Consider the following 72089-nt stretch of genomic DNA (forward strand, 5'->3'; position numbering starts at 1 on the left):
TTGATGGATAGGGTTTGGAAGGAAGCAAGAGCATTGTGGACCCAGTCTGGGCCTCATGCTGACACCCTACTGTGGGATAATACCCACCTTACAGAATTAAGCTCAATTGAGCAGAAAATTTGGTGGAAGCATGGAGTTTACAGACTGGGCCAGGTATAGAGACAGGGGGATATAATACCATATGAAGATCTTAAAAAGGAGTATGGATTGGGCAATATAGAGTTGAGTTTTTTTTTACCTGCAATTAAAACAAGCACTGCGGACTTTGCTAGGAAAAGGTACACAAATCGATACCCTCCCGCAGCCGTTAATGAGTATCTCCAAGATAACAGCAGGGGGGGAATTTATTTCCAAAATATATGAATGCTTGATACATTAAAAGACCATGGGAAAAGCAGTCAACAGCAGTCAAGTAAATATAATGTTATGCAATTAAAGATTGTTATAATTTTTTCTTTGTATTTAGTATAAAAAGTAATAAAGATTTATTTATAAAAAATATATATAAAACTACATCCTTTATTATTAACAAAAGAAAAATAGAACCCGCGCTGACTAAGTGACAGAGAGAGACACTTATGTTAAGTTTATCTTATAAGGGTTGAAGAAATATATCGTCCACTGAGACAATGCAATCAGATGACACCCGATTCCTTCCTAAGGTGCCTGAGAGCAACGTTCAGAGTCCACCTGAATAAAGTCACAAAGCATAGATAAAACAAAGGCTGCAGGTACTTACTGCTCAGCCGTCTTGAAGATTTGCGGCTAGATGTTTTCTCCCACTTGATGTAAAGCTTCTACTTGGATGAACTTGTTCAATATGTTCGCTGATCCTGTCTTCTGTTGCTGTCTTCTGCTTACCTGGTGGCACGCGCGTAGCTCCGGCCGGTAGCACGCGCGCGCTCCTGGAAGCAATGTTCGTTGTCCTGGTAACCTGGCGTGTGACGTCACACTCGAGAGCTACGGAAGCCTCTTTGGTCCACAATACCTCCGACGCGTTTCGGAATAGTCGTATTCCTTCCTCAGGGATAGATGTGGATCCTGCTTCACTGGTTTTTAAGCCCGCTGGTTACCAAGGAGACAGCTTTTGTTTACAGTACAGCGCAAATACAAAGGAGAGCATAGTAATTATCAGAGGAGAGCGATCTTTCATAGTAATCGATCTCAATAATTACATTGATTTGTTGGTTAGTGTACATATGTTCTTTAATTGGATCCATAATGGCTCATGGCTGGCCATTGATTTTTTTATATTATTTTTATTTTTGTTTTTGAATTTATTTAAATTTATTACACCGTACTTCCGGTACTTTAGTGGTTTATTTTATTTTATTTTGGGGGTTCATTAAACTACTTGAAGGTTCGTCAGCGCTTAATTATACGTTTCCAAAGGAGAGAATTATAGGAAAGCGAATAGCTCTATTTCCTGATTAAGGCCAATGGGCGCCAGGGTATTGAGATTGTAGATCCATTCACTCTCCTTACGGGACATTACTTTAATAAAATCTCCACCTCTGGGGTCCTGCTTTATCTGTTCTATGCCCCCAAAGATAGAGCCTTCAAATTTGCCTTTATGCCTCTCACTGTAGTGACGTGACAGTGGGTGGCCTACAAATTTTTTGTTGATGTTTTTTATATGCTCCCATAATCTGATTCTTAATACACGTTTTGTTCTTCCTATATAGATCTTGCCACAGGGGCATTTTATATGATAAATAACCCCCTTAGAATGGCATGTAAGGTGCTTTTTTATTTTGTGAGTGTTACTTCCATTACTGATTTCCTTTATGCTTTCCTTTTGTTTGGAGGCAAGGCAAACCTTGCATGTTCTACATGGATAGAATCCATTTTTCTCTTCAGCATGACCTAATATATTTCTGCTTCCCCCATTATTTATTCTAATAGATGGGGCTACCTAATTATTTAAAATTTGAGGAAACCTTCCTCCTACAGACGTGGGGGACCGCTATTGGGACCAGATTCGCGCCGAGTTTCGCCAATCTATATATGGGGAGGTGGGAGGAGTCCACCATCTTCCCTGATGGCGCACTCCGCGCGAATCTGGTCCTCTGGCGGAGATTTATCGATGACATTGTTTTTATTTGGAAAGGGGGCGAATCATCATTGAAATTTTTTTTAGATTTAATTAATAAAAATGAATTTTACTTACATTTTACGCCCACGTACAGTACCCATGAAATAAATTTTTTACATTTAACCATTAAAATTCACCAAAATAAAATAGTCACCCAAACCTACTATAAGCCAACAGATAGCAACAGCTTTATTTCCCTGACCAGCTGTCATCTTCCGGTTTGGCTCACTAATATCCCACGCAGCCAATACATCCGCTTGAGGAGAAACTGCACGCTGAGCAAGCAATTTGAAGAGGAGGCAAACAACTTACACACTAAATTTGAGGAGAAAGGTTATAATCTGGCTGAGCTTGAGAAAATTAAACAGGAGGTCCTAAAAACAGAGCGAGAATCACTTATACAAAAGAAGGTAGCAACAATTATGAAAAAAGGACATAACAACACACCAGATGCCCCTGACTTCAACATACCTATAATAACCCAATATCATGGTAAAGTATCCCAATTTAAACAAATTATAAAAAAACATTGGGACATCCTCAAACATGATAAAATTATTGGGGAAAAATTACCCATGGCACCAAAATTCATCTTCAGGAAGTCGAGGAATCTGGGCAATATGGTAGCCCCATCTATTAGAATAAATAATGGGGGAAGCAGAAATATATTAGGTCATGCTGAAGAGAAAAATGGATTCTATCCATGTAGAACATGCAAGGTTTGCCTTGCCTCCAAACAAAAGGAAAGCATAAAGGAAATCAGTAATGGAAGTAACACTCACAAAATAAAAAAGCACCTTACATGCCATTCTAAGGGGGTTATTTATCATATAAAATGCCCCTGTGGCAAGATCTATATAGGAAGAACAAAACGTGTATTAAGAATCAGATTATGGGAGCATATAAAAAACATCAACAAAAAATTTGTAGGCCACCCACTGTCACGTCACTACAGTGAGAGGCATAAAGGCAAATTTGAAGGCTCTATCTTTGGGGGCATAGAACAGATAAAGCAGGACCCCAGAGGTGGAGATTTTATTAACCACCTCCGGACCGCTGTACGCAGATTCGCGTTCCGGAGGTGGCAGCGCTGCGCACAGTCACGCATATACGCGTCATCTCGCGAGACGCGAGATTTCGCTCCAAGCCGGCCCGCGCATGCGCATCGCGGGCCGGCAAAAGTTAAAGAACAAGTTCGTCACCAGCCTGCCAGCAATGATCATTGGCTGGCAGGCTGGCGATTTTTAAAAAATCCAATCACAAGCCATATAACAGATCATATTAGTAAATATGATCTGTTATATGGCTTCTCTGCTCCTCTGCTGGTCCTTTTCGTCGGTTGGATCCAGCAGAGAAGCAGACATCACTGTGAGTACACCAAACACTTCACTGTAGCCCCTGATCACCCCCCTGCACCCCAATTAACCCTTTGATCACCCCTTTGATCGCCCCTGTCAATCACCAGTGAAAAAAAAAAAGTGACAGTTTACACTGATCACTTTTTTTCCTTTCACTAGTGATTGGCTGTTAGGTTTTAGGGATAGTTTAGGCCCCTTGGTTAGGTAGTTAGCGTCAGTTAGCGCCCAGCCCACCGCACCGCAGTCACTTTTATTCGCTGAATAGCGTATCGCTAATCAGCATTTGTACTTTTATAGTATCTGTAAGTGATCAAAACTGATCACGGTCAGATCTATAATAGTATTAGTGTCACTTTAGTTCGCCCTCCACCCAAAATGCAGTGTTTGCCCGATCAGGCCTGATCGGTCGCCCACACGTGCGTTCACCCACGCCCGCCCCACCGCAGTGACAAAAAATATATATTTTTTGATCACTGCACATTCATTTTACACGCACTGCGGCGATAAAAAAATCAGTTTTGATATTTTTTATCAACCGCAGCGGCCTCTGGTACTTTGCTAGCCTCCCCTTTGTAAGACAGGTTTGCTTTTTTTCTTGGGTAGTCTCAGGAATACCCCTAAATTTAGTAGTCCAAAATGTCAAACAGGGGGTATTCTTCTGATGAGGCCTACAGGATTCTGACCCAGTCGGATGAGGAGTGGGAACCCTCATCTGATGAATCTAGCGGGTCAGAATATGAACCTGTGGAAAGCAGTGGCTCTCTGACCCAAAGTTCGGACGAGGAGGTGGAGGTCCCTGGCAGCACCAGGCGTACCCGGCCCCGTGTCGCTAGACCACAGGTTATGCAGGATCCGCTTCAAGAGCAGCAGAGTGGGGCTGTCGCTGCCGGATCACGTGGTGAGGCATACACCAGCAGCGCAGCCCTCCCTGGACCTAGTACCAGCACTGCCGTACAACATGGTGACGTGGCGAGCACCAGAAGGGCAGTTGAAGCTGGTACGGTGGCACGTGCAGTAGTTACCCCGTCGCAGCCACCGCACAGACAGGCCCGTAGAGCCCCTAGAATCCTGAGGTGCTGGCAAACCCTGATTGGCAGTCACCAACTTCAGCCGCACCTGTAGTTCCCCCTTTCACCGCCCAGTCTGGAGTTCGGGTTGAGACGGCTCAAATCGGTTCGGCCCTGGGATTTTTTGAGCTGTTCTTGACTGCAGAGCTCTTGGACTTAGTCGTGGCAGAGACCAACCAGTATGCCACACAATTTATATCCGCCAACCCGGGAAGCTTTTATGCCCAGCCTTTCCGGTGGAAACCAGTCCAAGTTTCCGAAATTAAATTTTTTTTGGGCCTTCTCCTCAACATGGGCCTGACAAAAAAGCATGAATTGCGGTCATATTGGTCAACGCACCCGATTCATCACATGCCCATGTTCTCTGCTGCTATGTCCAGGGCACGATTTGAGGCCATCCTCCGTTTCCTGCATTTTAGCGACAACACCACCTCCCGTCCCAGAGGCCACCCAGCTTTTGACCGGCTCCACAAAATTCGGCCCCTCATAGATCATTTCAACCAGAAATTTGCAGATTTGTATACCCCCGAGCAAAACATCTGCGTAGACGAGTCCCTAATACATTTTACCGGGCGCCTTGGCTTCAAACAGTACATCCCAAGCAAGCGTGCCCGGTATGGGGTCAAATTGTATAAGCTCTGTGAAAGGGCCACAGGCTATACCCACAAATTTCGGATCTATGAGGGAAAAGATCAGACCCTGGAGCCGGTCGGTTGCCCTGACTACCTGGGGAGCAGTGGGAATACAGTCTGGGACTTGGTGTCACCCTTATTCGGCAAGGGGTACCATCTTTATGTGGACAATTTTTACACAAGTGTGGCCCTCTTTAGGCATTTGTTTCTAGAACGGATTTGCGCCTGTGGCACCGCGCGATCTAGTCGCGTGGGCTTCCCCCAACGGCTTGTAACCACCCGTCTTGCAAGGGGGGAGAGGGCTGCCTTGTGTAACGAAGAACTGCTCGCGGTGAAATGGAGAGACAAGCGTGACGTTTACATGCTCTCCTCCATTCACGCAGACACGACAATCCAAATTGAGCGAGCAACCCGTGTCATTGAAAAGCCCCTCTGTGTCCACGACTATAATGCGCTCATGGGAGGGGTGGACTTCAATGACCAGATGTTGTCTCCGTATTTAGTTTCCCGCAGAACCAGACGCTGGTATAAGAAGGTGTCTGTATATTTAATTCAATTGGCGCTCTACAATAGTTTTGTTCTCTACAGTAAGGCTGGGAGAACACCATCTTTCCTCAAATTCCAGGAAGAGATCATCGAGAACCTCCTTTACCCAGGAGGTTCCGTGGCCCCATCCCCAGTGTAGTTAGCCGTCTACACGAGCGACATTTCCCCAGTGTCGTTCCTGGTACCTCAACCCAACCGTCACCCGAAAAAGATGTCGTGTCTGTAGCAGGAGTGGAATAAGGCATGACACCCGCTATTTCTGTCCTGACTGTCCGGACCACCCTGCCCTATGCTATGGAGAGTGTTTCCGGAAGTACCACACACAGGTACACCTAGCATAGGGATTGCATCTCACAGGACAGGCACACAGGGCTATTAGGGCCCTTTTACTCTCAGCTGCTGCAAACCTCTCCTTTCACCTGGGATAAAGTGCATAACGTACTTCGCCACATCTTTGGGCGATTGCGCTTTGCACATTGTCCCATGGGGAAGGAGAGGTTTGTTCTATAAAGGTAAAAAAAACTAAACAAAAAAAAAATTACCGGTAAGTAAAAAAGTTAAAAAAGTTTAAAAAAGTTAATATGTTCTGTTCTAAAGTTAATAAAGTTATTGCTTTGCAGCCTGGTTTTTTCTTTTTTGTTTTGTTTTTTTTTTACCTTCCAGGTGGACCAACCGATCGACTAGCTGCAGCACTGATGTGCATTCGGACAGAAGCATTGCGCTGCTGTCAGATTACACGCAAGTCGGTGTATGCGGCGCTGCAAGACGAGATTTCTCCTCTGCAGTAAAAGATATGTTTGCCGAGGCATATGAGCTGAGGAGGTGGCGGTGTTCATATACTTTGGCAAACACTTTGTATATATATAAAAAAAAAAAATCCCGGCAATGATTTATTCATCCACATCGATTGATGTGAATGGAGAAATCGGGTTTGCCAGGGCATACGAGCTGAAGTGGGTATGGATGTTGGGCGGAGCTCCTATGTCCTGGCAGACGCCTTTCCCCTCCTTTTTCTTTTTTTGGCAGAGATTTTTTCATCCACATTGATCGATGCGAATGAAGAAATCTGTGCCGTTCACTTTTTTCTTTCAGCCCAGAGGCTGAACGGAAAAAAAAAATCTCATTACCCGTATGCTCAATATAAGGAGAATAGCAGAAACTCCTAATGCTGGGCATACATGTAATGATTGCGGAGACCCTCAAATGCCAGGGCAGTACAAACACCCCACAAATAACACCATTTTGGAAAGAAGACACCCCAAGGTATTCGCTGAGGGGCATATTGAGTCCATGAAAGATTGAAATTTTTGTCCCAAGTTAGCGGAAAGGGAGACTTTGTGAGAACAAAATCCAAAAAATCAATTTCCGCTAACTTGTGCCAAATTTTTTTTTTTTTTATGAACTTGCCATGCCCCTCATTGAATACCTTGGGGTGTCTTCTTTCCAAAATGGGGTCACATGTGGGGTATTTATACTGCCCTGGCATTTTAGGGGCCCCAAAGCGTGAGAAGAAGTCTGGTATCCAAATGTCTAAAAATGCCCTCCTAAAAGGAATTTGGGCACCTTTGCCCACCTAGGCTGCAAAAAAGTGTCACACATGTGGTATCTCCGTATTCAGCAGAAGTTGGGGAATATGTTTTGGGGTGTCATTTTACATATACCCATGCTGGGTGAGATAAATATCTTGGTCAAATGCCAACTTTTGTATAAAAAAATGGGGAAAAGTTGTCTTTTGCCAAGATATTTCTCTCACCCAGCATGGGTATATGTAAAATGACACCCCAAAACACATTCCCCACCTTCTCCTGAGTACGGAGATACCAGATGTGTGACACTTTTTTGCGGCCTAGGTGGGCAAAGGGCCCACATTCCAAAGAGCACCTTTCGGATTTCACAGGTCATTTACCTACTTACCACACATTAGGGCCCCTGGAAAATGCCAGGGCAGTATAACTACCCCACAAGTGACCCCATTTTGGAAAGAAGACACCCCAAGGTATTCCGTGAGGGGCATGGCAAGTTCCTAGAATTTTTTATTTTTTGTCACAAGTTAGTGGAAAATGATGATTTTTTTTTTTTTTTTTTTTTCATACAAAGTCTCCTATTCCACTAACTTGTGACAAAAAAAAAAAAATTTCCATGAACTCACTATGCCCATCAGCGAATACCTTGGGGTCTCTTCTTTCCAAAATGGGGTCACTTGTGGGGTAGTTATACTGCCCTGGCATTCTAGGGGCCCAAATGTGTGGTAAGGAGTTTGAAATCAAATTCAGTAAAAAATGACCTGTGAAATCCGAAAGGTGCTCTTTGGAATATGGGCCCCTTTGCCCACCTAGGCTGCAAAAAAGTGTCACACATCTGGTATCTCCGTACTCAGGAGAAGGTGGGGAATGTGTTTTGGGGTGTCATTTTATATATACCCATGCTGGGTGAGAGAAATATCTTGGCAAAAGACAACTTTTCCCATTTTTTTATACAAAGTTGTCATTTGACCAAGATATTTATCTCACCCAGCATGGGTATATGTAAAAAGACACCCCAAAACACATTCCTCAACTTCTCCTGAGTACGGGGATACCAGATGTGTGACACTTTTTTGCAGCCTAGGTGGGCAAAGGGGCCCATATTCCAAAGAGCACCTTTCGGATTTCACAGGTCATTTTTTACAGAATTTGATTTCAAACTCCTTACCACACATTTGGGCCCCTAGAATGCCAGGGCAGTATAACTACCCCACAAGTGACCCCATTTTGTAAAGAAGAGACCCCAAGGTATTCGCTGATGGGCATAGTGAGTTCATGGAAGTTTTTATTTTTTGTCACAAGTTTGTGGAATATGAGACTTTGTATGAAAAAAATAAAAATAAAAAAAATCATCATTTTCCACTAACTTGTGACAAAAAATAAAAAATTCTAGGAACTCGCCATGCCCCTCACGGAATACCTTGGGGTGTCTTCTTTCCAAAATGGGGTCATTTGTGGGGTGGTTATACTGCCCTGGCATTCTAGGGGCCCAAATGTGTGGTAAGGAGTTTGAAATCAAATTCTGTAAAAAATGACCTGTGAAATCCGAAAGGTGCTCTTTGGAATATGGGCCCCTTTGCCCACCTAGGCTGCAAAAAAGTGTCACACATCTGGTATCTCCGTACTCAGGAGAAGGTGGGGAATGTGTTTTGGGGTGTCATTTTATATATACCCATGCTGGGTGAGAGAAATATCTTGGCAAAAGACAACTTTTCCCATTTTTTTATACAAAGTTGTCATTTGACCAAGATATTTATCTCACCCAGCATGGGTATATGTAAAAAGACACCCCAAAACACATTCCTCAACTTCTCCTGAGTACGGGGATACCAGATGTGTGACACTTTTTTGCAGCCTAGGTGGGCAAAGGGGCCCATATTCCAAAGAGCACCTTTCGGATTTCACAGGTCATTTTTTACAGAATTTGATTTCAAACTCCTTACCACACATTTGGGCCCCTAGAATACCAGGGCAGTATAACTACCCCACAAGTGACCCCATTTTGGAAAGAAGACACCCCAAGGTATTCCGTGAGGGGCATGGCGAGTTCCTAGAATTTTTTATTTTTTGTCACAAGTTAGTGGAAAATGATGATTTTTTTTTTTATTTTTTTTCATACAAAGTCTCATATTCCACAAACTTGTGACAAAAAATAAAAACTTCCATGAACTCACTATGCCCATCAGCGAATACCTTGGGGTCTCTTCTTTCCAAAATGGGGTCACTTGTGGGGTAGTTATACTGCCCTGGCATTCTAGGGGCCCAAATGTGTGGTAAGGAGTTTGAAATCAAATTCTGTAAAAAATGACCTGTGAAATCCGAAAGGTGCTCTTTGGAATATGGGCCCCTTTGCCCACCTAGGCTGCAAAAAAGTGTCACACATCTGGTATCCCCGTACTCAGGAGAAGTTGAGGAATGTGTTTTGGGGTGTCTTTTTACATATACCCATGCTGGGTGAGATAAATATATTGGTCAAATGACAACTTTGTATAAAAAAATGGGAAAAAGTTGTCTTTTGCCAAGATATTTCTCTCACCCAGCATGGGTATATATAAAATGACACCCCAAAACACATTCCCCACCTTCTCCTGAGTACGGAGATACCAGATGTGTGACACTTTTTTGCAGCCTAGGTGGGCAAAGGGGCCCATATTCCAAAGAGCACCTTTCGGATTTCACAGGTCATTTTTTACAGAATTTGATTTTAAACTCCTTACCACACATTTGGGCCCCTAGAATGCCAGGGCAGTATAACTACCCCACAAGTGACCCCATTTTGGAAAGAAGAGACCCCAAGGTATTCGCTGATGGGCATAGTGAGTTCATAGAACTTTTTATTTTTTGTCACAAGTTAGTGGAATAGGAGACTTTGTAAGAAAAAAAAAAATAAAAAAAATCATCATTTTCCGCTAACTTGTGACAAAAAATAAAAAGTTCTATGAACTCACTATGCCCATCAGTGAATACCTTAGGGTGTCTACTTTCAGAAATGGGGTCATTTGTGGGGTGTTTGTACTGTCTGGGCATTGTAGAACCTCAGGAAACATGACAGGTGCTCAGAAAGTCAGAGCTGCTTCAAAAAGCGGAAATTCACATTTTTGTACCATAGTTTGTAAACGCTATAACTTTTACCCAAACCATTTTTTTTTTACCCAAACATTTTTTTTTATCAAAGACATGTAGAACTATAAATTTAGAGCAAAATTTCTATATGGATCTCGTTTTTTTTTGCAAAATTTTACAACTGAAAGTGAAAAATGTCATTTTTTTGCAAAAAAATCGTTAAATTTCGATTAATAACAAAAAAAGTAAAAATGTCAGCAGCAATAAAATACCACCAAATGAAAGCTCTATTAGTGAGAAGAAAAGGAGGTAAAATTCATTTGGGTGGTAAGTTGCATGACCGAGCAATAAACGGTGAAAGTAGTGTAGGTCAGAAGTGTAAAAAGTGGCCTGGTCTTTCAGGGTGTTTAAGCACTGGGGGCTGAGGTGGTTAAAGTAATGTCCCGTAAGGAGAGTGAATGGATCTACAATCTCAATACCCTGGCGCCCATTGGCCTTAATCAGGAAATAGAGCTGTTCGCTTCCCTATAATTCTCTCCTTTGGAAACGTATAATTAAGCGCTGACGAACCTTCAAGTAGTTTAATGAACCCCCAAAATAAAATAAAATAAACCACTAAAGTACCGGAAGTACGGTGTAATAAATTTAAATAAATACAAAAACAAAAATAAAAATAAAAATAATATAAAAAAATCAATGGCCAGCCATGAGCCATTAAGGATCCAATTAAAGAACATATGTACACTAACCAACAAATCAATGTAATAATTGAGATCGATTACTATGAAAGATCGCTCTCCTCTGATAATTACTATGCTCTGCTTTGTATTTGCGCTGTACTGTAAACAAAAGCTGTCTCCTTGGTAACCAGCGGGCTTAAAAACCAGTGAAGCAGGATCCACATCTATCCCTGAGGAAGGAATACGACTATTCCGAAACGCGTCGGAGGTATTGTGGACCAAAGAGGCTTCCGTAGCTCTCGAGTGTGACGTCACACGCCAGGTTGCCAGGACAACGAACATTGCTTCCAGGAGCGCGCGCGTGCTATCGGCCGGAGCTACGCGCGTGCCACCAGGTAAGCAGAAGACAGCAACAGAAGACAGGATCAGCGAACATATTGAACAAGTTCATCCAAGTAGAAGCTTTACATCAAGCGGGAGAAAACATCTAGCCGCAAATCTTCAAGACGGCTGAGCAGTAAGTACCTGCAGCCTTTGTTTTATCTATGCTTTGTGACTTTATTCAGGTGGACTCTGAACGTTGCTCTCAGGCACCTTAGGAAGGAATCGGGTGTCATCTGATTGCATTGTCTCAGTGGACGATATATTTCTTCAACCCTTATAAGATAAACTTAACATAAGTGTCTCTCTCTGTCACTTAGTCAGCGCGGGTTCTATTTTTCTTTTGTTTATACTAGGTTTTCCTATTTATACCGGGTTTTTTGGCAATTATCCCTGTTTCAGAACCCAGCAGCGACACACCCCACTGTAACCTCTTTGCAGTGTGGGTGATCCCTAAAATACCTCCCCCCCTCCCCAATTAGACGGCAGCGCTAGTATCTCTGCTTCCTCTTGTTTTGATCCTTTATTATTAATTTACAGTAATATACTTGGTTGCTACAATAGCGCTCCTCTATTTGCTGCACCTGCAGAAGTGACGTCACTAGTCACTCTATGAGAGCTCAAACTGCTTACTCCTATTTTCATAGCACCACGCCACCGGCTGGGGCCTAAGCTGCATACCCGAGAAGACAATCTGTCACAGTGTGAGATCCCGGACCTGTTACAGGAAGGGACGTACCTCAGCATAGAAGCGCTACTCATAAGGTAAATCAAAAAATAGCTAGCAGCATTGTGGAGGACACATAGTGTAACAGAAGGTATCACAACAAACGCCCCCCCCCTTTCCCCCTCTCCCCCCCCTAGACACCAAGTGCGTTATATCATTTGAATTGCATTCAGTACATTTAATAAGTGCAGCAGTTGGTGCGGTTCTGCTGCGATACCGCAGCTGAATTAGGTGTAGCAAGTAGAGGAGAGCTATTGTAGCAAGTATATTACAGTATATTTCTACTTAATAACGCAAGCTTCAAGTGAGCTGCCGGCTAATTTGCTATCACCAACTCCTTTAAATAATAATAATATAAAAAAATGTCCGCAGCTGAATTAGGTGTAGCAAATATAGGAGCGCTATTGTAGCAACCAAATATATTACAGTATATTTCTACTTAATACCGCAAGCTTCAAGTGAGCTGCCGGCTAATTTGCTATCACCAACTCCTTTAAATATTAATAATATAAAAAAATATCCGAGCTATGGTGGAAAGGAAAGAATCCAAAGAGCCCAAACCATTTTTGGAACACAAGTGTCACAACAAATTGGTAGTAACACAAATCATGATACACACTTCACTTTTATTTGAAATACATTGCAACAACTGGAAACTTTATTAATCGTGGAACTGAAAGACCTATGGGAAGTGATAACGTTAGAGAAATATGTAGAGTGGAACATAATACCGAAAGGGTTAAAGGTGGAAAAAAAAGTTGTCAGGAGACATGGGGGATAAAGACATCACTAGAGAATGGGAGCAAATGTTCTACGATTTCTCAAGGAGAGGCATTATTTTCATTATCCATAAAAGAAGGCAAAGACTGATGACTATAAGTAAGGAAATACGAGAACTATTTGAAAAATTAGGGCCCTGGAAAGATGACACAGTAATACAACCCCTAGTGAATAGCATAAAAAGAAGACTCCACACAAAAGAGGAAGAAATAAAAGAAAAAAAGATGTGGAAATTCAATTGATTCTTTACCAATAAAAATTATCGAAAATCATGGTAGAAAATTTTTAATTCCCTAGAAACAATAGACAAATATTTACCAGAAACACAGAGTAGCCATGGATCAGTGTTCTGAGACACAATGACTCTAATGAATTAGAAGATCTGAACACTAGCGTCCCCTCATCACCAATAGTAATAATACACAGCACAGACATCCTGACACAGAATCGTTTTAGTCCCTTCAATCAGACCACAGATGAACATGAGAAAAGAGAAGAGAAAACAATAAGAGATAAAAAGAAAAAAGAGAAAACAATAGAGAAAACTGATTTAAAAAGAAATTCACCAGTCACAACATGTAGTGCAGTTTTCAAAAGGGGAAAGGATAATGAAAAATGGGAAGTGAGGAAAGAAATACAAGAAAACCAGAAAGGGGAAGTAACGAGTGAGATAAGAAACCAAGGAGAAAGTATAGAATAAAGTAGTAGGAAAAAGGCAACTATCTCAAAATACACCAAAAAGAAAAAACTCACCAAAAATAAAAAACAACCATTAGAAAACGGGAATACAGATGACACCTTGGGGCAAAAAATATATAATTTCAGTAGTCACAAACTTACCAAAGGAGAAGAAGCAATCTTGAAAAAGAGACTAAAATTTGCCCCAACTGCATTTTTCAACAAATTCTAAGCTTTCATAAGAGTTAGAAAATTCATGAGGAGGCTATCCCTGAAAAAATACTTCATGAAAAAAGCTACAAAAAAAGAAGCAGTACTTAATAAAAACCATAAAAAAGGACAAACAATAGCAGCAGAAAATGAAGACCATTTCAAACACGTGGATCTAAAACCCAAATCTAAACACCATCCACTACAAGAATATTTCCCTGCTTTAAATAGTTTTATGAACCAAGTAACAAAAGAAATAAGAAAAATTTGTCAACCTAAAAATCCCCAATATATGAGTAACATCACTAGAGAAGAGAAAAAAAGCGATCATCTGCATGCAGGATAATAATGAAGTCATCACAGACATCATCATAACTGCCACCTATGTCATTTCACGTCAAAAATTACTTGCTGGTTGAATAAAAGTAACTTTAAGTCAAAATTTGCCTGGGGTATGAATAATTATGGGCAGCACTGTAACTATATATGGAGTCAGAGCAGGGAATCCTAAGCCACGGACTCACACTGAGGGATTCCCTCACTGTACAGCGATCTTCTGCATAGAAATAGAGGCTAAATTAGATTTAAATACACTGACTCGAGCATCTCGCTCGAGCACACATGGTGTTCGGCCAAACTCCGCGATGTGCCGAGCATAGCAATGCTCGAGCCGAACTGGTGTTCGGCTGAGCATGCTCGCTCAACACTAATATTTATGAATGTTGATTCTTTCTTATTCAAAATTCCTTGATTTCTACCCTTTTGAACCAGAGTCTTCAGCTCTTTTTTGAAACACTTTATTATTATATATATTTTTTTTTTGTATGTTCTGTTGTCCTCCAGTAAATTCTCTGCCTCCCTGTGATAGTCTTTCTTATGATGACTAAGGAGGGAGCTAAAGATCAGGGTGATGGCAAGAAGACTCTCCAACCTGAAAGATTTGGAGCTCATTGCTAAAGATGAATGGGCAAAAATACCTGTGGAGACATGCAAAAAGCTGGTCTGCAATTATAGGAAGCGTTTGATTGCTGTAATAGCCAATAAAGGTTTTTCTATTGATTATTGAGAAGGGTATGAATAATTTTGGACTGGACACTTTTTGCTCAAATGTAAATAGAAGCTAAGAAATTTTTTTTTTTCCCACAATAATGCCTCTTGTACGTCGTCTTATTATCTTTTGGGAGGCACCTATGTCATTTTCCGTCAAAAAATTACTTGCTGGTTGAATAAAAGTAACTTTAAGTCAAAATTTGCCTGGGGTATGAATAATAATGGGAAGCACTGTATGTCAATATATGGAATCAGTGCTTGGGGACACCCCAGTGTATTTAAATCTAATTTAGCCTGTATTTCAGAAAAGTTTCTGCCAGGATTCGAACTCAGAACCTTTTGCATTAGAGGCAAGGCACTTAACCACTCAGCTATAATAGCTGCATAGCCAGTTACTTTAAAAAAATAAATAAAATATGAGACTTCTACTGTACTGTACTTCTACTGTAGAAGTCTCATATTTTATTTTTATTTTTAAGTGACTGACTATGCAGCTATATTGTGTAGTGATTAAAGTTCTGGGCTATGATGCAGAAGCTGTGAGTTCAAATCCTGTCACAAACTTTTTCATAAATAGAGGTTATATTAGACATATATTTTATATTTTTTTTAGTAATTGTAAAAAATGTATGGCACAAAATAAATGTGTAATTACTAGAAAAAAAGAAATTATATGTATATATATATATATATATATATATATATAAAATCATACTTCTGCATACTTAATGCATAATATGTGGTAAACTACTACTGATGTTTTAGCCATAATATATAATAATTTATGTAAATATATTATGGCTAAAAACATATATATATATATATAAAACGAAAAAACGGAACAGCACCTCCTGAGACAAATCGCAGGTGCAAGCTACCCGGCAATAATACAGCAAACAAAAAAAGTAGCAGCACACCACTAAATGCACTAAGACTGAGTGAACAGGTGAATGTGTGAACAGGGTCAAATACATGACGCCAATACTTACTGAAGAAGCTCTTAGCGCATATTATTGATCAAAAATATGTCGGGCCCACCTACCAGATGACAAGGTAGTTTCTTATCAGGTGGGACCTACTCTAACACGGAGGGTCCAGCTCCATTGTTACTCTGATTAAAAGCACCAATATACAGTACAGACCAAAAGTTTGGACACACCTTCTCATTCAAGTTTTCTTTATTTTCATGACTATGAAGGCATCAAAACTATGAATTAACACATGTGGAATTATATACATAACAAACAAGTGTGAAACAACTGAAAATATGTCATATTCTAGGTTCTTCAAAGTAGCCACCTTTTGCTTTGATTACTGCTTTGCACACTCTTGGCATTCTCTTGATGAGCTTCAAGAGGTAGTCCCCTGAAATGGTTTTCACTTCACAGGTGTGCCCTGTCAGGTTTAATAAGTGAGATATCTTGCCTTATAAATGGGGTTGGGACCATCAGTTGCGTTGAGGAGAAGTCAGGTGTATACACAGCTGATAGTCCTACTGAATAGACTGTTAGAATTTGTATTATGGCAAGAAAAAAGCAGCTAAGTAAAGAAAAACGAGTGGCCATCATTACTTTAAGAAATGAAGGTGAGTCAGTCAGCCGAAAAATTGGGAAAACTTTAAAAGTAAGGGCTATTTGACCATAAAGGAGAGTGATGGGGTGCTGCGCCAGATGACCTGCCCTCCACAGTCACCGGACCTTAACCCAATCGAGATGGTTTGGGGTGAGCTGGACCGCAGAGTGAAGGCAAAAGGGCCAACAAGTGCTAAGCATCTCTGGGAACTCCTTCAAGACTGTTGGAAGACCATTTCAGGGGACTACCTCTTGAAGCTCATCAAGAGAATGCCAAGAGTGTGCAAAGCAATAATCAAAGCAAAAGGTGGCTACTTTGAAGAACCTAGAATATGACAGGTTTCTGTGATGTAAAAAAATGAGATGAAGCTAAATCATTTCAGAACTTTTTCCACCTTTAATGTGGCCTATAAACTGTACCACTCAATTGAAAAACAAACTGAAATCTTTTAGGTGGAGGGATGAAAAAAATTTAAACTGGGGATGTATCTGTGTTCAGAATTAAGCAATCACATTCAGAATCATGTTAAATAGGAGTCAGCATACACCTGCCATCATTTAAAGTGCCTCTGATTAACCCCAAATAAAGTTCAGCTGCTCTAGTTGGTCTTTCCTGAAATTTTCTTTGTCACATCCCAAAGCAAAAGCCATGGTCCACAGAGAGCTTCCAAAACATCAGAGGGATCTCATTGATAAAAGGTATCAGTCAGGAGAAGGGTACAAAAGAATTTCCAAGGCATTAGATATACCATGGAACACAGTGAAGACAGTTATCATCAAGTGGAGAAAATATGGCACAACAGTGACATTACCAAGAACTGGACGTCCTTCCAAAATTGATGAAAAGACGAGAAGAAAACTGGTCTGGGAGGCTGCCAAGAGGCCTACAGCAATATTAAAGGAGCTGCAGGAATATCTGGCAAGTACTGGCTGTGTGGTACATGTGACAACAATCTCCCATATTCTTCATTTGTGTCAGGCGCTTACGGTAGTACAGTAAAGAGCCCTGGGATGCAGGGAAAGAAATGCAGTCGGTTGTGGTGTGCTGAAACTGAGGATGAGGTAGGCCTAAGAAAGAAGAGGGCCCACCCAAGGAAAAGACATAAAAGAAATGAGTTGTAAATGAGTGGAGTGGTGGGAGGGACAAAGCTCAGACCTCAGACGGTGCAGGAGCCAGGTAAGGGGGGTGCCCTAAATAGGCTGGAGGCGGACCTCCGCCCCTCCCACAAATCCAGGCAAATGCCTTAATACTTGTGTCAGGCGCTTACGGTAGTACAGTAAAGAGCCCTGGGATGCAGGGAAAGAAATGCAGTCGGTTGTGGTGTGCCAAAACCGAGGATGAGGTAGGCCTAAGAAAGAAGAGGGCAAAAATGGAAATAAACCAGTTTATTGTAGCCAATAAATACATGAATAGCTCAACCCGACATGCTTTGGAAAGCCACTCTCAACTCTTGCGCTGGATTGGGAATGTATGGTGCGTAAGCGGATGACTTCCAGCGCCCCAATTTCTTGGTGACATGAGTAGGGATGTTGGCACTGGAGGCCGTGGATGCAGCTCCGATGCGAAAGGAGTGCCCTGAGTAGTTGGCTGCGTTGAGGCCCAGTTGGGTGAGAAATGATCTGACATGGGTCATGAAGGTGGTGGTGGTGAGTACCGACCCATGAAGTTGAAGTAGCGGTTGAGAGGGTAGAAACTTGTGAAGCTGACTGTAGGTGTCCAGAACCCTGACTGGACACCATTTGTTGTGCGTGGGGTAATATGAAATGTTGACGGGTGAATGCTGACTACTCTTGGAGTGAGGTATGGTCAGGATGTAATAATCCAGGTGTTTCGTCAAGTGGGAGACAAGAAGACAAGGTGAGGTTTGGGTCGTGGAGGTTGTAGTGAATTCCCCGGGTCTCAGGAACCCGTAGAAGGCTAAGTAAATTGCAGTTTTGATGACGGATTTGGTATCGGTATCAAAAGGCGTGGCGTCCAGCAAGTCGGATAATGCTTTGAAGACATGACTGTTGATGGGCAGCCTCTGGGCTGGACGTGCGGGTTCCGTCTTCTGAATGCCTCTGAGTATTGTTTTGATCTGGTGTGAGGCCATGAAGCTGATGTTGTTGGGATGCATGATTAGCATATGATGTTGAATGCCAATAAGATATAGTTTGATGGTGTTGTATGACATTTTGAGTTTGAGGTGGCAGAAAGAAGCAAACCCCAAAAGAGACGTCATGACGAAAGGGTGCGTGATGTTGTGTTCCAACAGGAACCTGTTGAATAGTGTGAATGCTCTGTTGTATGTTCTATGTGTATTGTCAGACAACGCTAAGTGGGACAAAGACTGGCTATGCCGCATGATGACCTCTAGTCCAGAATGAGTTGTTGAAATGATGGAGTGCTAGAGGCCGTGGGTGATGCTGATGGGAGAGCCTGATGAAATGCCTGAAATTTGAAGCGAGACAAATTGTCAGCTGCCGAATTGCACACCCCCGGGACATGGAAACAATGCAAGAAGAAATTATTGCAGGCGGCCAGCCAAGTAAGTCTTCGCATAAACCTCATGATTGTGAGGGATTTAGAACAACCTTTGTTGATGATCTGGCAGGTTGCTTGGCTGTCTGAGTAGCACCGGATCGACATGTTCGCCCATAAATGACCCCACGCCACGGCCGCCGCTACGATGGGATGGATCTCAAAAAGCGCTGAGGTAGTGGAGAATCCTTCCAGACCCTGGACCGCAGGAGGCCAGCTGCCCCACAGCCAATCGTTCCCAAATATGGCTGCAAAGCCTGTGGTAGATGCCGCATCTGACCAGATAGAGGGGGAAGAGTCCGACAGCTGAGGGAGAAACAAGCTCCTGCCATTCCAGGTGGACAGAAATCTCCTCCACATGCCCAGATCCGCCGCAGCGTGGGCATCCAGGGACAATCTGTGCGAGTCGTGTAGGAACAAGGGGAAGAGGTGCAAAAGGCGTGATATAAATGAGCGACCCTGCGGTATGATGCGCATGGCAAAGTTCAGGGAGCCCAGCAGGGACTGTAGCTCTTTGCGGTTGCAGGTGCCGAGTTGAAGATAGCCGTCTATGTGGGTGAGAATATCCTGGATCTTCCCAGATGACAAACTGGCTTGCATTGAGGCTGAATCCAACTGGATACCCAGGAAGGTGATGATCGTGTCTGGCCCCTCTGTCTTCTTGGTGGAGAGGGGTACCCCCAGTTCTTCGAACAGCTCGATGGTGGCTCTGAGGCTGGAGGGGGGGGAGTGTTTTCCTCCACCAATAGGAAATCATCAAGGTAATGTAATACCAACGGGCACCTTGCTACATTCAAAAGCAACCAGCATAATGCTTCTGCAAATATGTCGAAGATGGCCGGGCTACTTTTGGAACCGAAAGTCAACAGGGAGAAAAAATAATAGACCCCGGACCACTTGATGCCGTGCAGGTGCCACAGTGTAGGGTGAATCGGTAGCAATTTGAAGGCGTTGGCGATGTCGGTTTTGCTGAGCCATGCCCCCACCCCTGCTTGTATGATGGCTGTGATGGCGTGATCAATGGTGGTGTATTGCAGAGAGAATTCCTCCGAGGGAATGAGGGAGTTGAGACTGGGGTTGCCTGAACCGTGTGGCGCCGATAGGTCGATGATGAGCCTCTGTTTCTGAAAAGATTTTCCAGTGACGATGCCAATGGGGTTGGTGCGCCATGTGGCGAATGGGGGGGTTTTGAAAGGACCTAACACAAAGCCCTCCGTCACTTCTTGGGCTATGAGGGCGTCAATGACGGTGGGGTTGTGTAGAGCGGATAAAAGATTGGGACATTCCAGGGTGCCAGTTGGCATGTACAGGATGCCCGTGTGGAAGCCTTCTGTCAACCCTGAAACGAGGAAATCTGAGAGATGCCTAGATGGGTGTTGTGACATAAACGCGGTAAAAACTGGCATGTTGATGGTTGTTAGATACGGTTTTGCAAACATTTTATTTGGGCACATGGACTTGGCATGTGCCCGGAAGCATTTGGTACATATATGTAACAATTTACACCCGCTATAATTGCAGGACCCCTCATTGAAATTATTGCAAATCTGGGATTTGCCCAGAAACTTGATCGGCCGACCCAGCTTGTCCTGGGCTGACCTTTCCGGGACCCCGGAGGGACCGGCTGCTTGTGAGAGGGCCTGTCTGTCCGACGTGTTTGGGCAGAAATTGGTGGTGTGGGCCGTGGAGGAGCAGTGTGCACAGGCTGGGGTCCTAAGGCCTGCGAAGTGGCGACAGAATATGACCGTGTCGATCCTCGCCCAGTTGGAGCGGACTCCGTACTGGGAGAAAGCCCCCGTCACTTTCGCCGAAAAAGACCTGTGATAGTCATAGAACGCTGACCCTCCGTATTTGTTGCCCAGGTCCACCAGTTTGTGCATGTAGAGGTCAAATTCCTCCCTTCTGTTGGGGTAGACCGCACAGATGACCTCTCTATAGATTCCGAAAGCCAAAATGAATTCGGGAATGGTCAATTTCCTATTGAGCCGGGCATCCCTGGACTTGACCACAACTGAAACCTCGTCATAGGCATAAGTCGTGTTCTCGACCACATCCTGGGAGGCAATCAGAAGGGAGGCCAGGTTTACATCCTTATCTTGCAGGATATCCCTTTTCAAGTGCTCTGGTATCATGTGCGCCGGGTTGACTTCCTGGTCCTCCAGGCTAACGGACGGCGTGATCACCGGTAATCCAGCCGGTGCCGGTGACGCCGCCGGTGGCGGACCTGCCAAGGAAAGGGTCGTGGTGACCGATTCTAGCCTCTCCAACCTGGCGTTGACTGTAGACATGGATGTCATCAGAGAGGCCAGCATGGCATGGATGTCCCTGGTGCCGGACTGGCTAGGTCCTTCCCCTGCATCCCTATTATCGGTTGATGCGCGCAGCAGCCGGAACAGCTCCGCTTTCCTTGCCGTGGCGGGGAAGGGAACATGCCGTTTCCTCAACTCCGCTGTAATGCGCGGAATTGTCCAGGATCTGATGGATGCTGGACTGGCTAGATCGTCTCCCAGGGTAGCAGTGACGGATCTAGCAGGGGTGCCAGGCAGGGAGAAGTTTTCTAACCCATCCAGAGACACACTAAAATAAAACAGTTGATTAGCTTGAGGAAACACCGGATCGTGCTGGCAAGCTAGCTAGGCCGGACGGCGAAAAATTATACTTGCATGGTGACAGATGAGGCCCTGCTAATTTGCCAAGCGGCTTGCGAGGCTCTACCTATGAGTTAGCGCGAGGGGTTAATGAGGCCACTTGTTGTAGTGGCAGGAGCGTTGGCCTCTCGGTGACTGTAAGACAGGACTAGGGGAAGGGAGTGACAGGTGAGGCCCTCTCTATGCAACACGCGAGGCGGCTTACTAACGAGTGGCGCGATGGGCGGTTGCCTCTGAACGTTTGAGGCGGGGTGTCGGCCTCGCGGGACCACTAACTGATGGCGAAGCAAAGAAGGGGGTAACCTAGTGGAATGATGGTGCCCCTAAAGCCAGCACGCTGACCCTAACGGGACCCTCCGAAATGTAAGGAAAACCTTTGTTAGTGAGCAGGTGAATGTACCTGGTAGCAAGAAAATTCTCCGGATACACGGTAGTGCAAAATATATTATAGGTTGACCGCCTGAAAAGGGGAGGGTAGACATAAAATAGTATGATGAAATGTGAAATGCATTTTGTACATATAGCATGACCCGGAGGATCATGACGGTTGCCTGTGAAATGACAGTTTGCGCATGGTGTGAAAAAGAGACCTGCGGCGTAGCCGTATGCCTATGGCCAACGTGGGAACGTGCGGTTTGCAATTAAATGTTTTTTTTTTTTTTCATGACATGAGGCGGAATACCAGTAACCTCCTTTCTCTGTTTTTACTTTTTTTTTTTTTTTTTTTCATGCAGCAGAATACCAATTGACATCCCTTCCCTTGGCCCCTTTTTTTTTTTTTTTTTTCTTTCGTTTAATGTGGGGGCTGCTGGGGTGATTTTTATCTGGAGGGTGCTTAGTTTGGGGCGTGCTGGATGCCCCCCTTGCTGCAGCCTGCGCAGGAGGGGGCCTGCTGTGGGACCCGTGCGCCCTGGAGTTCCGCCGGCCAGCCGAGCCGGACTGCCCGACGGCGGCCCCCCGCATCAGATGCGCCGCGGACGGCCGCCGGGACACCGCGCATGCGCCGACGGATCGCCGCACATGCGCAGTACCCCGGCCGCGCGCGCGCAGACCAGGCGCCGGGACGCGGCCGGCCGCCATCGGCCGCGCGGCAGGAGGAGCGGCGGAACAGGCCGGAGGCGGTGGGGAGGGGATGCCTGTGGCAGCGGTGTGCCCAGTGAAGGCGGTCATGAATGGAGGGTGTACCGTGTGCACCGCATCTGTCCTCCTGCAGCCGTGCACATGAACATGAGGAGGGGGGGGGGCATGAATGTGGATGATTGTGGGGTGAAAGGACTGAACAAGAAATGGGGGACGAGCCCAGAACCACTGCCTGCGGCGCAGGGGTGCTAACCGGAGTGTTGGTACTGTGTGGGTAGATTTGTCCGAACAAGACATGACAGAAATGAGATGCTGGTGACTTATGCGAGAAAGCCGTGACATTAGTGCAGCGTTTATGAAATGAAATGAACAGAAATGGGGGATTAGCCCAGAAAACCATTGCCCGCATGCTGCCGGGGTGTTGACCGGAATAGTAGTACGGTGTGGACAAATTGTGCATGAACAAGGCGTGACAGAAATGAATACTGGTGACTTGTACGAAAACCGTGACATTGGTGCAGCGTTTGATGAAATGAAATGAACCGGTACAGGGGCAACCGTGAGGCCCCGGCTGTACCGTATGAATGACTCACAGTTTAACGGGCAAACGCGAGCCACAGTGAACCGAGAGAAGCCGGAAAAATAGAACAGAAATGCTCCAAATCCAGAACAGACGGCGACGAAAACTCTCAGAAATTCAGCGGCTCGCAGGTAACTCTTCAGAAACTCCACAAGCGACTTCCTCTCACAAAGCTCAGACCTCAGATGGGGCAGGAGCCAGGTAAGGGGGGTGCCCTAAATAGGCTGGAGGCGGACCTCAGCCCCTCCCACAAATCCAGGCAAATGCCTTAATACATGTCTGGGCTATGGGGTAGAGTGGCAAGACGAAAGCCTTTTCTTAAGAAAAACATCCAAGCCAGGCTACATTTTGCAAAAACACATCTGAAGTCTCCCAAAAGCATGTGGGAAAAGGTGTTATGGTCTGATGAAACCAAGGTTGAACTTTTTGGCCATAATTCCAAAAGATATGTTTGGTACAAAAACAACACTGCACATCACCAAAAGAACACCATACCCACAGTGAAGCATGGTGGTGGCAGCATCATGCTTTGGGGCTGTTTTTCTTAATCTGGAACTGGGGCCTTAGTTAAGCTAGAGGGAATTATGATCAGTTCCAAATACCAGTCAAAATTGGCACAAAACCTTCAGGCTTCTGCTAGAAAGCTGAACATGAAGAGGAACTTCATCTTTCAGCATGACAAAGACTCAAAGCATACATACAAATCAACAAAGGAATGGCTTCGCCAGATGAAGATTAATGTTTTGGAATGGCCCAGCCAGAGCCCAGACCTGAATCTGATTGAAAATCTGTGGGGTGATCTGAAGAGGGCTGTGCACAGGAGATGCCCTTGCAATCTGACAGATTTGGAGTGTTTTTGCCAAGAAAAGTGGGCAAATCTTGCCAAGTCAAAATGTGCCATGCTTGAAAAGGAAGTGACGGCGTGCGTTCAAACCTGGAACGCACGCCATCTACATCCTCATGTGTGGCCACACATCATCAGGTACACCTCAAGTGTTTTTAATATGGTTCATTAATATCTATATAAAAAGCCCTGTTTGTCACTATGTCTACACATCCCCTGAGGAAGCTAACGCGAAACGTGCGTTGGGGTTTTTGGGACTCTGCCTGGTTAGTATACCTTATCATTTATCTTTTATCCTCTTGTCACTATATTGTGGTGCTGCACTTTGCACTTTAATATAGGCATTTGGTATATCCAATCCTTGTGAAGTAATTCGTATATATGGTTGTTCAATCATCTGTCCCAGCATCTAGTAGGAGGATAGCAGTATATCTCAATTGTGTTTTTAAGGTATTGGGTCCCATTTTGTCCTGTGTTTTTTATCCGCCATTGTTTATGTATAATCTTCTTGTATGTACTAAGAAAGAATATATTTTCATACTACTTTTTGTCGTGCACATTTAATTGGTGAAATCTTGAATAAAGTTAAATGGAAAGAGGACTATATAATTGGCTCACTGGATGTCAAGTCACTCTATACTGTGATCGAAAATAAAAAAGGGTGTGATGCAGCTAAATACTTCCTAAATGCAAAGGGAGAAATGCCAGAAACTCAAATAGACTATATAGGGGAGTGCATCATGTTCATTTTAACGAAAAAGTATTTTAAATATAATGAAAAGTTTTACCTCGAGATGTGGGGGACCGCGATGGGGATGAGGTTCACATCGGTGTTCGCTAATCTATAGGTTGGATGGTGGGAGCATCAATACATTCACCCCAATGCCGAGCCCTAGGCGGGTCTCGTCCTCTGGCGGCGTTTTATTGACGATATACTTTTTATATGGGAAGGGGGGAAAGCAAGTTACAGAAATTTTTAAAAGACATTAATAAAAATTAATTTTATTTTGAATTTATGCCAACTTACGGTAGGAAAGAAATATTTTTTTTAGATCTAACAATATATATTGAAGGGGACAGGATCTGCACAAAAACATTCAATAAGCCGACCGATGCAAACAGTTTAATTCCAAGGGAGAGGTGTCACTTATCGCGCTGGCTAGAGAATGTCCCAAGGAGCCAGTTCTTACGGATTAAAAGAAACTGCAATATGAAAGGGAGGCAGAGCTTATGCAAAAGAAATTTGAACATAAAGGCTATGATAGAGGGATATTAATGCAGCAAAGAAAGGAGATAGGCCAACTGAATAGACAAAATCTACTAGAAGAAAGGGAGACAGTGAAAACAAGAAAAGTAGAGGAAGAAATATTAATTCCCCATTAATCATACCCTACAATAGCCAAGCGTTATATTTAGAAAAATAGTTAAAAAACATTGGGACACCATCAAAGGGGACAAAATAATTGGTGAACTCATCCTGGCAGAACCAAAATTTGTATTCCGCAAGGCTAGAAATATAGGCAGCCTAATTGCATCCACAAATAGATGCACAGGAACAAATAACAGTAGGGGAAAGCATGCCAAAAAAGGTCAGCTATGCGACTTTTACCCATGTAAAAAATGTATGGGATGTAAAAAATCACGGTCAGCTATGCGACTTTTACCCATGTAAAAAATGCATGGGATGTAAAAAATCACGGGACAATAAAATCAAAACACAAATAGCGAACACTGAAGGTTCATATAAACAGAACATTAAGCAATTCATAACTTGTAACAGCAGCAGAATAATATACATAATAACCTGCCCCTGCAACAAAGTCTATGTCGGCCGCACAAAGAGACAACTTAAAAAAAGAATAGGGGATTACGTATATAACATACAGAGAAAATATGAGGGACATCCGCTGTCATGCCACTATAGAGAAAGACACGGAGGGAAGTTTGCTGGCTCAAATTTTTGTGGAGTAGAAATAGTAAAGAAGAATAAAATGGATTTTTAATATGGATTGCTTAATACCCAATGGACTGAACGCAGAGATAGAACTTTTTGCATTTGAATAAGGCTGCGTATGTAGAGGTACAATATAAGTTACTGTAAGGGGTTAAGCACCAACACCTAGAAGTGAGCGCATAAATAGGGAGCACTAGAAGAGCCCTTTAATACTCCCTGAGGAAGGAAAGGGTCTGTCCGAACCGTGTCAGTTTTTTTGGCACCTGCAGCAATCCACAGCTGCAGGAGTGACGTCACTAGTCGCTCTGTGAGAGCGCAAACTGCTTACTCCTATTTTCACAGCACCACGCCACCGGCTGGGGCGTAAGCTGTATACCCGAGAAGACAACCTGTTACAGTGTGAGATCCCGGACCCGTTACAGGAAGGGACGTACCTCAGCATAGAAGTGCTATTCAGAAGGTAAATCAAAAAATAGCTAGTGGCATTGTGGAGGACACATTATGTAACAGAGGCTATCACAACAATCGCCTCCCCCCCTCCCTCCCTAGACACCAAGTGCGCGGTATCATTTGAATTGCATTCAGTACTTTATTATTAATTGTTTAAAACAATCCACCCCCCAAAAAAGAGTGTTTATTAATAGCTCAGTGTTCTAACATAAAGCACTGACTCTATTGCTGCTACTGTCAGTATAACTGACACTTGTCCCCTGCTACACCCCGGTAGTTTTAACCACACATTTGGTTTCTTTTCAGTGTTTTTTTTTTTTTTAAACAATTAATAATAAAGGATGTAATTGTACTTTAAGTTACGTTCGCTCTCATCTGGAGATGAGAGTCAAAGAGTGGGTATTATCATGTCGTTGCTTAAAGGGGACGCTCAGTCTTGGGCATTTTCTCTACCAACCGGATCACAGTCCCTCCGATCGGTAGATACGTTTTTCAGAGCGCTAGATCTTATCTACGATAAATACGGCAGCCATCTTAGATTCTGCCATTCACCAGCGTACTTACAGGGAGAGACGTGTCTGCAGGCTCTAGGGACAGTGATAGAAAAATCGTAATTGTGCTAAAAAAAGCGATTTACAAGTGCAGGGAAAGATTATTTAAGGTGTAGGGAAAGGATAGGGAGGAATCATTCCACTGCATTTATGTAGAACAGGGTTCAGTAGGGGAGGTTGCAGCCTGGGTAATAGAAACAATCCGATTACACTTTGCTGCACTGAATGGCGATACAAATTGCCATTATACAGCTCTGTAATTCCAGCAAACCGTTCTAATTAGGGTGTAAGAGCTGTTTGATACAGGCATTAACAGGGTTCTTTATAAGGAAATATTTCTACGTTTTATTTGCCCTAGTGTGGTGCAGTTATATGTTCTTAACCATTTTTTACTTTTATTAGTGGGAAAATAAGGGCTTATTAGCCATTATGGGGTGAAGTGCGAAAATTACGGCCCTTTTTGTCGTGTATTAGTGGAAAAAGGACAAATATATTTACCGCCTAGCGGTGCATTTATCTGTTTTAAAGCCCTTTTTTGCATGTGTTAGTGGAAAATGGAAAAATATATTTGCCGCTCAGCGGTGCAGTTATCTGTTTTAAAGACCTTTTTTGCGTGCATTAGTGGAAAATGGAAAAATATCACCCCCACTAATACACACAAAAAAGGGCTTTAGAACATATAACTGCACCGCTGAACGGCAAAAATATTTTTTCTTTTTGCACTAATACACGCCACAAAAGCTTTAGGACATATAACTGCACCCCTGAATGGCAAAAATATATTTTTCTTTTTCCACTAATACATGCCACAAAAGGCTTTAGAACATATAACTGCACCGCTGAACAGCAAATATATTTTTCTTTTGCCACTAATACATGACGAAAAGGGCTGTAATTTTCTCACTTCACCACACAATGGCAAATAAGCCCTTTTTCCCACTAATACAAACCCAAAAATGCTTTAGAACATATAACTGCACCACACAAGGGCAAATAAGACATAGAAATATTTCCTTGTAATAAACCCTGTTAATGCCTGTATCAAACTGTACTTGCATCCTAATAAGAACGGTTTGCTGAAATTACAGAGCTGTATAATGGCAATTTGAATGCTCAGTGAGTGCAGCAATGTGTAATCGGATTGTTCCTATTACCCAGGCTGTAACCTCCCCTACTGAACCCTGTTCAACATAAATGCTGTGGAATGATTCCTCCCTATCTTTTCCCTACACCTTTAATAATCTGTCCCTGCACTTGTAAATCATTTTTTTTAGCACAATGATGTCTTTCCTAGCACTGTCCCTAGCGCCTGCTGACATGTCTCCCTGCACTAAGTACACTGGTAAATGGCAGAATCCAAGATGGCTGAGGCTATTTATAGGGCTGTGACATCACAGGGCTGGCTGGCTGCTGATTTGCTGCATGCATGGCATTTTGGTCGATCTTGCCTTCCCAGAGTTCCTTGCTCTATGTCCTCACACATGCTGCCGTCATTTTAGGAAAAAATGCGATTCGTTACCACGAATTACGAGGAAATTCGTCTTTGGTGCGAATCGAGTTTTTTCTGAAATTCAGAACGAATTCCACTTCGTCAGCTTCGATTCGCTCATCTCTAGGATTAGATGTGACAAATACTTTTTCACAAGACATAAAAAGAAATATACTGTCATTATGTTCAGATATAGTAAGTGCTGCTTGAACAAGCTGTGCTAGCTGTCATCTCTGGGGCACTGCAAGAAAACTGTTTAGATATAATTAGAAAGTGACATACAGTAGCTCTAGTACTAGTTAAAGCACAAAAATATACACCCCGTTTTAGCTATTTTCTCATAAAACACTCTAAAGCAAAGACTGAAATCACAAATGCAGTTTCTGTGTCAGATTTTTGGGCCAAAGCCAGGATTGCATTGTAAGGGCCCCTAAACATATTTTGGTACAATAACCACATTAGGGCTCTTTCACACTTGCGTTGTTTTGTTCCGGCATAGAGCTCCGTCGTCGGGGCTCTATGCCGGAAGAATCCTGATCAGGATTATCCCCATGCATTCTGAATGGAGAGAAATCCGTTCAGGATGCATCAGGATGTCTTCAGTTCCGGACCGGTACGTTTTTTGGCCGGAGAAAATACCGCAGCATGCTGCGCTTTTTGCTCCGGCCAAAAATCCTGAACACTTGCCGCAAGGCCGGATCCGGAATTTATGCCCATTGAAAGGCATTAATCCGGATCCGGCCTTAAGCTAAACGTAGTTTCGGCGCATTACCGGATCTGACGTTTAGCTTTTTCTGAATGGTTACCATGGCTGCCAGGACGCTAAAGTCCTGTTTGCCATGGTAAAGTGTAGTGGGGAGCGGGGGAGCAGTATACTTACCGTCCGTGCGGCTCCCGGGGCGCTTCAGAGTGACATCAGGGCGCCCCACGCGCATGGATGACGTGATCGCATGGATCACATCATCCATGCGCATGGGGCGCTCTGACGTCATTTTGGAGCGCCCCGGGAACCGCACGGACGGTAAGTATACTGCTCCCCCGCTCCCCACTACTACTACGGCAACCAGGACTTTAATAACGTCCTGGCTGCCATAGTAACACTGAACGCATTTTGAAGACAGATCCGTCTTCAAATGCTTTCAGTTCACTTGCGGTGTTACGGATTCGGCGGGCACCTCCGACAAATGGAGTACACGACGGATCCGGACAACGCAAGTGTGAAAGAGGCCTTAGCTGCTTTTTTGTCCCCCCCTGCATTCTTTGCCCCATTTTTGTGTCTTTTTTTTGCATCTTTTGTCAACAAAGTGCTTGCCTAGTAGCATTTTTTTAACCCCTTGGATACCAGAGTTTTTTTTTTTTTTCATTTTTTTCATTTTTATGTTACTTCCCTCCTTTTTTCGATTCACATAGCCGTATAAAGGCTTGTTTTTTGCAGGACAAATTGTACTTTATAATGCCACCATTTAGTATTGTATTGCATTAGAAGTCGAATGGTCTCAGGATGCTTTACTGTTGGCATGACACAAGACTCATAGTAACACACACCTTTTCCTTTAATTTTTCCAGATGTCCATTCTGAAGTGGGATTCATTAGAGAAAATCCTCTGCAGTCCAATCCCTGTACTTCCTGCAGAATGTTAGTCTGTCCTTGTGTTTTGTTTTTTTTAGAGAAGTGACTTCTTTGCTTCCCTTCGTAACACTAGGCCTTCCTCCAAAAGCCTTCCATTCACCTGCCTGCTGCTGCCATTCCTGAGCAGGCTCTGCACTGTTGGTGACCTGATCCCCCAAATGGGAAGGCCGTCTTGCCTGAGCTGTTAACAGCATTTAGAACGCATTAAGAAAATTGCTTTACAGCAGCCACAAGGTCAGGAGGGGACCTCATTGACATCTATGTGAGAGTTTTCTAGGCATGCTCTATGATCTGTGCAGAGGTAATTTTATATGTGTAATAACCCAGAGTGGCATTACCACCTCCTTTTGTACCACACGATCTGCATTGTGTGATCCTGTGTCATCTCATAGATATTTATTGCCATTTCCTGCAATGTGTGTATGAATTTCCTCATAACTATTGTTTAAGTGTAATGTGCCTGGTTCAGCAGCAGGTGGTAGCAACATTGGCAGTGCTAGCTTCCCTGGAGAGGAACTTTCTAGTTCTATTCCAGCCCTCTCTAGAGAGGGAGGAGTTAGCTAGTGTTGGTCAGTCTAGCCTACCCCCTCCTGGGGGAAAGGTTGTGTGTTGGCTAGCAGAGCACTTTCTGCTCTGCTATTCCCAGAGGCTCGGCCTCTGAAGTCTACATGGTTTCTTGTCCCTTCCTGGGCTTGTAATGCCTTAAACTCCAAGCTAAGAGAGCTTAATGCCAGGAAGAAGTTCCTAGGATTAAAGTAAGAGACATACTACAGACAGTAAACTAAGTAAAGTTCCAGCAGAAGAGGAAAAATTCATATTTTACCCAGCTAGTATAGCAGAGCTGAGAAAGCTACCGCATAGCATAGATTGTTGCAGAAGTGTTTGCCTGCCAGAGTTAAGCCAATACCTGCTGATGACCAAGATACCGTTTGGAAACAGTTTGGATTACCGTTTATGCCGAGTAAAGCTGTGTTCAACGTTAATACAAAGTCTGGACTCCGTTTATTCTACTCATTCATCACCTAAGTTCAACAACCCCTTTTTGCACTTGCTTCGGACTACACCTCGTCTGTGATCCATGAATATTCAGGTAGGAACACCGTGACACATGCATATAACATCTACAGAGACATTGTAGGCCACTCTACAGCACTCTGGCAATCCTACATCTGGATACCCACATTTATACCATCTACAAAGGGGACTCCAAGTCCTCGTTGCTTAACCGCAACTGGCGTCACGACTACTTGCTCTAACAGAGGGACATATAATCGTAAATTCCTCTTAAGGGGCAAGGGATACCCCAGACGCTGGCAATTGGCCACTGCATAAGGAAATAATGGATAAACTTTGACAAATAGCCTATTGTAAATGGTGGATCCTGCCTTATCTATACACAGAGGTGATATATTTTCAGGCAAGATGTAATGACCGGCGTCACCCAAAGGGAGGGAAATGGGAAGGCCCTGTCCAAGGGAGAGGGAAAGGTGGTGACCCCTGACTCACCTTGCGACTGGCACCTGACTGCCCTGACGTCCCTAGACGGGTTCCTCACCCGTACGCCGATCACGTGCCTAAACCCTGGCTTTCCCCAGGATGAGCCCTGAGTAGTGAACGGGGCGGTGGGATCACTAGTCCGCACCACTGACACTAAGAGGAAAACACCAAGGAGAGGACAGACAATACAGACAAACATATAATCCCAGGTGGGCGACAACAACAGACCACCAAGGCCCAACAGGGATCCGGAGGGTAATGTTCTGGAACAACAACCAGGGAACACAACTACACAGCTCCAATGGGTCAGTATAGAAGTCCAGGCAGGAAGCTCTATATCTGGCAACCAGAGAAGTGGGAGATATAAGGAGGTTGGGATTGCTGGACAAGAAACAGCTGAGGAGGAAAAGCTACGGATCCCTGAGTGAGCCAAAAGGGTTGCAAGGCAAACCCAGAAAGCTACCATTACGAAACAGCACTGTCTTTGTACATCGAGCGCGCACCCACCCGCTGCGACTTCCTGACCCCGGGTATAACGGATGGCTCTTGACACCCTCGTGACAGTACCCCCCTCTCTACGAAGGGTCTCCGGACACTCAGGACTAGGTCTCTCAGGATGAGAGGCATGAAAAGCCCGAACTAACCTGTCAGCGTTTACCTCAGACGCTGGAACCCACATTCTTTCCTCGGGACCGTAACCTCTCCAATGCACCAGATATTGAAGAGAGCGGCGGACCCGACGAGAATCAACAATTTTGGATATTTGAAACTCTAGATTACCATCCACAACAACAGGAGGGGGTGGCAGCGGTGACGGTTCTAGAGGTGGAACATATTTCTTGAGTAACAACTTATGGAAGACGTTATGGATTTTAAAAGTCTGAGGTAGCTCCAGGCGAAAAGCCACGGGATTAATGATGGCTACTATTTTGTAAGGGCCAATGAACCTAGGACCCAGTTTCCAAGAGGGAACCTTTAATTTAATATTCCTAGTAGACAACCACACATAGTCATTCACTCCTAGGTCCGGACCTGGCGACCGTCTCTTATCAGCCATGCATTTATATTTACCTCCCATATTTTTCAAGTTAGCTTGCACCTTCTGCCATACCGATGAAAGAGATGACGAAAACCGTTCCTCTTCGGGAACCCCAGAAGACCCCCCCTCTTTGAAAGTACAGAATTGGGGATGAAAACCATATGCACCAAGAAATGGTGACTTACCAGTAGATTCCTGACGGCGATTATTTATGGCAAACTCGGCTAACGGTAAATATGATGACCACACCTCTTGGTTTTCAGACACAAAACATCTTAGATATGTCTCAAGGTTTTGGTTGGTACGCTCAGTCTGTCCATTCGATTGAGGATGGAAAGCTGAGGAAAAGGATAAGTGTACCCCCAAACGGGAACAAAAAGCTTTCCAAAATTTAGAAATAAACTGGGTCCCTCGATCCAAAACAACATCGGAAGGGACCCCGTGAAGCTTCACGATTTCACTGATGAATACCTGAGCAAGAGTCTTAGCATTAGGTAGTGCGGGTAACGCAATGAAGTGTACCATTTTGCTAAACCTGTCCACTACTACCAAGATAACTGTTTTACCCGCAGACAAAGGTAGGTCAGTGATAAAATCCATTGGCAGATGTGTCCATGGCCTATTGGGAATGACAAGTGGCAATAAAGACCCTGCAGGACGTGTATGAGAGACTTTCGCGTGCGCACAAGTAGAACAAGAAGACACAAAATCCATTACATCCTGGCGCAACCTTGGCCACCAAAAACGACGAGACAATAGCTCCAAGGTTGCTTTACTACCCGGGTGCCCAGCAAGTGCCGAATTATGATGTTCCTTTAATAATTCGAGACGCAGGTTCAACGGTACAAACAATTTCTCTGAGGGGCAAGAGACCGGTGCGTCCCTCTGGGCCTCTAACACCTTCCCCTCCAGAACAGAGTGTACCGCAGAGACAACCACTCCTCTTTGTAGAATGGGTACCGGATCACTCACATTACCCCCTCCAGGGAAACAACGAGATAATGCATCTGCCTTGCTATTTTTTGCCCCAGGACGATAGGTAATAACAAAGTTAAACCTGGTAAAAAATAGCGACCACCTAGCTTGTCTAGGGGTGAGACGCTTAGCTGATGTCACAACCAGACAGCTGAGAAGCTCTGACAGAAGCCTTTCAGAACCTCCTCCTTGAGTTTTCTTTGTTTTGGTTTTCAGTTCCTCATCTCGTTAGCCTCTCTCAGCTGTCATGCAGTTGGACTGATTGCATCCCTTTAAATTCCTCCCCATAATGCAGTAGTGTGCGGCTTATACAACTTCCTGGAGTGTGTGTGCATGCTGTTCCTATTTCCCAGTCTTCTGCAAGATAAGTGCTGTTCTTTTATTTGTGATTTTCTGTTTGCTGGATCTCAGGAGACCCTGACTCCCTCCGTGTCTAGTGTAGGGAGCCGGTGGTCGTGTCCCCTCACTATTGTAGGGTCTTCAGGTGTTAGATAGTTGAGGTACGTGGATATGCGACCATCCACCTTTGGGGTGTTCGCATAGGCTGAGCAGTCAGGGAGAGTGTGCCAGGTCTCATGCAGGAGTCTCCCTTTTGTTCCTTAGTTGTGGATCCAGTGAGTCATAGATTATTTTGCATTGTCTTGTTTCCTGTACACCATCCGTGACAGCTGATTTGAGGTACAGAAGGTTTTTGTGGTCCGTAATCACAGTGATGGGGTGGATTGCCCCCTCTAAAAAGTGATGCTATTCTTCAAACGCTAGTTTAATAGCTAATAGTTCCCTATTGCCAATATCATAGTTCTTCTCTGCTGCAGAGAGTTTTTTAGAAAAGAAAGCACAAGGACGCCATTTGCCAGGAGACGGACCCTGAGACAGCACAGCCCCCACTCCCACCTTTGACGCATCTACTTCAACAATAAAAGGCTGGGAGACATCAGGTTGGATTAGTACAGGTGCCGAGGTAAACCTCTCTTTTAGAGAGGAAAAAGCAATTTTAGCGGCGTCAGACCATTTAGAAAAATCAGTCCCCTTCCTAGTCATGTCAGTAAGGGGTTTTACAATCACCGAATAATTTTAATGAATTTTCTATAGAAATTTGTGAAGCCCAAGAACCGTTGCAGTGCTTTGAGGTTCTCAGGAATATCCCAATCCAAAATTGCCTGGACCTTCCCAGGATCCATACGGAAACCTGAAACTGATAATAAATACCCTAGAAACACACTTTTCAATTTTAGCATATAATTTATTCGTCTGTAGGACCTGCAGTACCTGTCTGACATGCACCTCATGTGTTTTCAGATCCGACGAATAAATTAAAATATCATCTAGGTATATCACCACAAACCTGCCGATAAGATGACTAAAAATGTCATTAACGAAATGTTGGAAGACAGCAGGAGCATTGGTCAGACCGAAAGGCATGACTAGATTTTCATAATGCCCCTCAGGGGTGTTAAAAGCTGTCCACTCATCCCCTTCCTTGATACGAATCAGATTGTAGGCCCCCCTAAGATCAAGTTTGGAGAACCACCTAGCACCCGCAATCTGATTAAACAGGTCAGGAATGAGAGGAAGAGGGTATGGGTCTCGGATGGTTATCCGGTTTAATTCGCGAAAAAATCTAGGCAAGGACGCAGGCCCCCATCTTTCTTTTTAACGAAGAAAAACCCTGCAGCCACGGGTGAAGAGGAGGGTCTGATGTGTCCCTTAGCCAAGCTCTCGGAGATATAATCTTTCATGGCTTGTCTCTCTGGACCCGAAAGATTATATAACCTGGTCTTGGGTAATTTTGCACCGGGAATCAGGTTAACCGGGCAATCATAAGGACGGTGAGGTGGTAACTTCTGACAACCCTTTTCAGAAAAGACGTCCTCAAAGTCCGAAACAAATGTGGGTAGGGTAGCTATGGAGGCGACTAAGCAATTGCTATTTAAGCAATTTTCTCTGCACTGCTCACTCCACTCCAATATCTCTCTGGCCTGCCAATCCACCACTGGATTGTGCGCTACCAACCAGGGAAGACCCAACACCACCGGAGTGGGAAGCCCCTCCAGAACATAACATGAAAGCAACTCGTTATGGTGGTCCCCTACCCGAAGGTGTAAGTTATGGACAATGTGAGTGAGGTTTCTCTGAGACAGAGGAGCAGAATCAATAGCGAATATGGGGATAGGTCTCTGTAGCGTACAGAGAGACAAACCCATAGTGTGGGCAAAATGGGCATCTATCAAATTTACTCCTGCTCCACTGTCTAGAAAAAAAGAAATAGTCTCCGTCTTAACGCCAAAAACAACAACCGCTGGCAACACAAATTGCGTTGTTCGTATGGAGGAAACGTATACCCCCCGGCTGACATCCTCCACACAGCCTGGGGTTAGTAGTTTTCCAACGGTCTTTTGTTTTTGAGAAAGGAAGGACAGACATTAATAAAATGACCCCTCTCCCCAGAAAAAACAAAACCCACGCCTACGGCGAGCCTCAGGAGGACGGACCTGACGAGTAGTTCCTCCTAGCTGCATAGGCTCATCTAAGTCCGTACAGACTAACTGCTGCTTGGGAGGGGTTACCAATTGCTCCGGATTTTTTAATCTGTCCCTAAGACATCTATCTATTCTGATAGAAAGGGACATCACCGCATCAAGGGAAAAGGGAGTCTCATACAGCGCAAGCGCATCCTTAATCCTTTCGGATAACCCGGAGCAGAACTGACTCCTGAGAGCCGGGTCGTTCCACTGGGTATCCGTAGCCCACCTACGGAACTCTGCGCAATACTCCTCTACTGGCCGCTCTCCCTGTAGGAGTCTCCGTAATTTTGATTCAGCCAGTGCGACTCGGTCAGGGTCGTCATATATGAGACCCAAGGCCCCAAAAAATTCATCCACTGACCGGAGAGCCTGGGAATCAGTGGGTAAAGAGAACGCCCGGGTCCCCCTGCAGCAGGGAAATAACAACCCCCACCCGCTGTTCTTCATTACCAGAGGAGTAAGGGCGCAGTTTAAAATATAATTTACAGGCCTCACGGAACATCCCAAATTTGTCCCTTCCCCCAGAAAATCTGTCAGGAAGAGCAACCTTGGGTTCCGCAACAACCTGGTTACCTGTAGCAACCGCTGGGCTTTCAGTCTGTTGCAATTGCTGCTGTTGCTGGAGGACCGACGCCTTCAATCCTGCCACCTCCAAAGACAGGCCTTGGAATTGCTTTGACAAAGCAGCAATTGGATCCATACTGGATTCTAAGTAGGTAGAAAGAAATTTTTTTATTTTTTTTTACCTACACAAAATAAGGGCCAGATATAATGTAATGACCGGCGTCACGCAAAGGGAGGGAAATGGGAAGGCCCTGTCCAAGAGAGAGGGAAAGGTGGTGACCGCTGACTCACCTTGCTACTGGCACCTGACTGCCCTGACGTCCCTAGACGGGTTCCTCACCCGTACACCGATCACGTGCCTAAACCCTGGCTTTCCCTAGGATGAGCCCTGAGTAGTGAACGGGGCGGTGGGATCACTAGTCCGCACCACTGACACTAAGAGGACAACACCAAGGAGAGGACAGACAATACAGACAAACATATAATCCCAGGTGGGCGACAACAACAGACAACCAAGGCCCAACAGGGATCCGGAGGGTAATGTTCTGGAACAACAACCAGGGAACACAACTACACAGCTCCAGTGGGTCAGTATAGAAGTCCAGGCAGGAAGCTCTATATCTGTCAACCAGAGAAGTGGGAGATGGGAATATAAGGAGGTTGTGATTGCTGGACAAGAAACAGCTGAGGAGGAGAAGCTACGGATCCCTGAGTGAGCCAAAAGGGTTGCAAGGCAAACCCAGAAAGCTACCATTACGAAACAGCACTGTCTTTGTACATCGAGCGCGCAGCCACCCGCTGCGACTTCCTGACCCCGGGTATAACGGAGTCAGGCGTGGCTCTTGACACCCTCGTGACACAAGATCAGATTGTAAATAAGCAGATAACTACAGTGAAGTGCACGGTACAGACCAAGATGTGGCACCTATTATTAGGCCAAGTTGCCAGTGAGAAAACTGCTGGATTGTATGTTGTTGTTTTTTGTTTAAATATATATATTGACATAGAAAAAAAATAACATCCTCAAAAATTCTTTAAAAATATGCAATTTTTCATTTTCTCTTTAAAATTTATAAGAAAATCAAGCTTCACTCCTTAAAATCAACTATTCTTCTGTATATCCTTCCAAATTCAAAGATATGGGCCTAAATAAATGTATAGCATACAGAATTAGTGAGGTTGGACCCACTGTGATTGATGCTTAATGAACAGGCCTGTGAATAGATCATAAACTACTGTGGTAGTAAATACCCTATAAACATACTTATCCAGCCCTTTTTCCCCTAATAAGCCACGCTAATAAAGGGGTCTTCATGATCATATGGACGGTCTGTGTTGAGTTCTCAGCATTTTAGGATCCACTGAAAATGATGAACAGAAAAGGCTGCACCAGGGCTATACCTAGACTTTTTATCACTTACTCTTAAACATTGCTCTGAAATGCCTGTCTATACGAATGCATTGTGTAGCTTGGAGATCTTGAAAAAAATCGCAAAAATCTCAAAAAGATTCTATTCAAGCCAGTCACTAAAGGCTTCTTTTTTATCGCTACATAAAGTTATATGAAATCTTTAGAAAATTGCTTGTTAAGATTTGATTCCTCAATGGGAAATTCGGGACTGTTGGCTATTTCTGTTTTCTCTGTGCAGCAGCACTAAATGAAAAGTGATTAAAACGCTATAGAAATGGCAGTGATTATGTATTCATTAAAGAGGTTGTCTGGCCTAGGTGTTAACAACCCAATAGGTTGCCCCCATTCCCAGCTGTTTACGGTCCCGGCCGGATCGGAATTAGCTTCTTCCAATGACCGCTATGGTCAGACACTGTCCTCAGCAGTCACATGTACTTGAATAACACGTCACTGGCACATCACTATCCGTGATGTACCATGCAAGCACATGTGACCACTGAGGGCAGGGGTCATTGGAAAAAGTCACTTTCAGTCGAGATGTGGTCAGGAATGAGGCAGTGACACTGGAAGGGTGGGTTCTGTGGACAGGTGAGTGTTTTGTTTTTTTTTTGATAGGGCACATCTTCCAAACTCTAGGTCTTTCAGCGACTTAAAGGGGTTGTTTCACTTCAGCAAGTCACATTTATCATGTAGAGAAAGGTAATATAAGGCACTTACTAATGTATTGTGATTCCCCATATTGCTTCCTTTGCTGGCTGGTTTCATTTCTCCATCACATTTTACAATGCTTGTTTTCATGTCTGCATCCACCCTGCTATAGAAAAAAGTGCTGGCCTTTCTGGTGGCCAGGACCATTGGAGCTCACATAGGCTGGTGCTTTTTTCCTATAGTGTGCAAGCACAGCCACCACTGCTGGATTGCAGGGTGGTCGTAATCATGGAAACAAGCTGTATATAATATGATGGAACAATGAATACAGCCAGCAAAGTAAGAAATATGGATAATATAAATTCATTAGAAAGTGGCTTGTATTAACTGTCTACATGATAAATGCCATTTGCTGAAGTGAGACGACCCCTTTAACTGACTGTTTCCAATAGCAACCAAAAGAACTATGAAAGACTGTAATGTTTGAACTGTAGGTAAGCAATGCATTTTCTATGTGCATTACATCTATAAAAAAAACTGAAAAACGGTATTCAAAGGTGTACCTACCCTTTACATATTCTTCTTTCACAAGCCATTCTGAAAAAGAGTCATCTTTTTCAGATGGATGAAATGATTAATTTATCTCCAGCTATGAAAAGGATTATTAGAATCTCAGAGTAACCAGTATTGGAAACTCTGTAGGCTAAATTAGAAAGGATTGGACGTTTTCCAGCACAAAGACAGAAAGTTCAGGGATCTGGGTGATTACCAGTGTGACAATAATTTTTCTTCTTGTATAATATAAGTATGGTCGCCCTTAGCTAGAACTACTTTCAGCTTGGAAATAAGAGAAAACTCATATTTCTGAACCTTACAACTATGCACTGGCTGGCTGTAGGGTTTCTCTGGTGTGTACATATATAGTATATATCAATATTATAAAAATCAATGTCTGCCCGTCTGTCCTCAATAGGCATCCAAACGCCTGAACCGTTGAGCACCAAATTTGGTTTTGGTCGGGGCTATCTAGGAAAGACGAGCCCCTGGACAAACCCCCCCACCTACCTAACTAACTAGACTAAGCGGCTTGATTTGTGCCATAACCACTGCGTAGGAGGGACACTATGTAGCAGAGAGAGCTGAACTAGACGTCTCGCGAGAGACATAACGTACAGTGATTTAGACCTCCCTTACGTTAAAATATCCACAATGGATGAATTATCTGAAATAAACACGACTGTGGAATTGGCCCACAAGCTACCCCACACATACACAGCCGCCATGGTAGGGTAGAATTCGTAGAGAGCAGACGTCTGTAGAAAATCCGGAACCTGCCTAACTTCATTTGGCCAAGTACCCGCCAACCAGTGGGTGACAAAAATGGCAGCAAAACCATAACCAGCTAACACGTCAGAAAAGACCATGGGAGACGAATTACTGGTGGCAGGGATAAAAAAAGAAACTCCGTTCTAGTGGCTCAGAAAATGGTCCCAAATGGCCAGGTCTGCCATGGCCTGTGCATCTAAGTGCACTATGCTATCCTGATGCGCTGGCTCGGGAAGGAGGGCCAACAACTGGGAAATAAAGGGCCTACCCTGGGGAATAATACACATCGCAAAGTATAACATGCCCAATAATGACTGTAAATCTGCCTTCGTTGTCACCCTCACTATCCCTCCTTGATCCTGACTAACTTATTTTCTGGCAGTCTGGCTAACATATTGTCAGAGTTCAACACAATCCCTAGAAAAGTGATAACAGAGAAAGTGCCTTCAATCTTCTTAGGTGATACCAGCACACCTAGCTGAGAAAAAACAGTCAACAAAGTTTCGAGTCTCTGCGGTGTACCAGCTGGATATTCAATCAATAGGAAGTCATCCAGGTAGTGGATAACATGTTCGCAGTGGAACTTGGACTCCAGGATCCAATGCAGGGCCTGCGCAAACTGATCAAAAAACCAAGGGCTACTCTTGGAGCCAAACGTTAACTTTGTGGCAAAATAATACAAATCCCTCCATGTAATGCCGTGCCATTGCCAGAGCGCAGGCATGATGGGAAGGAGTTTAAAAGCATCAGATATGTTGGCCTTGGATAAGTGGGCGCCCGGACCTAACTGCATAATAGTTGCTATGGCCTGGTCCATAGTGGAATACTTCATGCTCACCTCTTCAGACGAGATAAGGGAGTTTAAACCAGCGATATGAGACCCATGCAGGGCCGATAGATCATAAATCAGCCTTTCTTTCTTGCTAAATATGTCGGTAACTACCCCTACTGGGCTGACCCTCCACCGTTCAAATAGCGACACTGTGAAGGGCCCTATAAGAAACCCCTTCTCGACCTCAGTCTGTAATAACTTGTCAACTGACTTTGGTGCTCTCTTGGCAGACTGCAAGTTTCTACACTCATGCGTTACCTCAGGCAGCGCGACCAGTCCCGTCTGGAAACCTGCCATGAAACCTGTGACCAGGAAGTTAACAAACTCGGGGTCATGATGACCTAGCAGACATGACTGTAAATATTCAGTGTTAACGACACTCATGTACTCTTTGTCTGACTTTAATGTACACGCTACCTTAGGATGAGCTCTGAAACAATTGATACACACATGGAGCAGACAACATTGACCATAGTTGCACGCTGCGAAGTTGAAGTTGTTACAAATCTCCCTAAAAATTTCATAGGGCGACCTAATTTATCGACCGTGCCGGTACCCTTGAGAGCATCCGACGGGCCAGCTGAAGGGGCTCTGGGGGCTGTCTCTGCACCGACGGCAGAAAGATGACACCACTCGGCTGTATGTACAAACCGGATTCCAAAAAAGTTGGGACACTATACAAATCGTGAATAAAAACTGAATGCAATGATGTGGAGGTGCCAACTTCTAATATTTTATTCAGAATAGAACATAAATCACGGAACAAAAGTTTAAACTGAGAAAATTTACAATTTTAAGGGAAAAATATGTTGAATCAGAATTTCATGGTGTCAACAAATCCCAAAAAAGTTGGGACAAGTCCATTTTCACCACTGTGTGGCATCTCCCCTTCTTCTTACAACACTCAACAGACGTCTGGGGACCAAGGAGACCAGTTTCTCAAGTTTAGAAATAGGAATGTTCTCCCATTCTTGTCTAATACAGGCCTCTAACTGTTCAATCGTCTTGGGCCTTCTTTGTTGCACCTTCCTCTTTATGATGCGCCAAATGTTCTCTATAGGTGAAAGATCTGGACTGCAGACTGGCCATTTCAGTACCCGGATCCTTCTCCTACGCAGCCATGATGTTGTGATTGATGCAGAATGTGGTCTGGCATTATCTTGTTGAAAAATGCAGGGTCTTCCCTGAAAGAGATGACGTCTGGATGGGAGCATATGTTGTTCTAGAACCTGAATATATTTTTCTGCATTAATGGTGCCTTTCCAGACATGCAAGCTGCCCATGCCACACACACTCATGCAACCCCATACCATCAGAGATGCAGGCTTCTGAACTGAGCGTTGATAACAACATGGGTTGTCCTTGTCCTCTTTGGTCCGGATGACATGGCGTCCCAGATTTCCAAAAAGAACTTCGAATCGTGACTCGTCTGACCACAGAACAGTCTTCTATTTTGCCACACTCCATTTTAAATGATTCCTGGCCCAGTGAAAATGCCTGAGCTTGTGGATCTTGCTTAGAAATGGCTTCTTCTTTGCACTGTAGAGTTTCAGCTGGCAACGGCGGATGGCACGGTGGATTGTGTTCACTGACAATGGTTTCTGGAAGTATTCCTGAGCCCATTCTGTGATTTCCTTTACAGTAGCATGCCTGTTTGTGGTGCAGTGTCGTTTAAGGGCCCGGAGATCACGGGCATCCAGTATGGTTTTACGGCCTTGACCCTTACGTACAGAGATTGTTCCAGATTCTCTGAATCTTCGGATGATGTTATGCACAGTTGATGATGATAGATGCAAAGTCTTTGCAATTTTTTGCTGGGTAACACCTTTCTGATATTACTCCACTATCTTTCTGCGCAACATTGTGGGAATTGGTGATCCTCTACCCATCTTGGCTTCTGAGAGACACTGCCACTCTGAGAAGCTCTTTTTATACCCAATCATGTTGCCAATTGACCTAATTAGTGTTAATTGGTCTTCCAGCTCTTCGTTATGCTCGAATTTACTTTTTCCAGCCTCTTATTGCTACTTGTCCCAACTTTTTTGGGATTTGTTGACACCGTGAAAATTGGAATCAACGTATTTTTCCTTTAAAATGATACATTTACTCGGATTAAACGTTTGATCTGTCATCTACGTTCTATTACAAATAAAATATTGACATTTGCCATCTCCACATCATTGCATTCAGTTTTTATTCACAATTTGTTTAGTGTCCCAACTTTTTTGGAATCCGGTTTGTATTATAGATTGGCACAAAGAACACACCGGTGCTTTAAGCCCTGCAAAATGTCTGCAGAATAGCTCAGTGTCAATATTAGCCCAATTTGTAGTAAATTGAAACTGACTAGAGTGCTGCTGCAGCCTTCACAGAAAAAGAACAATGATAATCATAGAACGCAGCACCGCCATACTTATGCCCCAAATTAGTAACCCTATAACAGGGATGGACTGGGACAATAAAGTGGCCCTGGACTTCAGCCAGACCGGCCCACTGACCGGCCCACCGGGGGCGGAGCAAATAAAGGGGCGGGGCTCACATACATCCATTCAGCGGAGCAAATAGAGGGGCGGGGCTCACATCCATCCATTCATCAGAGCCGGGGGCGGAGCAAATAGAGGGGCGGGGCTCACATACATCCATTCAGCAGAGCCGGGGGCGGAGCAAATAGAGGGGCGGGGAAACAAGAGAGGCGTGGCTCACATCCATCCATTCAGCAGAGCCGGGGGCGGAGCGGCAGGAGGGGTGGTGGCGGTGCTCACAGCCATCCATTCTGCTAAACGGGGGGCGGAGCAGCAGTAGGGGAGGGGCTCACATTCATTCAGCTGCGCTGGAGGGCGAAGCAGGAGGCGGGGCTCACATCCATCTATTCAGCTGAGCCGGGGGCGGGGCTAACATCTCTCTTCAGTCTATCAGGGCCTCGCTGATAACCGCCCCGCCCCCGTCTGGTAGTGATGCCGCCGCTGAGTGTACTGTGCGTGCAGGGGGGTCGTGCGGCCAGGGCCCCCTGATGGCGGCCCTGGCCGGCCCATAATTCGATCGGCCCACCGGGATTCTCCCGGTACTCCCGATGGCCAGTCCATCGCTGCCCTATAAAGATACAGATCCAACTCTTCTCTCCTATCTGGGCGGACAGAACAGATGACATCTCTATATAGGCTGAATGCCAGAACGAATTCCGGAATTGATAACTTCTTATTAGGCCTGTGATCGCGGCTCCTAAGAACCACGGAAACATCACCACATGCAATAACTTTGTTATCAGATATGTCTCTGGTAGCAATAAGCAAGGACGCCAGATTCACATCTCTGCCCTCAAGAATGTCCTTCTTGACATTTGCCAGAATAAAATGCGCCGGCGTGATGTTGGGCAAGGAGGACATGATACCTGAGGAACCTGCAGCGGACGTGGAAGCGACTGGAATGTCCTGGGCAGGATTAGCAGCAGTAGCACCTCGAGACTCTACAGTCTGCAGCCTGGCCTGAATATTACTAATTGACAATGTCAAGTTGTTGACCATCACATGCAGTTGGGTGAGAGAAGTCGGCAACGTAGCCATCGACACCTCGTCCTGACGAGGACCCGCTGTATCCGCCACCAGTAAGCGGTACAGCTCTGCCTTTCTCGCCGAGGCTGAGAAAGGTATGCCCCTTTTAACAGCTCCGATGTGATCCTGGGAATGGTCCAATTCCGGAGTGATGGAACACTGCCCTCCTCCGACATCCTGGTGGCGTTCTCGTCCACGGAGGCTTTAACGATATTGGATGCGTGTGACATGTCTAAACTGAGACAACAACAGAAATCAGGACAACTGCAGGTGTGTGAACCACCACCACCGATAGATCGATCACCAAGGTGGCTGAGGAAACCGAGAGGCATGCATGCACCCCGAACCCGACTGTGGAGACCAAAACCTCGACAGAAGGCCTCGTGGAGGTGGAAACGTGCAAACCTAGGCCAGCCCTGTGACCATGCAGCTAAACCGTGACCCACCCCTGAGTGTGACATTTAGCTTGTGCGAATCACATGCCAAAAGAATTTTTATTTTTTATTTTTTTTATCAGGTGCACGCAATGAAAGAGAAGTGCCAATGCATGGCAACCGCCAGCTGGCGAAATTTACCAGAACCCTGGTGAAAAACAAGCTAAATACGATGGAAATAGAGGGTCCGAACCTGCCAATGATTTATACAAGAATGTGTAAGTAACAATGACACGAAACCTTTGCTTAAGGCCTCATGCACACGACCGTTGTTTGCACCCGTGGCCGTTGTGCCGTTTTCCGTTTTTTTTCGCGGACCCATTGACTTTCAATGGGTCCGTGGAAAAATCGAAAAATGCACCGTTTTGCAGCCGCATCCGTGATCCGTGTTTCCTGGCCGTGAAAAAAATATGACCTGTCCTATTTTTTTCACGGCCAACGGTTCACGGACCCATTCAAGTCAATGGGTCCGTGAAAGAACACGGATGCACACAAGATTGGCATCCGTGTCCGTGATCCGTGGCCGTAGGTTAGTTTTTATACAGACGGATCCGAAGATCCGTCTGCATAAAAGCTTTTTCATAGCTGAGTTTTCACTTTGTGAAAACTCAGAACCGACAGTATATTCTAACACAGAGGCGTTCCCATGGTGATGGGGACGCTTCAGGTTAGAATATACTAACAGAACTGTGTACATGACTGCCCCCTGCTGCCTGGAAGGTGCTGCCAGGCAGCAGGGGGCAGCCCCCCCCCCTGTAGTTAACACATTGGTGGCCAGTGCAGCCGCCCCCCACCTCCCCTGTAGTTAACTCATTGGTGGCCAGTGGGGCCCCCCTCCCCTGTAGTTAACTCATTGGTGGTCAGTGGGCCCCCCCTCCCCTGTAGTTAACTCATTGGTGGCCAGTGGGCCCCCCTTCCCTGTAGTTAACTCATTGGGGGCCAGTGCGGCCGCCCCCCCTCCCCTGTAGTTAACTCGTTAGTGGCCAGTGGGCCCCCCCCTCCCTCCCCTGTAGTTAACTCGTTGGTGGCCAGTGGGCCCCCCCTCCCTCCCCTGTAGTTAACTCGTTGGTGGCCAGTGGGCCTTCTCCCCTCCCTCCCCCTCCTAATTAAAATCTCCCCCCTATCATTGGTGGCAGCGGAGTGTACCGATCGGAGTCCCAGTTTAATCGCTGGGGCTCCGATCGGTAACCATGGCAACCAGGACGCTACTGCAGTCCCGGTTGCCATGGTTACTTAGCAATTTGTAGAACCATTATACTTACCTGCGAGCTGCGATATCTGCGTCCGGTCGGGAGCTCCTCCTACTGGTAAGTGACAGGTCCGGCCGGGAGCTCCTCCTACTGGTAAATGACAGGTCATGTCACTTACCAGTAGGAGGAGCTCCCGGCCGGACCTGTCACTTACCAGTAGGAGGAGCTCCCGGCCGGACGCAGATATCGCAGCTCGCAGGTAAGTATAATGGTTCTACAAATTGCTAAGTAACCATGGCAACCGGGACTGCAGTAGCGTCCTGGTTGCCATGGTTACCGATCGGAGCCCAGCGATTAAACTGGGACTCCGATCGGTACACTCCTCTGCCACCAATGATAGGGGGGAGATTTTAATTAGGAGGGGGAGGGAAGGGAGAAGGCCCACTGGCCACCAACGAGTTAACTACAGGGGAGGGAGGGGGGGCCCACTGGCCACCCACGAGTTAACTACAGGGGAGGGAGGGGGGCCGGCCACACTGGTCACCAATGAGTTAACTACAGGGGAGGGGGGGGCCACTGGCCACCAATAAGTTAGCTACAGGGGAGGGGGGCCCTACTGGCCACCAATGAGTTAACTACAGGGGAGGGGGGGGGCGGCCGCACTGGCCACCAATGAGTTAACTACAGGGGAGGGAGGGGGGGCCGGCCACACTGGCCACCAATGTGTTAACTACAGGGGGGGGCTGCCCCCTGCTGCCTGGCAGCACCTGCCAGGCAGCAGGGGGCAGTCATGTGCACAGTTCTTTTAGTATATTCTAACCTGAAGCGTCCCCATCACCATGGGAATGCCTCTGTGTTAGAATATACTGTCGGATTTGAGTTTCACGATGTAACTCAAATCCAACAGTATATTCTAAAATAGAGGTGTTCCCATGGTGATGGGGACGCTTCAAGTTAAAATATACCATCGGATTGGAGAAAACTGGTATATTAACTCCTGACTTTACATTGAAAGTCAATGGGGGACGGATCCGTTTGAAATTGCACCATATTGTGTCAACGTCAAACGGATCCGTCCCCATTGACTTGCATTGTAATTCAGGATGGATCCGTTTGGCTCCGCACGGCCAGGCGGACACCAAAATGACATTTTTTTCATGTCCGTGGATCCTCCAAAAATCAAGGAAGACCCACGGACGAAAAAACGGTCACGGATCACGGAAAAACGGAACCCAGTTTTGCGGACCGCAAAAAAATACGGTCGTGTGCATGAGGCCTAACGTCCACCAAGCTAATACACAAATATATATATGTTCTCCCAGGGCCGGGCCGACACAGAGGCTGGGGAGGCTCCAGCCTCAGGGCGCAGGCCAGCTCCCCAGCCTCTGGGCGGCAGGCAGGCCACTGACCACATCGCTGCTGCTGCCACGCCTGCCGGGCTGCCGGCCGCGCTGGAGGACGGAGGGAGTAGTGAGCACTTGGCACTGACTTACGTGCTCCCTCCCCGCTCCACCTCCTGGCTCTGCAGCTCCGCTGCTCTGGTCTCTGCTCAGTCGCTTGCCTGACTGGCTGCGTACAGCGCGCACTTTGACTTGACGCGCTGTACGCAGTCAGGTCACCTGTGCGCCCTCTGGAGACCAGGAGCAGCGCGGGCAGCAGCAGGCAGCAGCACAGCACTGTGTCACGACCCAGCCCAGGCCCCCGCAGGGATAAAGCATGAGAGTTTGCCCTAAAGTGAAGTAAGATAGTTCTTAAATAAAGATAATATTTTTTTCCGTCTGATCTGAGGTCTGATGGGTTTCTGGATTGGGTAAAATTACAAGGAACGCCCCGATATGTGCAGTATATTGCACATTGCCTCCCTTCATATTTTATATTTTACCATAATGGTTCTGCTATATATTTGCTATATATTTTCTAAGCCTATATATTAATATCCCCTTTTTCGTTTCCCGATCTCAGCTTCACATATTGTGTTACTTAATATTTACATTTCTTTATGATTTTCTTCTCTAGATCCCCTGATAAAGGTCATTAGTGACCGAAACATCGGGACCACTGTACATAATCGCATACTTTGCCTTGAAATAATATTGGATGTAATGTGACACAAAGTGTTCAAAAAGAATGAATAAAACTATACTGTAATATCAGTCAAAATTGGTGTGCCATAGAATTTCTCTCAGATATCTACTTATCTCTCTGTGAGCACCCACCTTCAAGAAGGTGTGCAGATCTCAATAACCAAAGAACTGTTAAGAGGGTGGGCACTGTGGAAGTTAGTGGTAAGGGGCAGGTGCTGTGGCGGTAACAGTTAAGGGGGTGGGGAGCTGTGGAAATCACTTTTAAGGGGGCAGGGCACTGTTGAGGTCACTCTTGAGAGGGAGAGGTGTAGTGCAGGTCACTGTTAAGGAGGCAGTGCCCTGTCGAGGTCAAAATTAAGGGCAGGGACCTGTGGAGGTCACTGTTGTGGGGGACAGTTAAAAATAAAATAAACAGTATGTTATTGCCAGGATATATAGGGCTACTAGCGATTTCACTTAAAAAAAAAAAAACAAGGATATGGATTGGTTTCCTGGGCACCCTTGGAGCAAATCCAATGCAGAAACAGGCTAACACTTCATACTCGGGCATGCTGGGTACTTTTTTTTAGTAAAGTACAGTACAGACCAAAAGTTTGGACGCACCTTCTCATTCAAAGAGTTTTCTTTATTTTCATGACTATGAAGGCATCAAAACTATGAATTAACACATGTGGAATTATATACATAACAAACAAGTGTGAAACAACTCAAAATATGTCATATTCTAGGTTCTTCAAAGTAGCCACCTTTCGCTTAGATTACTGCTTTGCACACTCTTGGCATTCTCTTGATGAGCTTCAAGAGGTAGTCCCCTGAAATGGTCTTCCAACAGTCTTGAAGGAGTTCCCAGAGATGCTTAGCACTTGTTGGCCCTTTTGCCTTCACTCTGCGGTCCAGCTCACCCCAAACCATCTCGATTGGGTTCAGGTCCGGTGACTGTGGAGGCCAGGTCATCTGGCACAGCACCCCATCACTCTCCTTCATGGTCAAATAGCCCTTACTTTCAAAGTTTTCCCAATTTTTTCGGCTGAATGACTGACCTTCATTTCTTAAAGTAATGATGGCCACTAGTTTTTCTTTACTTAGCTGCTTTTTTCTTGCCATAATACTAATTCTAACAGTCTATTCAGTAGGACTATCAGCTGTGTATCCACCTGACTTCTCCTCAACGCAACTGATGGTCCCAACCCCATTTATAAGGCAAGAAATCCCACTTATTAAACCTGACAGGGCACACCTGTGAAGTGAAAACCATTTCAGTGGACTACCTCTTAAAGCTCATTAAGAGAATGCCAAGAGTTTGCAAAGCAGTAATCAAAGCAAAAGGTGGCTACTTTGAAGAACCTAGAATATGACATATTTTCAGTTGTTTCACACTTGTTTGTTACGTATATAATTCCACATGTGTTAATTCATAGTTTTGATGCCTTCAGTGTGAATCTACAATTTTCATAGTCATGAAAATAAAGAAAACTCTTTGAATGAGAAGGTGTGTCCAAACTTTTGGTCTGTACTGTATATTTAACATCCAAACATCTTTAGCTGTTCTCCTAGAAAATGAAAGGATTTAAGATGTTATTATCCTCAAGGTAGGTCTAAATTCAATATGGCTTATATAAATCAGAGACGTCATCAGAAAATATTCCCCCCTCCACCATGTCTGCCAACTTTCTATGAAATCAGCCCTAGACTGTGTACAGTATTTTACTGACATAAGTGATATGCAGCTCAGCAACAATGTTTACTCTATGGATGACCTTGACATTGAACGTTATATACACAGCTAGCTCATGAATAGAAGAATACTTTATAGGTGCCTGCTAGTGCACAAACTGCCTGATGATGACCACATTGCAGACAAAGAGGATTGCAGACAAAATTGGACAGCATTTATGGAAATCAAGAAGACTGCGGGATGGTGGGATGTATATTTTTTGCCATTTGGCTCCATTAGTGTTTAAATAATTTTACATACTGAAAGTCTTTGAACCTCATGAATATAACTTTTTGTGTATCCGTCCAGCCCCAGCCAAAACACCCCCCACCCCTGCCGTGAAATATTCGCAGAGAGCACAGAGATTGTTTTTTTTCATTGTATTTTTTTTAATTTGCATAAATGTCTAATCATATCTGCACATCTAGTTTATAAACAGTAAACATAGAATCACCTGAATTTCTATTCTGCTTCCATGTTGAAACAGTCTTTGGCATTTTCTGTTCTTGCTCATTGAAATATATCAAACATGCTGCTTTCTTGCAAAGAAAATTATGATCTTTTTATATAATAATCTTACTGCTCTCTGAAGCACATACCGTGCATCATTCTGAGATTCGGTTTCAGAAGCAAGTTCATTACCATACTCATTAATGTGAATTACTGAAGTTTTCTAGCAGGTCTTCATTAACCATCTGTTAGTCAAGCATTGATTTGTGTCTATGTGTAAAGATATTTTTGGAAAAGCACCTGAACAGGCACCAACTCAGGATGATTTCATCTGTTTGCACTTCACATTATCAAACCAGCTGTTTCTCCAAACAATTTGTTTCAAAATATTCAATTTCTTCCATTTAAAAGAGGCAAAGCATTCTTGGTGATGTGTGATCCTGGAAACGTGAACTCTGGTGACATCTTCAATATTTATAGTCTGTTTAGTTTAAGTACAGTAACATTAGATCTGAGTAAACTGTTTATCCTCTGGGGTCAGAAGCCTTCAAAGAAGCATCTATTTGGCCAAGGCATCCTATATGTCTGTAAGTTTACACCTTGGGAAGAAAGGGAAGACCATGTTACTGATATTTCTGCAAATGGAGATGGCAATTTGAGATCCCCTCTTTAGGAACAGATTTGAACTATTGTTTTCACTTTTTTTTGCTTTTCTAATAAACTTTTATCATATGACAATAACGTTCAATGGACAAGGGCAAGCAATATCCATGCAAGGATATCCTGCTAGAGCATAATGTCAAAATTTATGGTCCTATTGTATAATTTTTTGTTATTAGTTATATAGCACCAACATACATCACAGTGTGGAACACAGAATGTGTTTACTCCTATAAACCCTCCATTAATTTCCCTATCTCAGGTGTACAAACGCACGAACAACACACTAGGATCAATTGTCTAAGAAGCCAATTAAGGTAAGTAAATGTTTTTTAAATATGGGGAGAAATATGGGGAAACCATAAAAAAGCACTTGAACTAAAGGTTCATGGGCTGTATACAACAATTCTACACAAACCGTGTAAAATTGAACACACAACAGTTCCTAAGGGTTCATATTATGTCCCTTTAGGCTACGTGCACACGAACGTTGTTTGTTTCCGTGTCCGTTCAGTTTTTTTGGCGGATAGGATGTGGACCCATTCATTTCAATGGGTCCGCAAAAAATGCGGACAGCACACTGTGTGCTGTCCGCATCAGTATGTCCGTTCCGTAGCCCCGCAAAAAAAATGTAACATGTCCTATTCTTGTCTGTTTTAGGCATTGTTACAATGGATCCGCAAAAAAATGGATGGCATACAGATGTCATCCGATTTTTTGCAGATCCGCAATTTGCGGACCGCAAAACACATACAGTCGTGTGCATGTAGCCTTAGGCATGTCAGAATATCTTGCCTCCTTTGGCATCATTTGTGTCTGTAATGTGGGAGGTTTTGGGGCATGACACATCGTCTTTTCTCACAGATTCTCTAAATTTTCTGTGAATTCTAGGAGGTGCTCTACAAGTGAGGATATCTTTTTATTATCAAATTGTCTGAACCCTTGCTTGCTGGATTATTAGAACTTTACCAAAAGGTTTCCTGGAAAGATCATCTAAAAATTAGTTTCACTTTTAAATGACTCATTCATTCGAAAAATTGCATGGCTTCATATAGCCCTACTACCAAGGTAAAGGGGTTGTCTCACTTCAGTAAATGGCATTTATCTAGTAGAGAAAGTTAATACAAGCCACTTACTAATGTATTGTTATTATCCACATTGCTTTTTTTGCTTGCTTGATTAATTTTTCCATCACATTATATACTTCTCGTTTCCATGGTTATGACCACCTTGCAATCCAGAAGCAGTGTTGGTCGTGCTTGCACACTATAGAAAAAAGCGCTAGCCTATGTGCGCTCTCCAGTTACAGGAGAAAATAGCAATTAAAAAAATAAAAATGTGATGTTAAATGTCCCTCAGAGGTCTTGTATGACCTTATGAAGGACATAAAATGTAAAATAAAATAAAAAATAAAAATAAAAAAAGTGTTTTTTAAGAAAAAAAACATAAAAGTTTCAGGTGCAAAAATAGCACCTTTCTCCCAATTAAGTTATTTAAAAATGGTTAGAAACATTTAAAATTAGTCCATAATGAACGCCTCTATAAAAATATCACATGATCTACCCCATTAGGTGAATTCCATAAAAAAAATGTATTGTATCCTATATACCACATAATGAACTTCATAAAAAATTAAAAATCAGAATTAATATTTTTGTCCACCTCCCCTCCCAAAATTTTTTCACTTTTTGGGGGTTTCCAATGCAGCGGTACCTCAGGGTCTCTTCATGGCGCCCAAAGACCATTCCAGCAAAATCTGCCCTCCAAAAACTATATGGCACTCCTTGCCTTCTGAGCACTGCCGTGTGCTCATACATTAGTTTATGACCACATATGAGGTGTAAACTGCAGAATCGGGTAATAAATAATGAGGTTTGTTTTGTTGTTAACCCTTGATGTGTTACAGGAAAATATGAACTAAAATGGAAAATCTGCAAAAAAAGGAAAATTTAGAAATTTCTTAAATACCTAAAGGGTTAGCAACATTTCTAAAATAAGTTTTGAATAGTTTCAGGGGTGTAGTTTCTAAAATGGGGTAATTTATGGGTGGTTTCTATTATGTAAGCTCCTCAAAGTGACTTTGTAATTGCTTCAAAATTCTAAACCTTCTAAGGGTACTTTCACACTAGTGTTAGAAGAATCCGGCAGGCAGTTCCGTTGCCGTAACTGCCTGCCGGATCCGTAAATCCGTATGCAAACGGATGTCATTTGTTTCTGGATCCGGGTCCGTCTGACAAATGCATTGCAATACCGGATCCGTCTCTATGGTGACATCCTTGATCCGGCATTAATACATTTCAAGTGTTCCAGAATTTTGGCCGGAGAAAATACCGCAGCATGCTGCAGTATTTTCTCTGGCCAAATACCGTAAAAGCGACTGAACTGAAGACATCCTGATGCATAGTGAACAGATTGCTTTCCATTCAGAATGCATTGGGACAAAACTGAAGTATTTTTTTCCGGTATTGAGCCCCTATGACGGAACTCAATATCGGAAAACTTTAATGCTAGTGTGAAAGTAGCCTAATTCCCCCCAAAAAATAAATAAATAAAACCTTTACCAGAATGATGCCAACATAAAGTAGACATATGGTGACCGTTAATTAATAATCACAAAGGTGACACTATCTGTCTTAGGCTACTTTCACATTTGCGTTTTTCTGGATCTGACAGGTGATCAGCAAAAACACTTCCATTATTATAATACAACCAGCTGCATCTGTTCTGAACTAATTCTGAAAGAATTATCTTAAAAATGTCAGAAAAAAATTAATTTGGCACCATTGACTTACTGTATATTATGTTTCATGCCAGATCCGTCCGGATCAGTATCTCATGACGCACACAAAAAGCGATTTTGTGTCCGGTATGGGAACGCAACCAAATGGAATTGAATGCATTCTGGTGCACTCCAGTTGAGTTCAGTTTTGACCCCTTTGACAATGAATGGGGACAAAACTGAAGCGTTTTCCTCCGATTTTGGGATCCTATGACGGATCTCAATAGCGGAAAGTAAAATGCAGATGTGAAAGTAGTTAAAAGCAGGGAGATTCAAATTTAGGACATACTGAATTTTTTGAAATTTTTTATTAGTTTGGATTTTTTTTTTATAAATAAAGGTAAAACACATTGACCAAAATTTACCATTAACATGACGTAGAATGTGTCACAAAGCAATCTTAGAATAGCTTGGATAAGTAAAAGTATTCCAAAGTCATTACCACATAAAGTGACACATGTCAGATTGGCTTGGTCAAGACGGGGGGTAAATGGCATGATCTGGAAGTGGTTAAAGGGTTGTTCCAGAGGATAAGGAGCAGGATGGGTTAAAGAATGAAGCATTTCTCACCCTCAGTGATGCCCTGCTGCAGATGATCTGATGTTCACTGGGTCCCCACTACTCTCCTAAAGCCTGACATTCTCTTGGTCCCTGTACAAAGGGAATGGCAGGAAATGCCTACTCAGCCAGTATGCGTGCACTATGTCCTGACGTTGTGTCAGGGCTGAAAGTGCAGCACAGTGCGGGCCGGTGGGTGACCACAGAGCGGTAAGTAATAGCAAGCGCTTCACTCCCGCTCCGTGGTCACATGACACAAACGAATCCTTGATCGAGGATTTTTTGGTGTCGAATTACTCGATTCAATCGAGTAATCGTTTCAGCCCTAGACTGAATACAAGTTGTGTTTCCCTGAGGAACGTTAGTGTGAAAATTCTGAATCAGGTAATGGACAGTGCTGTATCTGAACCATTCAGAGCAGATGACTGGTTAAAGGCCCTCAAAGGATTTACTCTCAGCTTTAATTCTCTACTCTTGTGGCCAGTTCTCTTTTATCAATAAAAACAGGAGGATGCAAACAGGCAATGCAATTTTACTCTAACAAATTATAGACATTAGCACAAATTGTGTCCGTTATAAATCCAGTTACACAGAGAATTTTGAATATGTGGAGGTAGAAAATGAACTGGTTAGTGCCATATGTCCTGCTGATGTCAGGGCACATCTCACATCTAAGGCATGATGGGACAGCAGTCACATGACAAACCAGAAAGTCAGATTCAAGCATGGAGGATAAGAGAAAACTGCAAATGAGGTAAAGAAAATTTATTTTATAAAAAAACAATCCAAGAAGGAATGGGGGCTAAAGTAATTGATAAAAATTTAGAGTGATAAGTAGATTGTGACACAACTCCTTTAACTACTAAATACTGTATAGGTAACGACACTCAGTAGTGTTGATTGAGCACCATAGTGCTCGCTCGGGAGCTCGGGGGCTCGGGCTGAACACATTGGGATGCTCGGGTGCTCTACCAAGCACCCGAGTATAATGGAAGTCAGGGGGAGAACCCGAGCATTAAACCAGGCACCCCCTGCTCTGAAAAGGGGAGCGTGCCTGGCTCATAGGAAAAGGTCAGAAATTGATGGAAACACCACTGAAATGGTTCGAGAACAGCATGGGGAGGATGTCTGGATGCATCTTGGACTCCCAGGTCACTGCTGTAAACCATGTTGTCCGAGTAGTATGCCACTTTTACAGAATGACAATAATACGCACAAAACCAAAGATAAAATCGATTTTAGAGGAAACATTGTTAGGAAACAGTCTTTCCTGTATATTTACTTGTATATAAAGTGCAAGTGCTGCCAAAAATTACAAGGAAGAGGCACTCCAATACAACCTGTATATCACATAAAGGTATCACATTGTGATACAATTGTTCAGGTAGTGGGACTCCTTTAGAAAGCCTATGCACTAAGTGAAAGGGCTGCCAAAAATTATAAGGAATCAGCACTCCAATACACCCTTTGTTACACATAAAGGAGGGCATCATACACACCCTTGAAAAATTATGATTGATGTCCTGCTGGTGACCCTCAAAAACATTTGGAGCAAGCGCCTGCTGATCTGGCAATTTAAAACATTATGGGCGAGGGCCTACTGCCACTTTGGTGACTCTAGATAACCTGGGGCCGATCGCACGTCCCCGTGACGGCGACGATCCATTCGGATGTCTGCCCTATGAACTTTCAGTGTTATTTTCAGCGCCAACCACGGTGACCACAGGTAAGGGGGAATCAGTGTTCGATTCCGGAGAGGGAGCCTGAGAAACGGCTACGGCTACCACATCCAAGCAAGGCAGCATGCGCACAAATTACCTATTAGGTATAATTAGGTGAGGGCCTGCATGTGAGCTGACCCTGTAAAAGATTGTAGGTGAGGGCTTGCTGGTGAACTGACCCTCTAAAAAATTATATGCAAGGGCCTGTTGCTGAGCTGACCCTCTAAAACATTATATGCGAGGGCCTGCAGGTGATCTGACCATCTAAAACATTATGGTTGAGGGCCTGCTGCTGAGCTGACCATTAAAAAAAATATGGGAGAGTGCCTGCTGCTTAGCTGATCACTGAAAAACAGTGTTCAAAGCAGGCCGGGTCGCCTGAATACTTCACCTAGGATAATGGAATAGGACTCAGGTTTGTTGGTTTTCGGAACTGGGGCCATGATTTAGAGGGACGGCCGAGGGCATTCGTATTGCGCCGCTAGAGGTGAAATTCGTGGACCGGCGCAAGACGAACCAAAGTGAAAGCATTTGCCAAGAATGTTTTCATTAATCAAAAATGAAAGTTGGAGGTTCGAAGATGATCAGATACCGCCGTAGTTCCGACCATAAACGATGACGACCGGCGATCCGGCGGCGTTATTCCCATGAACTGCTGAGCTGCCTCCGGGAAACCAAAGTCTTTGGATTCCGATGGGAGTATAGTTTCAAAGCTGACAAAGTACACTGTATGTCACAGATACATTTTTGAAGCGCACACGTTACACTGCAGATGTGGCCCTGGTATGGTCACTGTCAGAAGCGGACACCGTCTACAGAAAAATTACATTGTATGTCACAGATAAATTTTTGAACGCACACGTTTCATTGCAGATGTGGCCCTGGTATGGTCACTGTCATAAGCGGACACCGTCTACGGAAAAGTGCACTGGATGTCACAGATATTTTAGGGATGCACACACTTTACACAGGATAAGTGGCACGGATAATTTAACTGTCCACAGCGGACACCATCTACGAAAAAAGTACATGGAATGTCACTGATATTTTAGGGAATGCGCACACTTTACACAGGAGATATGGCACAGCTAATCTCACTGTCCGCAGCGGACACTGTCTATTGAAAAAGTACACTGGGTGTCACAGATATTTTTTGGATGCGCACACTTTACACAGGAGATGTGGCACGGATAATTTAACTATCCGCAGCGGACACCGTCTGCGGAAAAAATACACTGGATGTCACTGATATTTTAGGGATGCGCACACTTTACACAGGAGATATGGCACAGCTAATCTCACTGTCCGCAGCGGACACTGTCTATTGAAAAAGTACACTGGGTGTCACAGATATTTTTTGGATGTGCACACTTTACACAGGAGATGTGGCACGGATAATTTAACTATCTGCAGCGGACACAGTCTGCGGAAAAAATACACTGGATGTCACTGATATTTTAGGGATGCGCACACTTTACACAGGAGATGTGGCGCGAACAACTTAACTGTCCGCAGCGGCCTAATACACGATTTTTAGCGCAGGATGCGCTAAAAATATATATTGATGCTGTCACACACAATAGTCCTTAAAAGGACTTTTGGGTCTCTGAAAAGTTTTTTGTATAAAAATCTTCCTATTACGCTCCTTACACTCCTTCCTATGCACAGCTCTCCATAACACTGAGCAATTTAGCGCAGGTTGCACTACAAAGATATATTGCTGCTGTCACACACAATAGTCCTTTTAGGTCTCTGAAACGTTTTTGTACCAAAAAATATTCAATTTACACTCCCTACACTCTCTGTCCCTTCCTATGCTCAGCTCTCCCTGACTACGAATGAACCGAACATGCGTCATCGGGTGCTATATAGCACCCGATGACGCGTTCCGGCCATCCAATCACTGTAATGCCAGTAGCCAACATGGCTACCGGAATTACAGTGAGGGCAGCACTTTACAGGTGTTCAGCCGAGCATGCTCCATCATCACTAACACTCAGGCTTCCTATAAAAAAACAAGTACAGTACATGTTGTCTGACCTATTTATAAGGAGATGCAGTAACTTAAAGGGTACAGGTGTTTGCACCACCTTTTTTTTATTTAAAAAAAAAAAAAAGGGAATCTGCATTTATCCAGTTTTTTATTAATACTTGCCACCATGTTCTTATATCTTTGTGAGTTGCTCCATATTATCATATTTCTAATGTGGCCAGAATGGAAGTATAGTTCCACATCCGGAGCTGATAATCCACCCTCCTTCTCCCGGGTCTGCAATATTTGTGCTCTTGTTCGTGTTTTTTTGCCACGCCATATTAAATCCGCCAGTAAGGAAGCTATTTAAAAAAAAAAACTTTTTAGGGATTATTGTCGGCGCGTTCCATAATATGTAATTCATGGAGGGTAAAATGCACATTTTCACTAGTGAAATTCGGCCTGCCATTGAAACATATAATTTTTTCCATACTTCTACTTTCTTCCTGATTTCTTGTATTTTAGGTATTACATTTAACTGAGCATAATCTTTAGAATTACGCGTTATTTGGATCCCTAGATATTTTACGGGTTTGTCTACTCTCTTGATTTCCAATTGACCCGGTATTAACCCATTCATCTGAACGCATGCCGACTTAGACCAATTTATATTGAGTCCAGCATATTCGCTGTACTCTTCAAAGATCTCAAAAATCCTAGTAAGTGATCTATGGGAGCCCACAAACAGCATAATATCGTCTGCATACAGAGCAATTTTATCTTCATGAGATCCATACCTAAAGCCTTCAATATCTTTATCTTGCCTAATCAAATCTGCCAAGGGTTCCATAGCTATAGCAAATAGCAGGGGGGAGAGGGGGCAGCCCTGTCTAACATCCCTGCGAATAGCTATGCCTTCAGAGTGTTCTCCATTCAAAATCACCCTAGATGTTATATCAGTATATAGTAACTTAATCCAAGAGACAAATATTTCACCAAATCCCATTTTCTTCAGGGTTGCCATTAAAAAGGGCCACTCTATAGTGTCGAAGGCTTTTGAAGCGTCTATAGTTAGGATCATTCTCTCGCCACTATTTGTGGGCTCCATTTGGATATTCATAAAATACCTTGTGATATTTTCATTTGTAGTTCTGCCCGGCATGAATCCCGCCTGGTCCTCATGCACAAGCCCTAGCATTACCCCCCCCCCCCCCCCCCCCCCCGAGCCTAGCTGCCAAAATCTTTGCCAGTATTTTATTATCTGTATTAATCAGTGAGATAGAGCGATATGAGTCTGATAGCATTGGGTCTTTCCCGGGCTTTAAGATGAGTGTGATTAAGGCTTCCCTCAGTGAGTTCGGCAATTTACCTAACTCTCTCGATGCTGTCCACATCTTTAGTAGTTTCGGAATTATTATTTCTCTTTATTGGGCTTACACTTCAAACGGGATGCCATCTATCCCTGGCGTCTTATTTTTGGTTATCTTTGATAGTATTTTATCCACTTCTTCGGGGTCTATTGGGGTTTCCAAACTCCCCCTTTGTTCTGGAGTTATAGTGGTGATAGTAATTTTATCCAGAAAAAGTTGTATTTGGGACATATTTTTCTTTATTTAGCTGCTATATATATATCCTCAAAATATTCCTTAGATAGTTCTATTTTGGCCGTTTGTTCAGAATTTTATGTCCTAATTTGTCTACTAAACAGTGGATATAGTTTTTTTTTTAGTCTGTGCTACAACCACAGCCGCTAACTTTTTACCCGGTATATGTGCGTAGATGTAATTATCCCTCACATAATTTTCCTTTTGTTGTTCAGCCTGCAGAAACATTTCATCTTCCATTTTAGTGACTCTGTCCCTCCATTCTTTGTAGTTTACTTCTATGGGATTTGCAACATATTTTTTTTCATACTTTTCCGCCTCTTGTTCTAGTACTAGTAGTTTCTTCCTTAGACTTTTCTTATATAATATCATGTATTTTGTGATAATCCCCTTAATGAAGGCCTTTGCAGCCTCCCAGACCGTATTATTTGCCGCTGAACCCTCATTTATATCAAGGTATTCCCTAATCTCTTGCAGAACCTTGTCATGTATACCCATTATATTTATCCACCCTACAATTATATTCATACTCCTTTTTTTTTCCACCTCCCTTTTTATATTTATATTTATAGGATTGTGATCCGAGATCCCGCGTTGACCATACCTAACTCGCTCAATATCCAGTGTACCTTTATTATTAGTGAAAACTAAATCAATCCGTGATAAGCTCCGATGTGTTTTTGAAAAACATGAATATTTCTTTAACTTCGGGTGCATTATCCTCCAAATATCAGTCCATCCCAACTATTCTGTGATAGATTTTAGCTTAGTGTCCGTACCTCTTCCTTGTATATTACCTATTCTACATCTATCTATATTACCATCCATTACATTATTAAAATCTCCCATTGCCAAAAGTGATTTATCCCCCGCTTTAATCGCAAGATCGTGGATTTTTAACAAAACATCTGTTTTAAAGGGCGGCGGTATAAAGACATTTGCTATCAGCCATGCTTTTCCTTCCAATATACAGTCCATAAAAACATAACAACCTTGAGTATCTATCACAGTTTTAATCACCTTGATATCTATATCACGATGTATTAGTATGCTTACCCCTCTCGCATATGATGAGTAAACTGAATGGAAGGCACACTGGATCCATGGTCTATCTATCCCGCCTTTTGTTTCATCTGTCAGGTGTGTTTCTTGTAAACAGATTATAGCAGGTAATGCCCTTTGGATTGCATCAAACACAGCAGCTCTCTTTACGCCCCTACTCAAGCCCCTAATATTCCATGAGATTATTCTCATATAGGCTAGTTAATTCTAACTATCTTTTACCCGATTTGCATAATCCGATAAGAAAGGGAGAGGGGGCGGGAGAAGGTAACACACTGGGGTGAGGGGAGGGAGAAAAGGGGGGAGAAAAAAAAAAAAAGCACAAGCAGGTAACAGCCCAACCCCCATCCCACCCTTGCCGAATGACCCAGAATGGCATCTAGCCCTGGCTCTCTTCCTTAGCATTACTCCCTCTCAGCCCCTTCCCAGCCCACTTTTCACCTCAGCTTTTTATTTTTCCTCTGATCCATTCACCCGCCGCCTCTGCAGTATCAAAGAACCAGGTTTTATCTTCCCATTCGACCCGTAACTTAGCTGGAAACATCATTGAATACTTTACATTATGCGAGCGCAATTTTTTTTTATATCAATGAACTGACTCCTTTCCCTCACAGTCTCCTTAGCGTAGTCAGGAAATAACATATCACAGCTGCACCCTCACACTCCAAACTCCCTTTTTTCCTAGACCTACGTGCAATCTCCTCCTTATCCCCTACTGATAGTAGATTAATAATTATTGATCTCGGTCTTGTTCCGGGAGGGGGTAGTTTCGCCTGCACTCTATAGGCCCTTTCCCCATAATTTTTGTGATCTGAGGTATCTTGGCCCAGTTGTGCCCTCAGCCAAGTTTGTATATAGTCGCGAAGATCTCGTCCTTCTACCACCTCCGGGATCCCTAGGCATCTCCAATTAGCCCTTCTGGACCTGTTTTCTAAGTCTAGTAATTTCTTTTTTAGTTCTATATTCTCTACCTTTAAGATGTTTTTCTCCTTGGCCGTAATTTGTAAGAGATCCTCTGAATCCAATATTCTTTTCTCTGCCTCTGTCAATCTCTATTTATATTTTGGTAAGTCAGTTCTTAAAAGCCCAACCACCTCCTTAATATTTCCAGTCTGAAGAGAGAGGTCTTTTATTGCCAGACTACAATTCTTGATTTCTTGGAATATGTCTTGCAGACTAGGCGCCTGCTCCCCTTTATTAGTATTACATTCAACCACCTCCTTTGACTGATTAATACCTCTCTCTCCAGTCTGGGAATCCTCATTCATTGATGTTTTCAACCGACCCAAAGAATTCCCCCTCCCCTCCAGATCTTGGGATATGTCCTCTTTTTTTTCTTGGGGGGGGGGGGCCTCTGAATTCTCATATTAGTCAAAAGTTGTTGCTTAGCCCTTTCTGTTTTTTTGAGCCCTGGGGAAATTGAGGTGTTTAATTCTAGTTGCCCCCGCCCCTTTTTCCCAGCTCCCTGTCTAGCCATCTTATCCTAACGTAACTAGCCAGCTCAAAAACTATCCAACCAAGAGGCCGCCAGGCATTAAATTCCTCCTAACATCCCACCAATTAGTGTCTCACTAGCCTAGCTTACAGTAAAAGTATTCAGCTTTTTACATTAATTCCATATTTTTTATGTTCGCATCCTCCTACCCACATACAGATGTCCCTCACACTAACCATCTGTCCACACCCTTGATACAGTTAGGTATTGGAAGATGTATTGGTCTGTTAGAAGCAGGCCACTCTCTCTTCCTCTATTGGGCTGCCCATGTAAGCAGGAGGAGGAGGCTACATTTATATGTATACAGCGAAACCTACTCGCAGTCTGTTCAATATATACAACGCACTTCAACAAGCAAACCAGTTATCAAAAAATTCCAGGTTAGTATAATAAATCTATTGACTAGACTCGAAATTCAAACGTGTCCATTAGTAGCCTCTTCATCACCAATTAGTCCATAAGTTAGTTCATGGCGCGATGTTAGTGTAGTTAATATACAGGGAGTCCAGAATTATTAGGCAAGTTGTATTTTTGAGGATTAATTTTATTATTGAACAACAACCATGTTCTCAATGAACCCAAAAAACTCATTAATATCAAAGCTGAATATTTTTGGAAGTAGTTTTTAGTTTGTTTTTAGTTTTAGCTATTTTAGGGGGATATCTGTGTGTGCAGGTGACTATTACTGTGCATAATTATTAGGCAACTTAACAAAAAACAAATATATACCCATTTCAATTATTTATTTTTACCAGTGAAACCAATATAACATCTCAACATTCACAAATATACATTTCTGACATTCAAAAACAAAACAAAAACAAATCAGTGACCAATATAGCCACCTTTCTTTGCAAGGACACTCAAAAGCCTGCCATCCATGGATTCTGTCAGTGTTTTGATCTGTTCACCATCAACATTGCGTGCAGCAGCAACCACAGCCTCCCAGACACTGTTCAGAGAGGTGTACTGTTTTCCCTCCTTGTAAATCTCACATTTGATGATGGACCACAGGTTCTCAATGGGGTTCAGATCAGGTGAACAAGGAGGCCATGTCATTAGATTTTCTTCTTTTATACCCTTTCTTGCCAGCCACGCTGTGGAGTACTTGGACACGTGTGATGGAGCATTGTCCTGCATGAAAATCATGTTTTTCTTGAAGGATGCAGACTTCTTCCTGTACCACTGCTTGAAGAAGGTGTCTTCCAGAAACTGGCAGTAGGACTGGGAATTGAGCTTGACTCCATCCTCAACCCGAAAAGGCCCCACAAGCTCATCTTTGATGATACCAGCCCAAACCAGTACTCCACCTCCACCTTGCTGGCGTCTGAGTCGGACTGGAGCTCTCTGCCCTTTACCAATCCAGCCACGGGCCCATCCATCTGGCCCATCAAGACTCACTCTCATTTCATCAGTCCATAAAACCTTAGAAAAATCAGTCTTGAGATATTTCTTGGCCCAGTCTTGACGTTTCAGCTTGTGTGTCTTGTTCAGTGGTGGTCGTCTTTCAGCCTTTCTTACCTTGGCCATGTCTCTGAGTATTGCACACCTTGTGCTTTTGGGCACTCCAGTGATGTTGCAGCTCTGAAATATGGCCAAACTGGTGGCAAGTGGCATCTTGGCAGCTGCACGCTTGACTTTTCTCAGTTCATGGGCAGTTATTTTGCGCCTTGGTTTTTCCACACGCTTCTTGCGACCCTGTTGACTATTTTGAATGAAACGCTTGATCGTTCGATGATCACGCTTCAGAAGCTTTGCAATTTTAAGAGTGCTGCATCCCTCTGCAAGATATCTCACTATTTTTGACTTTTCTGAGCCTGTCAAGTCCTTCTTTTGACCCATTTTGCCAAAGGAAAGGAAGTTGCCTAATAATTATGCACACCTAATATAGGGTGTTGATGTCATTAGACCACACCCCTTCTCATTACAGAGATACACATCACCTAATATGCTTAATTGGTAGTAGGCTTTCGAGCCTATACAGCTTGGAGTAAGACAACATGCATAAAGAGGATGATGTGGTCAAAATACTCATTTGCCTAATAATTCTGCACGCAGTGTAGTTAGCTTAAATAAATTCAGGTTCCCATTCATATAGTGGTATCTCTAATATCGCCAACCCATTAATATGGTTAGCTCTTTGACCTGCAACAAAAACATATCATCAGAGGCTCCAGAGGCAATAGAAAACAACAGCTTTTTAATCTATATAGTGAGCAACCTGTTAACCCCAACAGTTCGTTCAACAAGATATTGTAATTAGTGCGGTTAAGTCACTCAATTAATGTTAGCGTATATCGCTATGATCCAGACCAGTTGCTATGGTTAGTCACGTTAAGCAATTTGTGGTATGTCCGTCGATCATTTAGCATGTCACATCACATCTATGCAGTTTTTTTTTCCCCTTTTTTATTTTCCTTCCTCCCCTTTTTCAAACACAGTGTTAGTTGGGTTAGTAGATTCCCCGCAGATTATTTTTCAGCCCATCCCATCTTTTTGTAGGCTGGTCACTTCTCCTCTTATCAATATGCCTCACTTGCACCGCCAGGCCTCCCTTCAAATAGCGAAGTTACTCTGTTAAATATGTTGAAATGTGCTTTAGCCTTGGGGTTATACGCCATAGAAAAAAAAGCCAGTTCTTTTATTTATGCGCCAGCAACCATCCCTTGCCACTTCAAGCCTTGGTCCAACTATTTAGGGCAGGGGGGGAAAAGAGGGGGGACAACTCAGGGGACTATATACCATCTAGAAACAGGCTTTTCAAATTAACCCCTGTTATTTCCCCCTCTTCCCATCAAGCACGACATCAGGATTAATTCCTCCCTCTCTCAGACCTTGAAGAGCTTATGGTGCGATGCGCTCTTTCCATCAGCATACAAACAGTGGCCTCCCCCCCCCCCACTATCACAGTCCAGTCCTATCTTCTAGGTGCAAACTATCGGGGGGGAGCGCCACCCGGTCACCATACATATGCTTTAGGACCGGTTTTATGGCAACCTCAATACCCCACAGATGCCACCCACACTTGGACCCTCTTGCCTCACCTCGGTGCTGTATCGGGCTATTTACAGGCCAGGTCTCCAATTAGGCACCGAGATATGTGCATCTCACCTCGATTCCGATTTTCATCGAGAGGGGGTGGGAATAGGGAGGAAGAACAGACGCTCACTGCATCGCGGCAATCCTCCTCCTTCACTTCCGATCTTCCTGTCTGTGCTCCCGTTCTCTCTCCAAAGTCAGAGGTCAGCCAAGCAGCATCTCACACACAGGGAGGCAGGGCGACCAGGCGGCAGGTCAACAGGGCGGGCAGTGCGGCGGGTGAAGCAGCAGAGCAGCGTTTACTTCGTCTCACATCGGGCTGGAGGCACGGCGGCCGAAAGGGAGGTGCGCACGTCACCTGCGTGCGTCCACACGCATGCTCCTCCCTGTACTAGGTTTGCACCACCTTTTAACAAGAAAAAACTTGTCTGCAGTCCTGCTGCTGCTCTGTTCTCAGCTTTGTCCTGTGAGTGCTGCCTTAAATCACAGGCATCGGCGTTCACATTGGCTTGAATGATATATCACAGCAGTGACATATTGTTCAAACCGATGTCACTGTGGCTTGGTACCGTGAGTGCTCCCAATCACAGGACTGGCAGCAGACATCACAGGACTAAGTTTCTTACTGGTCTCACAGGAACTGGAAGCTGCATGAAATGGAGTAGCAGTGGGACTGCACACAGGTGAGTGGTGTTTTCTTTATTAAGGGGCACAGGTTAGGACTGTAGGGGTTGTCGGCTCCAAGGCCAAAAAAACACTTTAAAGGGATTCTGTCATCAGAATTTAGGCCTATAACCTAAACATATGGTGAGGTCCCTACTAATACACAGAATCCCAAAGTGACCTTATCAAATGCGCCTGTGGCTCTATAATCATATAAAACAGTTTTATATAACCTGTCACTCACGTCAAAATGTGTCCAAGGGGACGTCTCACGATGCTGGGTGCCCGGCTGCAGCCATCTCTTTTCGGTGCCCAGCGCCGCCTTCTGAATTGAAATCTCCGCCCTCCCTTCCATTAGAGCCGCCTACCTCAGTTCATCGTTCACTCCTGGCAGCGGCCTCGTTATGCGAAGTGCGCATGCGCCGGCCGGCGCACTTCGCTAGAACCTGCCTTGGCCCCCCAATTACAGCCTGTAATCGGGCGGCCAAGGCAGGTTCTAGCGAAGTGCGCCGGCCGGCGCATGCGCACTTCGCATAACGAGGCCGCTGCCAGGAGTGAACGATGAACTGAGGTAGAAAAATGCAGTGTTCTTTAGTTATAAGCTGGTTTCTACCTTCCCCCTTTCCTAAAAAACTAACTTTCTCTCTGAAATCTGTGATAAATCCACATTGAGAGACCAAGACAACTGCATGCTTACCAAAGGATCATAATTAGAGTTGAGCGAACCCGAACTGTAAAGTTCGGGTTCGTACTGAACTTTAGGGTATTCGGCACCCGGACCCGAACATTTACGTAAAAGTTCGGGTTCGGTTCGGCAATTTATATGGCGCTTTTTGAAAGGCTGCAAAGCAGCCAATCAACAAGCGTCATACTACTTTCCTCAAAAGGCAATCACAGCCATGCCTACTATTGGCATGACTGTGAATGGCCAACTGCAGCATGTGATCCAGCCTCTATTTAAGCTGGAGTCACGTAGCGCCGCCCGTCACTCTGCTCGGATTAGTGTAGGGAGAGGCTGCAGCTGCTGTGAGGGAGAGATCAGGGAGAAATCTTATCAAGAACTGGTTTATGTACTCAGCGATCTACAGAAAAAGTGTTTTATGGGTGCAGTGCACAAAATTTTTAAGCCTGCCTTGAGCCAACTACTGCTGAAAATGAACTTTTTTTTCTTCAGTTAGTCAATATCAATAAATAATCGGCAGCCATTTTATGCAATGATAGTGCACCAGCATAGGCTATCTGCAAGTCTAGAAATACAGCTTTAGCATACTGTCACATTTAGGCCATAAATACGGCTTTGGCATACTGGGGTGAAAAAAGCCTCTGATATACTGCACATCTGGGATTAGACAAGCATAAGTGACTGTCACATTTAGGAGAGAAATACAGCTTTTTGGTTAGGGTGAAAAAACCCTCTAATATACTGCACATCTGGGATTACAAGTACATAGGTGACTGTCACATTTAGGCCATAAATACGACTTTGGCATACTGGGGTGAAAAAAGCCTCTCATATACTGCACATCTGGGATTACACGTGCATAAGTGACTGTCACATTTAGGACAGAAATACAGCTTTTTGGTTAGGGTGAAAAAAGCCTCTAATGTACTGCACATCTTGGATTACACGTGCATAAGTGACTGTCACATTTAGGACAGAAATACAGCTTTTTGGTTAGGATGAAAAAACCCTCTAATATACTGCACATCTGGGATTAGACAAGCATAAGTGACTGTCACATTTAGGCCATAAATACGGCTTTTTGGTTACTGGGGTGAAAAAACCCCTCTAATATATTGCACATCTGGGATTACACATGCATAAGTGACTGTCTCATTTAGGCCTAAATACGGCTTTGGCATACTGGGGTGAAAAAAGCCTCTGATATACTGCACATCTTGGATTAGACGTGCATAAGTGACTGTCATATTTAGGCCAGAAATACGGTTTTTTGGTTACTGGGGTGAAAAAAGCCTCTAATATACTGCACATCTGGGATTAGACAAGTATCGGTGACTGTCACATTTAGGCCATAAATACGGCTTTGGCATACTGTGGTGAAAAAGCCTCTGATATACTGCACATCTGGGATTACACGTGCATAAATCACTGTCACATTTAGGACACAAATACAGCTTTTTGGTTAGGGTGAAAAAACCCTCTAATATACTGCACATCTGGGATTACACGTGCATAAGTGACTGTCACATTTAGGCCATAAATTCGGCTTTGGCATACTGGGGTGAAAAAAGCCTCTCATATACTGCACATCTGGGATTAGACAAGCATAAGTGACTGTCACATTTAGGACAGAAATTGTCACGACGGCTACCCCAGCAGCAGTCGTGTCGCACCAGACGGAGGGGAAGGGGGACCCTTATCTACGGATGGGAATAGTATGGCCACCCCTGACTAACCCTAAGCTGGCACCTGTCTGCCCTGATACCCTAGACGGGGTGTGAACCCGTGCGGCGAGCAGGATGCCTAAACCCTCAGTCACCCAAAAAAGGCTAGAGTGGGGAAAGGCCGATGGGAGCACTAGTCACCATCACTCATGTCTAGGAGAACAGCAGGGGAAGACAGCAACAAACAAACTATATCAGAGATAGACTTATCCAGTCACGAGCAGAGAAGGCGATCCCAATCACAACAGTCCACGCCGGACAAGAGCTCCACAGCAACACCATCACACGATCTCTTTCAAAGGTCAGAATAGAACTGGAAGTACGGACTATATCTGGCAATGACTGCAAGTGAAAGTGAAACTAATATAGTAGCTGGGAGTGGCAGACAGGACTCACCTGAGAAGGATGCCTACAAACTCCCAGTCAGGACAAAAAGGTTCACAAGGCAAAACCCAGATGACATACCCTGAACCACGGAGCAAACTCACAAGCTATCGCGAGTAGCAAGTCGCTGCGACCTTCTCCTCCCAGACTTTCTGGATCAGTCACAGTCGTGACAGTACCCCCCTTTCTACGAGGGGCCCCTGGACCCTCAAGACCAGGCCTCTCCGGATGGGAGCCAGGAAAATCTCGAATGAGTCTGTCCGCTTTTATCTCTGATGCTGGAACCCACATTCTCTCTTCGGAACCATAACCTTTCCAGGTTTTGCACCAGGTACTAAAGAGAGCGGCGAACATATCGTGAATCAACAATCTTTTCTACCTGAAACTCAAGACTGCCATCAACAACCACCGGTGGAGGCGGTAGTGGCAATGGTTCAGGAGGTTCTACATATCTCTTAAGCAGAGATCTGTGGAAGACATTATGGATCCTTAGAGTCTGAGGTAGCTCCAGACGAAAAGCCACCGGGTTAATGATCTTAATTACCCTATAAGGACCAATAAATCTCGGACCTAATTTCCACGAGGGAACCTTCAACTTGATATTTCTGGTAGACAACCACACCAAGTCATTCACCCCAAGGTCCGGACCTTCAGAGCGCTTCCTATCAGCCGCACGTTTGTATCTACCACCAATTCTCTTCAAACTTTCTTGCACACTCTGCCACACTGAAGAAAGTGAAGACGCAAATCGTTCCTCCTCGGGAATCCCAGACGGCCCCCCCTCACTAAACGTACAAAACTGAGGATGGAAACCATACGCACCAAAAAATGGTGACTTATCGGTGGATTCTTGACGACGATTATTAATGGCAAACTCGGCTAACGGTAAATAAGATGACCATTCCTCCTGATTTTCGGAAACAAAGCATCTCAAATATGTCTCTAGGTTTTGATTGGTACGTTCAGTCTGACCGTTGGACTGTAGATGGAAAGATGAAGAAAACGACAGATGAACCCCTAAACGAGAACAAAAAGCTTTCCAAAATTTAGAAACGAATTGGGTACCACGATCCGAAACAATATCGGAAGGGACCCCGTGAAGCTTCACGATGTGGTCAATAAAAACCTGAGCCAGTGTGTTAGCATTAGGCAATGCGGCAAGAGCAATAAAGTGCACCATTTTACTGAATCTGTCAACAACTACAAGAATAACAGTCTTCCCCGCTGATACTGGTAGATCCGTAATGAAATCCATTGACAGGTGCGTCCAAGGCCTGTTGGGGATGGCCAGAGGTAAAAGACGCCCTGCCGGACGAGTATGATCTACCTTAGAACGAGCACAGGTAGCACATGCAGACACAAAATTCAACACCTCCTGGCGCCATTTAGGCCACCAGAACCGACGAGACACTAACTCAGAGGTTGCCCTACTACCTGGGTGTCCTGCCAGTGTGGAGTTATGGTGTTCTTTTAGTATCTCCAGTCGTAAATTTTCTGGCACAAACAGTTTACCCGAGGGGCAGGAGGCCGGGGCGTCCCCCTGAGCTTCCAACACCCTCCCCTCTAAACCTGAGTGTAATGCAGAGACCACCACCCCCTTTTGCAAAATGGGCTCTGGTACCTCAACATCACCCCCTCCAGGAAAACTTCGAGACAATGCATCCGCCTTAGTATTTTTTGCCCCCGGGCGATAGGTTATTACAAAATTAAACCTAGTAAAAAATAACGACCACCGAGCCTGTCTAGGGGTGAGACGTTTAGCAGACTCCAGATATAATAAGTTTTTGTGATCAGTAATCACCGTGACGGGATGAACCGCCCCCTCCAAAAAATGACGCCACTCCTCAAAAGCCAACTTAATAGCCAAAAGTTCCCTGTTGCCAATATCATAGTTCCTTTCTGCAGTAGACAATTTTTTCGAAAAGAAAGCACACGGACGCCATTCACCAGGGGACGGGCCCTGAGATAGTACCGCTCCCACCCCCACCTCTGATGCGTCAACCTCTACAATAAAAGGAAGCGAGACATCTGGCTGTACGAGAATAGGGGCCGAGGTGAAAGTGAAACTAATATAGTAGCTGGGAGTGGCAGACAGGACTCACCTGAGAAGGATGCCTACAAACTCCCAGTCAGGACAAAAAGGTTCACAAGGCAAAACCCAGATGACATACCCTGAACCACGGAGCAAACTCACAAGCTATCGCGAGTAGCAAGTCGCTGCGACCTTCTCCTCCCAGACCTGTCTGGATCAGTCACAGTCGTGACAGAAATACAGCTTTTTGGTTAGGGTGAAAAAACCCTCTAATATACTGCACATCTGGGATTACACGTGCATAGATGACTGTCACATTTAGGCCATAAATACGGCTTTTTGCTTACTGGGGTGAAAAAACCCTCTAATATATTGCACATCAGGGATTACACATGCATAAGTGACTGTCACATTTAGGCCTAAATACGGCTTTGGCATACTGGGGTGAAAAAAGCCTCAGATATACTGCACATCAAGGATTAGACGTGATAAAAAGTGACTGTCATATTTAGGCCAGAAATACGGCTTTTTGGTTACTGGGGTGAAAAAAGCCTCTAATATACTGCACATCTGGGATTAGACAAGTATCGGTGACTGTCACATTTAGGCCATAAATACGGCTTTTTGGTTACTGGGGTGAAAAAACCCTCTGATATACTGCACATCTAAGATAAAACGTGCATAAGTGAGTGCCACATTTAGGCCACAAATACCGCTGTCATATAGAGTTAAAAAAAAAAAATAGAGTGCAATACCCTACATCAGGGTTCATTTTGGCGGTTAATTATTTTTAACATACTTAACCACTTTATACTTTGCTTTGTGAACGCTAACTATGAGGCAAACATCTAATAAGGGACGCGGTCATGGTCGTGGTGGTGGTGTTGGTGGAGCCTCTGGTGCAGGGAGAGGACGTGGCCGTTCTGCCACAGCTACACATCCTACTGAACCTACTACCTCAGGTCCCAGTAGCCGCCAGAATCTACAGCGATATTTGGTCGGGCCTAACGCCGTTCTAAGGATGGTAAGGCCTGAGCAAGTACAGGTGCTAGTCAATTGGGTGTCCGACAGTGGATCCAGCACGTTCACATTATCTCCCACCCAGTCTTCTGCAGAAAGCACACAGGTGGCGCCTGAAACCCATGCCCATCAGTCTGTCACATCACCCCCGTGCATATCGGGGAACCTGTCTGAGCCTTAAGTCATGCAGCAGTTTCTTATGCTGTTTGAAGACTCTGCTTGGTTTCCCAAGGGCATCCACCTAGCCCTTCCCCAGGGGTGGAAAACATAGAATTCACTGACGCACAACCACTTATGTTTCCTGATGAGGACATGGGAATACCACCTCAGCACGTCTCTGATGATGAGG

Source organism: Bufo bufo, chromosome 2, assembly GCF_905171765.1.
Source record: "Bufo bufo chromosome 2, aBufBuf1.1, whole genome shotgun sequence".
NCBI lineage: Eukaryota > Metazoa > Chordata > Amphibia > Anura > Bufonidae > Bufo > Bufo bufo.